The 72,089-nt window shown below is 39.2% G+C and overlaps 1 protein-coding gene across 1 annotated transcript; it reads right to left on the reverse strand.

Annotated features, from left to right (window-relative positions):
• Positions 1–8,661: 8,661 nt before the first annotated feature.
• On the reverse strand, positions 8,662–33,198 carry LOC103064367 (opsin-5-like). The gene is made up of 5 exons (XM_007432491.1): positions 33,111–33,198; positions 24,393–24,555; positions 23,034–23,161; positions 12,180–12,508; positions 8,662–9,249 (listed from the first exon to the last, which is right to left on the reverse strand). Exons 1-5 carry the CDS (start codon positions 33,196–33,198, stop codon positions 8,662–8,664), a joined length of 1,296 nt encoding a protein of 431 aa, XP_007432553.1.
• Positions 33,199–72,089: the final 38,891 nt, after the last annotated feature.

Here is a 72,089-nt window from a genome sequence, read left to right on the forward strand (position 1 = left end):
CACAGAAGCTTCTCACATCGACCAATAAGCCTTCTCCCCACCATTAGCTGTGTCTCAGGTTACTGTGAAAGGCACAGCTACTGAGGCAAGTTGAAAAATGGACTATCCTAGAATCTGAGCTTCATTAGTCATTGATATGCAGCCAGAGATGCCGAAACTATTCCCAGTTCAGGTGGAATGAACATTTGGCCCATACTGGGATGAAAGGAGTAATTTGTGGAGAAGGTGAATTTGTCTCCCAGCTTAAAGAGTGCTCCTGGTTGCAGCATTGCTGACAAATGTTCTGTCCTCCCTTCTCCTTGATCTGGTGTTATTAACTGTGGAGATTGAAACCTTCTCATATTCTTATGCCCAAAGGGACTTCTATCAGTACTTCTATTCATTCACTCAGCAGAAGGTGGAGTTCAGCAAACAGACTCACACTTAATTGAACCAGTGGTTAATAGTTTTGCACGAGCAGATTTATTTTGGAAAAAAAATGTACCATTTCTGCACAACAATTGAGTTCATAAGCAGAGATATAGAGGGTTTGGGTTGGATTATTCTTTCATGTGGCAGGGGTGGGTGATGCTGTGGATTTGACAGCTGTAGCCCTTGGTATTTTAACAGTGGCCACTGTGTAGTCTGGAGTGAGGGATTCAGGTTTTGGGTTGGGATTTCCAGCTTATAAAGGGTGTAAAAAAGCACTTGCAAACGGTTGGAATTTGTTCTTGTTTGCTTGCTTGCTAGCTATAGTGATCTCACAGTTTTTTTTTTGCATAGCACCAATAAGATTTGAAGCCCAGAACATCTTGTTTAACCCAGCTTTCTGTCTATGGGAATCTCTGAGAAACAGGTTAGATGGCTGGTTAGATGTCTAAGGTCCCAGTTGTGCAAAAATTTGCATGTGCGCTCACATTTGTCATATGGACCCAGTGTTGGGATAAGGAATATTGGGGTTCTGAGCTAAATAATATTCTGGGATCTCACATCTATCCTATTTTTCTGTCTGACATTGATTCCCTATTGTGTGGTTATAAAGCAGCCCCGGGGGATGGAAATGACATTCCCCTATTGGTAAATTTCAAGGAACCACACACAGAGAGAAAGATGCCCCACACACAGGGTAGCTGGATTGCACAAGCAAAAATTACCTATGTACTTTACATCTACCACTGAATCAGACATACCATATTAGCAGTTTGGTATGTCCTTTAGCTGGTAAGCTACTATACCTGAACATCTGGAGTTCTACAGAGAGGTGAAAAGTAGGGAACCCCTAGTCTTGTGATTCAGGAATGGATGTAAGTACACAGGGTCAGTATTGGGACTGAAGCCCACCAACTTTATCTAACCAAAATAGAGTTGCCACCTTATTTGCTGTCACTGCTACAGATTGACCTACAGATAGTTAGCAGTTAATTCTGGGTTCCACTCATTTTCAGGCCAGGCCAAGCATCTCCTGCCAAATTTTTATATACTAGGCCATTTAAGATGACAGCTCTAACACTTAGAGACTGCAGCAGTAGACTAGATTCCTTTGTATGAGGAGCCGTCTAGGACTCTGTCCTTTAGTAAACTTAGGCTGGTTGGCTAATATAGCCCTATGTAGTTGTTTCTGTGGCCCCCAATAAGACACATGATGGTAATAAAGTTGGCAATGCATATGCAACTCTGCAAAATCTGGGCTTATTTGCTTATTTGCACATGCTTGTGCATCTTCTGTGCAGGATATCACAGAATCTGGGTGCACCCATTTGCATTATAATTCTGGAAATCTGGGACAAATGGACAGTCCCAGCCCATTTTTGTTGAAGTGTCCCACTCACATAATAGCCATGTGCTAGTTATAATTGCAGACTAGCTGAGACTACCAGTAAGACCAAAGCCTCTGCCACATTCTGCATGGCTCATGCTTTGCCATGCTTGCTAGAGCTATGACCAGTATTGTCGGTTTAAAAAGTTATGCTGATACATCTAAGAAAGCTCCTTCCATCTTGATGGATCCCAAAGTGCTTTACAAGCCTCTGAGCGATTCACTGATCTTTGTGGCTTGGGTTGTTAAAACCGCACAGCAATCGCTTTTGCAAACACTGCAGAAGTATGGTCGCTTCTGAACTAAAGTGCAGCAAGTCTCCAACAACATAGAGCAACACTACATGCTAGGTTTAAGGACAGCAAGCAAGGAAGAATACTCTACCCAATGTAGACTGCACAAGAGAATTTCAGGCACAAAGCATCTAAGTGGCAGCTTGGGATTCGATGAAGACGCCAGCACGAATACATGAAGTGCTTGCATCACCAGTCTTCCTCTTTCAGCCTAAATGAGACTAAAGCACGCAAGAAATATCATGAGGAGAAGAACAGCTCAGAAGGGGAATATATCAAGCAATCATAGCTAGGCAAAAGTTTTGCTTTTGATCTGTTACCTTCAGGAGTGGCTCTGGAAAAGGTTGTTTGATGGGCCATATGAGGTGTGCAGATCTAAGGACTTAATTTGAACTGGGTCACCACTAGGGTTGCCAACTGACCTAGCGCCAATGCCCAGGAAATTTGAATCAGTTTCTCTAACAGTAAACCTGATCTATACAGAACAACCATCAAAATTCCCCACAGCATAGGAGATAAGTATTTTATATGGCCTTCTGAGATCTACTGTTCAAATTGCAGTTAAAGATAAAGAAATTATCCTCTGACGACTTGAAAAGTTGGCAGTCCTAGCTACTAGCCTTATTTTTACTGCACACATCCAGGCCCTGGTTAATCATGCCATATGATTAACTAACCATTAAGTTTCAAACCACAATTGATCTTTAGTTTGCATGAATATGGCAAACCTTGTTTGCAACCCAATACACCAGTCTAAGCTGATTTCTAGAATGCAACTGCTCATACCAGCTGATGAAAATTCACAGGTCCACCTAATGCAAGAATATATGCATTGGAGGCAACACACAACAATGTTGACTTTGGTGGAGTCAATAACAACCATTCTTGTCAACACTGTTGTCAATGTGGTATGACATGAACAGCTTCCTACTTCAGTTGCAAACCTCATCAGTTCACCCTGGGTTCTTTTAAAGAGCCTTCTGAAATTCTGAAAGTTTTCTCACTAACCAAGCACATCCAGCTGATGCCTCACCAAGTTATCATTCTGTGTTTTGTCCCCACCACCCCCACTTTGGATTATATGTTTGCATAAATGCTGCCTTTGCAGAGGGGGTGCAGTAGCATATTCACCTAGCTAAGAACTGAAATGGCTAGCAAATGCCCAATAATATATTGCACTCGTGGTTGGCCCTTCTTGAGAGTGTTGAGGAAAAGGCTCCACGGGTGGTATGAATTATGCCTCTCTGCTGTAAACAGCAAGGGAGGAGATGATGGTCTCCATCACCTTAGGTTTTCACACATGTTGCTTTGTCTGGTAGATTTCTTCCCAGAAGCAAAAGCCATTGTAGCTCATGTGTGTTATTTTATTGTATCCCTTCATCTTGTCTTCCTTAGATGTTGCTATTCCTCTGACATTATCTCCCCATGAAGAGTAATGCTTCAGTGAAGCAGAGGAGATTACTTGACAACAGTAACGTGCTTACAGATTTTGTGCTTGGTGCCCCAGTTATACAAGAGGAAAGCACTTCAGATATTGTCTGGTTTTTCTTTCTTTCTTTTTTTCCTGGAGTGACTCCCACTGAGAAGTCTGGGCTTCTTTTTTTCTTTTCTTTTTTAAAATCAAACTCTTCATTTCCTCTTCTTAGTTTTACTCATCACTGAATAAATACTGTGAATTTAATCAAGTGGAAGTGAAGGCAGATCATTGTGAGGAGGTCTTAACTCAGTGGGAGAGTTACATGCTTTGCATGCAGAAAATCCCAGGTTCGATCCCTGGTGTCTCTGATTAAAATGGTCTCAGGTGGCAGGACTGGAAAGAATCTTTCCTGGAGACCTGGAGAGCTGCTGCCAGTCAAAGTGGACAGTACTGGGTTGGATGGACCATTGGTCTGATGTAGCATAACAGCTTCAGAAATTCACCAAGGCATTGTAGGTTGGTGCACTATTGGATGACTTTTCATGACTCTGTTGTCCTTCTTGACACAGACTTTTGTGCAAATTGCACTTTTGATGCCAAGTTTTTCTAGTTATAAGAGTGAGATTTAATTTCTCTTCTCCAGTGACTCTGTAATGGAGGGCCTACTTTTAGACAAACTGTGGGTTCACTGGCCACCCTTCCCTCCAACTTTGATGGTCTACAAAAAGGTACAGAACCAACTTTGCTTCTCTAGGAACTCACACAGAGAATAACAGTGTCTGTGTCTGGACAGAATGAAGGGAGAAATCAGATTATAGAATACAGAAAGACAAGTAATTTATCCTATGTTGTGGAAAGAATATAGAGCAAAGAAGCATAGGTAGGGTGGTGTGACAAACTCTTCTTCTCATGATTCAATGCAGATAAAACTGTTCTTTTCCTTTGCCCACATTCCCTCTAGGGGTCTTAGGTGAGCTGCCAACATGAAATGGCACATCTGTCAGCTAGATTCTGTAACTGACTGAATATACAGTAGCAATGAGCTTTTCATTCTCCATCATGGAATGAACACCAGAACGTTTAGACTCCTTTTCCCCATCTCTTTCTCAGATTCTTTTCAGTGACAAGCAACATCTAGATTTTGCCCATTTTTCCAAAATAGGCAACATAATAAGCCCACTCACTTTGCAGCAAAGATGTCAGTGTGTAATAGATTATACCCACTGCAAAGCAATTTTGAGATGGTTCTGAGGACAAAACAAGATGTGCAAAAATGCAGAGGAGATTATTATGACCATAATCGTTTTTAGGCTCAATCCCTGGCACCACTATTTAGGAAGCCCAGATGACAGGTTAGAGATTAATTGGCAGTAGGCTAGATAGGCAGACCAATCCTCTGCCAAGCTATAAAGCAGTTCCATATGCTTCTCTTGAATCCAGCAGTTTTGGAGATACTTGGAGGACAATAAATAAATGTTCTTTTGGGTCCCTCAAATACTTTCTTGGTAGTCTTCTCTGATAAACTCAGAATGGGGGACAGCTAGCAGTAGGAAAGACTGCTACAGCTGCTAAACGTGACATTTATTCTTTCAGTAACAGATAACTGTAAGGGGAAAATAAATTATAATGGACTAGAGATGAAGAACATCTCTAGGTTAGAAGGGAGGTAAAAATCCCATCTGGCTATTATGGCGTCTTCTGCCTTTCAAGCAGCCCAGTGCTGAAAAGAGAGGCTGACCAAGGTTGGAGTTGACAGTGGTTGACATTCTTTTACTACAAATGTAACACCTATAGTGCTTACTAGAAATTGGCTGAAGTGAAATGGGGCTGAGAATTAATTTGTTGGCATTGTTACATCGGGTGCGGGTTCCAGACTAGTGCTGGACACTGTAGTTATTTTAAGACATTTTCACACCAAACCATAAAATAAAAATTATATACAGAAAAACCTAACATCAGTTCTTCTGAGCCCTGGCATATGCTGAACCATGTTGGGTGCAGATGACACCAAGATCAGAAGTGTTGGTCTCTACTGTAGTATCAAAAGAGAAAATATATTTGCTTTTTAAAAGCAGAAACTATATGTTGGATGTAATACAGGTAGTCCTTGACTTATAAGCATTTGTTTAACAAAAGTTCGAAATTAAAATGGTGCTGAAAAATGATTTATGACCAGTCCTTGCACCTACGACTGTCGTGTCCCTGCAGTCACATGATCTAAATTTGGGTGCTTGGCAATGGGCATGTATTTATGATGGTTGCAGCATCCTGGGGCCGCATGATCACCATTTACGACCTTCCCAGGGGGATTTTGACAAGCAAAGTCAATGGGGGAAGCCAGATTTTGTTTAACAACCATGTGATTCACTTAACAACCATGGTGATTTGTTTAATGACTGTGGCAAAAAAGGTGGTAAAATCAGGTGTGACTCACTTAATGACCGCATCGCTTAGCGATGGAAGTTCTGGTCCCGATTGTGGTCGTAAGTTGAGGACTACTTGTAGTTGACCAAAATCAGCAGCCCCATGGTCTCTATCTTAATTCCTATCTGTACTGAGCAGTACTCAGTATTGCTTAGTAATTGAAAAGATGTGATGAGATCATATTGTCTGGCAATCCATCTCTGTGAACAGTAGCCTATAAAAGGATGTGTTTATTATGTAACATCTCAACTTTCAGATTATTAGAAGTTTATGGGGAGAAGAGAGGAAGAGACTTGAAGCTTCTGGGCCTTAGAAAATAGGTTGTACCCCCTTCTCCCCTTTTTGGGCATAACTGTAGTCTCTATTTCTCCCCCCATCCCCCATGCCATTTTGTCCATTCTGGCCAATTTTAGAGGATGTTCTACTCTCATAATCTTTTCTATGACAATGCTCAGCCTTTGCTGTTGGGAGGAAATGTTGGCTGTGAATCTGGTGATCATCCGGGAAGATATCTGAGGGTACTTTGGGGTCCTTGGGCACCCCATTTTCTCCTCTTGTCCTACACTGAAGATCAGATTCTGAGGCTGGGAATACAAAGGCCACCCAGCTGATGGAAGGAGTATCAAGCTGGCAAAGTAAGTGACCTTCCTAGCCTAATATTTTGAATGATGGACAAAGGCAAGGGATGAAGAGAGAGAAAATCCTGTACTTAAATCTCTATGTGATGAGTAACAATTAACTTAATTTCTCCTACCCTGTACATTAGATCATTCAGACATAATACATGTGCCTCTTTTCCTCTTTCAGAGGGACATTTGTTTCCTGAGCCTCCCCTTAATTCCAGCAAATGAATGAATGGCTCAGAATTTTGTTCATCCACATTGCTCTTTCTGGTTGAAAATAACAAATGTTCATGCCCCAGTGCTGTTCTTTATGTCCACCAAATTTCTGTATTCCATATCTTCTTAGCAGCAGAATCTTTAAAGATGTTAAAGGATTGTTTTTTAAAAAATACAGCGATCTCCTTATTGTAGGCATACTTCTTGTTAAAAAGGAAGACTTGTTCTGCATCTTAAAAACAGGCCATTATAATATTATTATGTTGGTTCTGCTGTACCTTTTAGAAAGTGGAGGTTGAGAAATAGGACTTTGGAGGGAATTAACCAGACACAACAACATTGTTTGCTGGTATCTTATTTTGTCTGTTTTGAGCAACATTGCAATAATAGCTGTCACAAAAATGGCTCTAGTGAGTTTAGGCTATTTATTACAGAGTCCTAGTTTTTCACTGGCACTAGCTTTGTTAATATGTGCCAAGCTGAAAGGGATGGGATTGTCCTCTTAGATGGGGGGAAGCACTTTTTAAAAAATCTTTAGATCTGGTCCCTCCATTCTAAAGAAACTCCTATCTTTTCTTTTTGTTACAGTGATGACCAAATGCCTTGGGAACTCATCATAAAACCAGACTTCGTCATTATAGTCCAACCCTAAAGAATGCTCTGTCCTTGGAGGCCATTATTTTCAATGCCGTGTTTGGGCATGAAATGACCATTGGTCAAAATTCTTCACTATGTTTTGAGGCCACAAGTAGTTGTTCTTCTCTCAGGCAGTGATGGATTTAAATCAGAAGCAGTAATATTGAATGCTTACTTGCTTAAAGCACTGCAGATTTTAGGATGCTCCCTCTACTTAAGCCTCTTATTGAGGTAGAAAGATGTCATTACCCCTCAGATATAACTGTGGAAACAGTACCTGTTCATTGTTGAGTTCCACAACTGATGTTAAGGCTATAGAGGACAGAACTGAACATGTGTTGTAATAGCACCTTAGATTTCTTAGCTTTCTACCATGGAATACTTTATGAGAAATCAGTGTTCTTTATCATTAATAAACCATCATCATCCTTAAAGGCGGGGATATATAGGGAAAATAAAAACATGTAGGAAATTAGATGAATAATAGCTGAGTCAACACACTGGGTTGGTTCTGTGTTGACATAAGCTGATCTTTAAAAATATTATGGGCCAGAGGAAAACCTAGCTCAGGTACTACAGCAAACATCAGCACTGTGACTGTAGGAGCCATAGAACCTGCCTGACCGAACAGCAGATGTGCAACTTATCCAAGTTACTGTGTCAGTTTGTCAGCACATCTGATGAGCAAGTGACCCTCTGCCTCTGAGCTCTTATCAATGTAGTTTGATTGGATTAAAATTTTTGCACTCCAATTATGTGTGCAATTAATTATTCCTGCCTTCAGGGTCAACTGCGTGGATTGACTGAAACTGAGCTATGCAACTAATTCACAGTACAGTACAGATTGAACAAGTGGAGACCTATCCACGCATTTCAGCCATACCGCAGTTTGTAGTACTCTGATGTCATAAATACCAGAAGGACTGATAGATTATGTTTTGTTTTGTTTGGGGATTGGCATTATGGATCTTTTTTCTTACAGATGCAAAATTGTTGATACAAAATTACACCTATAAAAAAATGTGTATGATTTGCAGTATTGTCTAATTTCAAAGAACACTTTGGGAACAATGATACATAAGGATAAAAGATGAATTTTTAGATAGAAATTTAAAAAAAAAACTTTCCCAGCCTTACCATGTTAGCTGGAGGTGATGAACATTATAAATCAAATATCTGGAGAGCTTTAGATTGGGGAAGGTAGACCTAGGTAGAAAAGACCTACCCCTGCCTTTGAACCCTTTCCTCTTACCATGCTTACATAAGATCTCTCACAATGTTTGAAGGCAGAACATCTCCTGCCACATTCATAGTCCCTATTCCAGTCTTTTTTCTGGTCATGAGCACCATGACTTGCACAGTTCGCTTAAAACTCGGCCGGCAAGCTCTTCCATCTGTCAGAATTGCAAGACGGTTAGTCTTCGAGGCTGGGTCAGACTTCTGGGTGAGTCTGTAGCACCGGGGGTAATTGCTGAAGCATTCAAAAGTGTCAGAACAGTTCCTGCAGGATCCACGATGGTCGGTGAAAGCGGTAGAGAATCTCATGGAAGCCCGGCCATCTCGTGTGTGGAAGGATTGGAGGGTGATGACCCTGGAGCGGCTGCAACAGCAGACTGCACACACTGCCTGGAAGAATGAGAGGTCTTTGGAAAGGAACTTCTGGAAGTTGGGCTTGAAGAGCAGATACACCAAAGGGTTGTAGGTGGCCGAGGACTTGGCAAAGACAGCAGATAGGGCAAAGGCCAGGATTGGCACTTTGCTGGGATCACCAAATGCTGCCCACATAGCCACAATGGCATAGGGGGTCCAAGCAGCCAGAAATCCAATACACACGGAAATACTGAGCTGGAAGAGAGAGGGAACAACCAAGATGAAATTGGTAGCATGTTCTATGCTTTCCTTCATTTTAAGATTCTGCAAGGGGGTTCATACATTGCAATAAGGTAGAGTGCGGTTTGATTGGTTTGAGTTGATATGATATGTAAAGCCAATTATAATTTATACAATAAATCATGGTTAAGCAAGCAATGACTTAATGTGATATGTGACCCAAGTCTATAGCTGAGGCATTTTTAAATTTGATTAAGTTTATGCAGTAGAAGCTAGTTGAATGGTGAGCTTTGTGGCATACCAGTGCAGAAGCCTTACAAGCTCTGTTGAATATCTTATGGTCATAGTTGTTACAAATATGGATTAGTTTTAAATGAATTCAATTCCCAGGACTTCCTCAAACATTACAGAGTACAGTTGTGTAATGATAGTACTGAGAGATCTCCATTAAAAATGGACAATCTTCCTAAGGCTCTCTGTTTCCTAGGGTTCTCTAGCAAAAAAGGTGAGTCAACCATTAAGTATGTTATATAGATACATCCAACCACATTAATCTGCTACAATCCATTCCAGACAATGGGGAATAATTCTAATATCCACATAGCCTTTTCTGTGACAAAAAATGGAAGGTCCTTCATTTCAGATCCTTCCTCCCTCCCTCCCTCCCTCCCTCCCTCCCTCCTTCCTTCCTTCCTTCCTTCCTTCCTTCCTTCCTTCCTTCCTTCCTTCCTTCCTTCCTTCCTTCCTTCCTTCCTTCCTTCCTTCCTTCCTTCCTTCCTTCCTAGTTTAGCTTAGTATTACACTGTAGTATATGGACAAGTCATTATCTTTGCAGGTAATGTATTGAATGTAGAAAAATTAGCTTCCTGCATTTCCTATGCCTGGGATTCTGCTGTGTTTTTTTAACAGATAAGCTAAAATCTCCCTTGAGTCAAAATGGACTCCTAGTGATTATATGGAGATATTCATATTTTCTTGGCAACAGTATGGAAGCACTTGCTATTGCCTCCTTCCAATGTTTTTTAGTTGCCTCTCCTATAACAGCAGGACTGCATCAGAGCTAAGCAATGTGTTGCAACTGAATAGCATCATCATAGCATCATTCTGTACTCAAGAGATTTAGCTGCCAGAAGATAAGTAAGTCTCTACCGCACTTCTGGAGAGAAACTATTTACTGCAGCTCAGAATAATATGCTGTTTGCGCATATATTTAATTAGCCTGTAATTAATGAGTTAATTAATTGAACTGGTGAATTGGTTAGTGCATTCAACCAGATGATAAACAAGCCCTGGAGTTTCTCCTCTCTTTAGATAAGCAGGCTGTGATATGCTGCTGACATACTGCTTGCTGATCAAGAGGGTAAGGTGTATACACAGTTAAATTAAGTTGTCACATCGTGACAGACAGCCGTGCAACATGAATGAGCAAATCGTCCTGATGTAATAGAACTCTTTTTCATTTTATCTTTGCCTGCTGCCGTGCCTGATCCATTATGCCACCCCCACCCTCCAATGGCATTTGTGTGGGGGAAGCAATTTAAAAAAAAAATTCTCTGAATCGAAGATTCTTGATACCAGGATCCCCAGGGATTCTGAAAGAACAAATATTGCCAAGAAAGGGCAGTGGCTGCATTTAGGTTAGCAGCAGGGCTACCACTGAAGGTAGGTAAGATTAAGAGTGGCTTTCTAAGCAGATTGACACCCTCCTGCTTTTCCCCATTCACACCCCTGTCAGGACATTTATGTGCTGCTTTGCACTGTAGGCTCTCTTTAGACACACAGCAGTAGCAGCATGGACATAACTTTTGCTGCTGTTGTGGTTTTCTTGATGAAGAACAAGCTCTTTTCAAAACAGACTTATGTACTGTTTGGGGATCCATTGTACCATGCCATCAATGTTTCCTTATGCTTTGTATTTCCCAAGACACTTAAGCATGCAGCATTTGTTATTCAAGTAGCGTTTGAAGAGTGATCTATATATCTGGGCCTCTTAAATGCTTTGCTTGCTTGCTTTCCACTCCACATTTTCTTTTTGCCTTTTGGCCATCATCTCTTGTTAAATCATCAAGATATTTCTTGGATACTTTGAAAGGGCCTATATAATTTTTTCCCTCAATTTTTAAGTCTAGTGGTGCTATTAGGGCAAGATTTTGAGTCGGAGATATTCAGTTTCATGCAACAGCATAATCAGGAGACTCTCAATGTTGGAAGAGCTAAGTAAATAATTTTTTTAAAAGTCCATTAATTCTACAGTTACACATTATTTAATTCTTTTACTATAGGACATCATTTGTACATTGCACTAATGCATAATATAGTTTGTTTCCTTTTGGGTCAGAATGTTTTGTGAATCTAAGCCTTATGGTTTGTAAAACAGGGTTTATGATTGATATATGCTATGTAAACTCAGCCAATTACTGCTTAGACTATGTTTAAGCAAAACATGACTTATAGCAATGTATAAACTCAATATATATATGCCTTGAACCCTGCATAGCAATTTCATAATAGCCAAAAAGTGAGGAAAGGCACTGGGCTAAGCAATCACAGATGTCTGTGGGGGTGGGGAATGATGTCACACACATCATGACATCATTTTGCAAATGATATGAATTATGTAATTTGCACTGGTCACAGATGCACGCTTTTTTGAAGATATATTTAGATTAGCTACCGAAGCCCAGGATTTAAGCTGGAACTGAGAGACTGATCTTGCACAGTTATTTCACCATATAGCATCATTCAAGTGATGAAACTTGGAATGATATTAGCTAGTAAGCAGTAGTTTTTGTCAGCAAATTAAGATACTACTTGGGCATATTTCCCTTTCTTGTGGAAAAAGAATACACCCAGAATATAAAGCTACTAAAACAAAGAGATTTTTTTTAAAATCCTGTCTCCGTATGGCTATCATAAACCTATCTGCATTATGCTTCAATCCTTACCTTGACAATTAGACTATGGACACTGTTGTGTTTGCTCTGGGGTGACATATGCTGTCTCACTGCTCTTCTGGACACTTTCACAGTCCAAAGGATGAGTGAGTAGGAGATGAGTATCAGGATACATGGAATGATGTAACAGAAGACAAAGAGGGCCATGATGTAGAATTTGGCTTCCCTGGTTGAAGCTTTCCATTTGATGCAGCAAGCAGTCCCGTAGGGCTCTGGTCCATAACTGCCCCAGTCAGCCAGAGGAGCCGCTGCAAAGATGAATGCATAAATCCAGACACACACTAGCAGGACTCCAGCATATGGAGGAGAAAATTTATTGCCTAAGGAAAGAGAGGGAGGGAGACAGGTCAGAGCTTTTCCCAGTAAGACAGTCTGCTTATTTGATTAAATGATTCTTTGCCTGAAATGGAACAAGAAAATGGACAGGGCAGCATAATCAAAGTGAACAATCTAAAATGTAGATGGAAATATGTTGATTTTTACTTTTTAGCTCAGTGAGAATTTGGGGAAGTTACATTTTCAACAGTGCTAGCTGAAATGTCTTGGGATAAAAGTATAAGATCTTCTAATAGGGGCAATGAGGGAAACTATCTCCTACCAAGTCAAACCATGAGCCAGGGATGTCCACAGGATGTGGTCCTAAAATGGCAGCTGTAAATCAGAGGTTTTTCTTTCAGGTACGGTGGATAAACAGATTGAAAGAAAACATGGGACTTTATTTCTTTATATGATAACAGCAGCGAGACTCTTATATGTACAGACATGGAAGGACCCACAAATACTGTACCTACAACTAAAGAATGGATAGTGAAGTTAATGGAGTTGGTGGAGATGGTGAAACTGACTACTTTGATTCAAGAAAAGACTTTGACTGGCTTTGTTTCTACTTGGTAATTGCTTTTGGACTTTTTGCTTGAAACTGAAAGAAATGAAACTTTAATTTTGGGTTTTGATGATTGATATTCTTTATGGTTATAGAAACACTTTGTATTAGTTTAAACATTAGAGTAAGAGGTGAATGTATTATATATTTGTACCTGTACCACAGAAAGTCGGAAGTTATCCTTTTTTCCCTTTTCCCTTTTTCTTTTCTGCACTTTCAATTTTGTTCTTTTCCTGATTTTTTCCCTTTTTCAATCCTTTTTTTTTTTCTGTTTCCTTATATTTTATTCTTTGTTGAAATTTAGTAAAGTTCTTTTGAAAAAAAAGTTGCAATGGCAGCTGCGATGGTGTGTCTACCCACGTTTTGTGTGTCTCACTTTGATCAGACCCTCACAGCTGCCATCTTGACATTTTGGACCATACCCTAGGGACACCTCTGCCATTGGCTATATAGTTCTACACTAATTCTCCCTGGAAATATCAGGGAGGAAACCTGGAACTATTTGTAGACACAGCTCATGTTTTACCTCTACACTATAGCCCTTCCCCAATATGTGAGAAATATACTATAAAATATGCATGTTATGGAGGTTGCTTTTATGGAGTGAATGTTACAAAAGAAGGCCATTGCTCTCTTTTATAGACACAAAGGAGAGAGAAGACCTAGAAGTTGTACAAAGAGAAATGCATCCAGAAGTATCACTAAAGGTAAAAATGGAGAAACTATTAAAAGCAGAGTCAGGTTGTACACATATGCAGGTGAATTGTGAATGTGTCTTTGTGCATTGTAAGAATTGTGATGAAAATTCAAGCATGAGTCATTCAAAATTGACTTTTGTTACACACACTGCCAGGTTTGGCTTACGGTCACTCACTCACACACTCACAGCCTGTTGAGGTACACAGATCTTGTCGGGTCCCCTTGCTTTCTACCTGTTTTTACCCCCAGATAGATGTGGCTAGAGCAGACAAGACACACAGCCCTGGTCCACAGCTGGGAAATAATTAAGGACACACACAAATCACTTTCAGCCAAACACTGAGGCACAACAGGTTCCTTGAAATACATGGAGACCCAGTGAATTTCAAGTAACAGCAAAACTTTACTGGTTATAATATATATTTGCTGTTTCTCACATGTGCACACACCCTCACCCACGCTTACCCACGGCCTTCTCAACTAGGCTGCCAATCTGGATCCAAAGATGACTCAAGGAGTGGGCGGGTTTCAGGACCCTTTTTTATCCCCCAAAGTCCTTGCTTTGTTGATTCACAAGATTGGCAGCTACTCTTGCATGGTTAATATACAAGTCTGGTAGCTGTTGATGGGATTGGGCGGGGGGGGGGGTTCCATGTGCTTAGACCCAGGTTCCTTTATCTGGTTCAGGTGACATTTTTCCTTTGTTTCCTTATCGACTTGTTGCCTTCTTATCTACGTCCCCGAAGGGATCTTTTGGACAAGATTCCTGTCTTTTTGTCCTCTCTGTTTACATGCCTGCTTAATCTTTAGTTATGGCAGCTTCAGCCTAGCCTCACACTTCCTCTAGTCTTTTCATTGCTGATTCATAAAACAGCATCTATTGTTATGTCATGGGTATATATTATCCAGGGAAATGCGGCCAAAAGCGAGCTTTGCGTACAAAAGTCCCTCTTTCAATAGGATTGGGAAAATCTTCTGTCTAAGCCACTGGTGGTATGTTCTGACTATACTCAGTTAAATGACCCAGTAATCTGAATCAGTACCAGGCAGCTTCCTATAGTAGGTCCCTATTATATATTTTAAACCAGGAGCATCAAAACATAACTGATTTAAAATTAGTTATGTTTCTTTTTGTTTTGGATCCAGGAGCATCAACACGAAATCAACAGCAAATTAATACTTAACATCAGATTCTTTTTCTGCTGCTGCTTTTTTTTTTTTTTTTACTTTTGAGCCAGTTCTTACAGCTGGTCTGATTTATTCCTACAAAACCAAATTCTCAAACTCTATGCATGTTTACTGAGAAGTGAATCCTATTGAGTTCAGTAAAACAGTAGCTTTCTTCAATCCAATTCTGTGAACTGGAGGTAGAGGTCAGGATTGTATTTATGGATCCTATCTTTTTATCTTGCCTTTTTTCCATGGATGGGCTCCATAAGTAAGATCTGGGAAAAAAGCAAATGGGATTGAACATTTCCCCCACCCTCACAGTTGATTATTCAATGGGAGGCCACTGAAAATGCCATAGGATTCTGTCAGTCATTATTATAAAGAATTGTTATAAAGCATTTAGCTGGCTGTCTTTTCACTAAATAATTCCAAAGCAAGAGATGAGAAAACCATACAATAAAACCATACATGATTACAAAACAGAAAGCCATGTAAAATCACAGAAGTTAAAACCACAAAGCAAGACCTTGAGAATGATAGAAGTGCTCTAAATAACACAACCCTGTGGGTTCAGCCCTAAATCGGGGTGACTTGGTTGGTCATGAGTTGACCCTGGAAGTTCACTAGACTCAGCACAAACTGTAATGAAAGGAGTGAAGTCCATACGTAGGGTGCTGTTTGAAGAACTGTCTCTTTGGTTGGCACACAGTAACTGTCTTTCAAAAGCAGCACCTTCAAGAGGTTATCTTCACTCAGCTTTAATGGCTGGATGGGTCCATAAGGGATCTGGTGATTAATCAGTTATCAATATTCCAACCAAAGAGAATATCTGTAGCTCAGGATTGAACCGTGGAGTTCTTGGTGCTCTCTAAGCTTGGTTGTTTGCTAACAATAAAACTGGCATGGCAAATGACTATCTATAAACAGGCAGCAAAACCCACACTCACTCACACTGATGATGTTACCCAGCTGGGTAAAGAAATATCTGCAAGCAAACGAAGTTCAGAGAGCACTAAGAACTCCACCTGTCAATATTTCTGCTGCCTAAGAAGACTAGGTGAGATGACTACAAAAGGGGAATAACATCTGTGTAGTATTTGCACACGATAATTTGTACATGTAGTTCTGGACTTTCAAAGCATTTTTATGATTTGGAATACATGTCAGATTGGGAAAAAGTATCCAGTGAGAGGGAATCAACCAAGTGATCAGAGCCACAACCGTGTGACTGGAATATCACAATGCAGGTAAAAAAGGGCAAGGCTTTGATTTGTATGGTTGTGGGTACCATTTTTACTTTTTTGACCCCCCCCCCGCCCCTCCCAGAGGACACCCCTGTTAGCTTACAAGGATTGTTGTTGGCCTTATCTTTTTAGAAGCTATTTCTGCCTTTACATTCACAGCCAGTGTCATTATTTAGAATAACTATTATTCTTAGTTCTTCTTTCACAGATAATTTGATCTCAGGAAACAGTAACATACTACCAAGGGAAAAGATTTAGCTTTTTAGGTTTTGAGATTTACATCATGCCTGAATGACCTTTTTTCAAAGAACTGCTGGAGATTTTTTTTAAAGCACTATTTGTATGCATGGCTGTCTCCTCTGCCTTCTTGCAAAAAGCTGTAGCAAGCAAACACTCCAACAAACAGCCCTTAGAGCACGAAATTACATATTTGCATGGACATGTCAAGCTGCACTAGCCAATATTTTCAGAAGCCCTTTTGACACATTACCTGTAATGTCAGGTCTGATCAAAAGGTTGGGATTTGAAGACTGTATTCTCTCTGTATGCAAAAGTAACTTCCATTTACTTCAAGGTGAATGATCTTAGCGGACACATCAGTGCCTGCTTTATAAAGCCAGGCATACCCCCATATTAATATAATAACTATAAATTTTAATTGTATATCTATTTATTGTTTTAATATGTTGTGAGCTGCCCAGAGTCCCCCATTGGGGAGAGATGGGCGGGGACAAGTTTAATAAAATAAATAAATAAATATTGATGCTGACCTACCTATTACAATAGAATGTTGGCTTTATTCACTTTGTCCTGTTTTAGATTTGCTAGCCAGAAGTAAAGAAGTTCTTTGGAATCAAGTTGAGATAAGCGGATGGATCTGTAGTTTGTTTATCAGAAACATCAAAGAATCTTAGAGCATCTTAAGACTCATGTTACAATATCCGCAAATATTTTTGCCACAATACATCTGCTATTCTTTGAGTGGTGCAAGATTCATAGTAGTTTCATTGCCATGGACTAACCCCTCTGGAAAGAGTTACGCAACTACACTTTTGCTTTCCTGTGATGGCAGAATGACAACAATCTATGACTTTATTTGCACAACACCCTTAATTTGATTCCTGAATTCACACATTTTCTGAGTTCACAGTACACTGAACCATAAACTAATCAAATGGTTTGGGTTTGCACAAAATGCCAAGCTATTCACCAACACCAACACCAAGTTTAATTCCAAATTTAGCATTTCATGCTAAGGACTGCTAGGACTACTTTGCTGGTTAAACATATTGTAAGGAGACTGTCTCTGCAACGTACTGTAGTAGGGCCCAAGAAACATGGTATTTATTGCTAGAGAGGATTTTGTAGAGAGGAAACAGGAAAAACACAGTCAAGAAATAATGACTTCATTTATACAATATATTAAGATAGGTTAACTTTAACCAATGTGTTAAGTATGTTCTGCAACCCCTCATTTGGTGGGTTTATAGTTCAGTAGTTTGTATTAAGCAAGAAAAGGGGTTAATTTACTTATCAAGTTACACATGGCATGGGAACACAACCATACTCTGGTTTTAAACATTGCACTAAGATTTAGGGATTAAGGCAGACATTTACAGACTGTACTACTCTAAGCTGCTACCTCAATAGCTGGATTTCTACAATAAGCCAAAACCAAAGAAAACACATTCTGATTGTGTGTATGGAGGAACACTATAGGATCTTATGCCACCTTAAAGACAAATCTATTCCTAAACTTAGGTTAGAAGGAGCCTATTATGTTATAGGTCTTCAAGGATTACAATTCATTGCATTTGATGCTTGCGTGTATACTATCTATTGTTTATTCTTTAAGGATGTTAAGATTCCTTGATGTTTCTGCTGAATTAGATTCCTTAGGGGACCACAGGGGGCAGCCGAAGGATACAGTTCTAAAGGAAGCGTGGATCCTGAAGATTTCTAGAAAGGCATAGGTAGCATGATTATGTGCTGGATGCTACTGAAATCTTTCACAGTAGCCTATTTGTGGATAATGATGATTTGTGAATATAATCCTGAGCAAATTTAATGGGGAATTAAATAAATTTAATTAATTGATTAATTAAATTAATGCCTGTGCATTGTCAGAATAAACACTTGTTTATTAAAATTTCTGGCATTCTCCTTCTTGCCTTAATAGAGACCTGGGTAGCTTTAAAATTGTATATTGGGGTTGCAGCTGTAAATTAGGGCTACTATTCGTAACTTGTAAAGTGTGAATACACCCATCATATTTGAAAAAAGATGTATCATCTTAAGCAGCCTTCCTCAATTTGATGCTTTCCAGATGTGTTGGTTTACAACTCCATTGATTGATTAAGTACCATCAAGTCAGTGTCAGCTCTTAGTGACTATATGGATAGACTCTCTCCAGAACGATCTGTCTTCAGTTGAGCCTTTTAGGTCTCTTAGTGATGCATTCATTGCTCTTGTAATTGAATTCATCCACCTTGCAGTTAGCTTCTTCCTTTTTCTTCAGCTTTTCAGGAATTATAGACTTCTTAGGGGAACTGGATCTTTGCATGATATAGTATATCCAAAATATAATCGTTGGAGCCTCATCAATAGTGCTTTGCATGAGAATTCTGATTTGATTTGTTCAATGATTCATTTTTCTGGCTGTCCATGGTAAAAGGCTTCTCCAGAACCAAAGTTCAATTGTGCCCTATTTCTTCCAAGTCTAGAAGTCTTCCATTCATAGAATGTCCCAGGAAAAACAATTCCTGAACAATTCTAATGTTTGTTGGCACAGATCCATCATTCCAAGGCTTTCATTGCAACCCTACCAAGTGCTACCCATGAGGGGTATTTCTTGACTGTTGGATCATTTGCTGTTGATGATCAATCCTAAAAAGCAAAGCTGTCTACCACTTCAATGTCTTTGTTGTCAGTTCTGAGGACGGTGGCTGTATCTATTGTAATTTCTTTAGCCTTCTTTACATTTAATCGTAGTTCAATTTTTTTCACTGTGCTCTTCAATTTTCATTACTAGCCCTGAAGATTATCTACATTCTCAGAAATCAGACTGGGGTTACCAGCATAGCACAGATTACTGATGTTTCTTCCTTCAGTTTTAAATCCATGCTCATCTTCTTCCAATCCAACATTTCTAGTATACAGGTATGTTTTGCATATAAATTACATAAATAGGCAGAGAGTATGAAGCCTTGTTGTATTCCTTTGCCAATTTGGAACTAGTCTATTTCACCATGTTTCACAACTCCCTTAGCTACCTTCAGTGGTAGTCTTATACATTGGATGAGTGACAGATTAGAAGGATGATCTATAGGCATGCTAGTAATTGGTTATGCCCCATGTTGCATGTACACAAACTAGGATTTTTGGCTGGTTGCAGAACACAACTTCTGGAGAGTTTGAGGAACACTGAAGTTCCTTTGTATGATCTCTTTTTTTAATTACACAATAAACAGTAGAATTACTCATTGTTCTACACCCTTTCTTTAAACATATAGTAGGCAGAGGATGTGTACTGTTGTTATTATCTCAGTTCAACCCACTGCAGGATTCAGGCCTCTTCACTGAAGGTTATTGACCATAATCTACCATGCTGGTCCAGTGCATACTGGTAGATAGATGCTTTGACTCACTGACTCTATATGTGTGTGTATCTGTGTATGAAATAAATCTAAAGAGAAAGGTAGATTATGCTCTAACCATTGGCAGACCCTCTGCTCCACCCTGACGTTTGTGGATTCAGTGGATATCAGAACCAGTCCCTGTAAGGCTGTGTGCATGAACACTCTTTATACCAACAGATCCTTTCTAGACTGGGTCATGTTGGCACAGAGAGGTTACATTGGAGGGCTTTCCTTTCAGCACATATATGTATGCATGCAAATGGTCTGGCAAACAGTCATCTCTCTCCTTATAGCCATAGTTTCTAAGGCGCTACAAGACTTTTTGTTGCTTATAATTAAGGAACAGTCTACAGTGTGACAGGATTAATCAAGTATAAATCCCAAGCTGAGAAAGTTGGAGGGCAAGAAGCAAAAATAAATGTTCAAAGTAGTTGAGGAACTGGTTGAAATTATGAGGAAATACCAGTTGTGTCATTTTATTTTTAAGAAAAAAGAAGTCTATCATTTTCAGATTGAAAATCTACTCTTAGATTGATTTGTAATTGGTAAATCTCTTTTTTTAAATGTGTGGAAGAGAACTCTGTATTTAAAAATGTAAAGTGAAAAAACAGCAGAGGTTTTGTATCGTATCAAAAATCAAACTTCTATAAATTGGGATTTGTGTCATAAAAGTCAGTGTATGCCAGATAAACTGGGATTTCTTTGCACCCTTTTTATCCCCTGCTTAAATCTTAAACACTTTGATTCTTTAAAGACTTAAAAGTCTGCCCCCCCCCGCCCCAGTCCAAGTCTTCAGATATGTAGGAATAACATCTCTTTGAAACTAAGCAATTTGAGATATGCTGACTTTACTCATTGCCTAGTGGGGAAAGGCTAAAGTGCATTAAAGAAAAGATAAGCTACTGAGGTCACAAAATTATTTCATGGTACTCAGAAGACAAACCAAAACTGCACAAGGAGGAGAGGCAGCTTGGTGGCTGCTGGCTAATAGCTAAAATTAGCCTTCAGCTTTTCCCCCCTTTTTCCAGTCAACTTTGTAATTTGGAAGAATGGCCCTTTAAGTGTCATCTTGGCTGCGTAAATCAAGTTCACCATGATAGATTTAAAAAAAGAAAGTAACATGTATACTACTATAAATAATGATATAATAGCAATATAGTGTGTTTGTTACGCCAGCATCTTCCTACAGTATTTTTTTCACTTAATAGATCTTTGGAGTTAGCTGTAGGAATTGTGCTTATGTGGCTACATTTCCCCCCTCCCCAATATTTCCTAATCTTTTGACAGCGACTGGGCTGGATCAAAAATGGGGTCTGCGGCACCATTCCCAGATGGCTCAGAGTTAGGGAAAGGCTGGTCTACAGTAACAAAAGGATGAGCAGCTGGAAAGAAAGGTCCTTGTGCTTGTTCAGCATGTTTTCTCTACAACTTGTGTGCCAATATTTATAATTTTTCCTCAGGATCCTATCAAATCAATCACTAGGAACTCCAAAGTATAGTTGAAAGAAATCAACATCCCCAAGTGAAATTGGATTTGGAAGTGGTTCACCACTGACTTCTCCCAGGATGTTCAACTTCCACTCTAGTGTATAGCTCTGATATTTCTTGCTGGCCTCCCATCTAAGTACTAACCTGATCCAGCCAGGCTAAGAACTGGGGTATAAAAGGGAAACTGAATTAGGAGAGAAAGAGAGAGATGGTTCACACGTAGCCATGATTTATTTAAATTGCAATCAACTGAATTAACTAAGGTTAGCACCTGCTAGGTCTTTTCCCCCCAGTCATGCCCATCTTTCTGGTCCTTCAATAGCTTTTATCCAGCAAGGTTTTAAATACTTCATTTAACACAAGCAAGGGCTAGGGCATTTGTTACATTTAGATTATTTAATTTTAGATATGTTTATACAAAACACAGGATCAGTGATTCTGTTTTTGATCAAGAGAGGGCAAAATGGCCAAAGCAACACTGTGCCACAAATTCCACTACTACTGTACTCGTGTTGGAATGTCACATACATGAAAGGGCAGAGTTTAGGTCGCCCTGGCAAAATGCTGTTTTGGGCATTTTGTCCACTTCTCTGGACCTCTCTGCAGCTTTACTATATAGAACGTTTTCTATTTTGTGATGATTTGTGTAAAGGCACATCATCTCCTCAGTTTAAACTCAGCCCATAGAATGTACAGCCCTTCTGATCCAGTCAGGTTTTCCATTCCTGTTACAAATGTATCCAAAATACATTGATGCATATTAATGAGGATAAACAAGTCTTGTATCATACATAGCATAGGATGGACACTGACGAAGGACCGATGCTGTTCATTCCAGCTTGATTTGGAAGAAATTTATTGGACAATGCAATTCCCAGAGTTTGCCTGCAAATCGAGTCAGTTCCTCTATTTGTACTATATTTTTTTTTCAGTCCATTTGTTCCAAAGATTATATATGCTGCTTAGTTTTAAAGAATGTGTGTGTTAAGTCTTGCAGAAGGATACAAGGAATCCATGTACATTTGGAATTTGTTTATTTTCCTTTCAGTGATTTGTACTGATTTCTCTTTCTGGCTGGTGAGTAATGTGAGAGGAGCCATATTGAGGAAAGCTGCTACATGGGCCTGAATTGCTGTTCAGAGAGAATAGCACTGAGTGACCCTCGCAAGAGAATTTTTTAAGTTTTTCAATTCTGTGATTCTCCCATCAAAACATTTTTTGGTATGACCAATTTTGGCTTTTCACTTCTTCATCATGAATCGAACGCTTTCCTCTGGTGGTGTAGCAAGTGTCTGCATATAGTCTGGATGCTACAAACTGATCAGGAGTGTGGGAAGAGAAGAAAAACTATAAAATACCCCAGGGATTGGCAGGGATGAAAAATAAGTTGCCTCCTCCTTCTGTCACATCCTTAGAACTTACAGGTTGGATGCAAAATAGCAGACAGGCTGAGGTTTAATCTACATATGCAAATGAAAAGGGAAAATGGGAAGCTGCTGGTTTTTTTCTTCTTCCTTATGCTAATTACTGCAATTTCAAATGCTTGAAGAATAGGCTCTCTAATGGAAAGGCCTCCAAAGAGAGATGTTGCTAAGAGATCCATGGTGGTGAAACCCTGTGAAAGAGCTGGGATGATGAAACAAGGGTCAAGAAGATAGACAAACAGAACACAGATTGAGATAGTTAGCAAGAGAACGGCATTTAAGCCGCATGTACCACCTACCATATGCTGGATAACAGACCTTCATGCAGCAAACTGTGCTCAGTGCTGTCAGGCTGGTGAGGCTGCACAGACCAAAGAGAACTCCACAAAAGGCATAGAAGATACACATGGCATGGTTGAACAGCCACCTAGAAAAAAGAGATAATGGGAAGATAAATGATTGGACCAGGAGGAATTATGTCTCCAGTATTCTAATTGGAGATACTTTAGCACCTAAGATCCCCAGTATATGGCCAATGGACATCAATGTGCCCATCCATGCATCTTTGATGTCTATCACTGCCATGCTATCTATCACATTTTTTAAAAGATTCTTTTTGGAAAAAATGGAAAAGTTAATATGCTATAAAGCAAAGCACTATTCTCTTTTCCTAACCATGCCAATGGAGTCCATGAAGAGCCCAAGTATTGTTAGAGAAAAAAGATAGTGGGTGATTAAAGTTCAGTATCCTGAATGGAGTGTGTCCACCTGTCCAGAAAAAAAATAAAGGTAGGCTGAAGTTGTAAAAACCATCCCAGGAAATTTGGGAGATGATGGAGAGTAATCTTAATGGTTTACCTTCTAATAAATAGGTGCTTTGCAGATGACCATGCAGACCACTCTCAAAATTCTCCCACTCTCAAAATTCTCCCAAAAGGATGACTATTCTGGAACATGTTCGGGTCCCAACTGGTAGGAATCATCAGTGCCAGATAAGTTGATGTGAAATTGTTAATATAATATTTAACTCCAATATTATATTCCTATGTATTTATTATTGCATTGGTTTTATTATTGCTCTTTGTGTACCACCTAAAGTATTTTAAGATTAAGGAAGTTTAAACATTTTATAAGTAAATAAATATAAATAAATAAATCTGTCCATGACTCCTGCTTGACTTGGCTTGGAAACCTCTGCCTGAGCATCATTTGATTCTCTTCCCTAACTTGGAACTCTCCAGATACAGCATCTAGGGACTACATTTCCCATCATCCTGAAGCAGCCAAAGTCCTTTATTTTATCCCATATAATTAATGGAAGGTATAAAAAATGAGAAGGTCATAGAGGAAATGGCTAAACTCTACCTTTCTCTGCTCTAGATGCAATCTGTTTCTCCCTTGTATCCGATTTTTAAGCATGAAAATATTGTTGAGAGCTTCAAAATTGAATGCCTATATTAAATCTTGATGTTTTGGTTACAGCACGGTTGAAGTTAAGCAAAAGTTGTACAAGAATAAGAAGAAAAATATTAGAAGTCAATGGAAACCACACTGATCTTCTGAAGAAAAGTAAGAAATCCAATTGTATTAATTGCAGTGGATGGATGGATGGATGGATGGATGGATGGATGGATGGATGGATGGATGGATGTAACTACCTGTGTGCAAAGAAGGATGGTGTGGCCAGGGGAAAGAGGATCACAGTCATGCCTATATCACTGACGGCAAGATTCACAATAAAGAATTCCGCAGGCTTCAGGATGGCTCTCTTCCGGTAGGCAACCCATAGGAGGAGTGAATTTCCAAAGAGAGACACTACACCTGAAAGCAAACCGAAATTGTGACTTAGGACCTGGAGAAAGAAGATGACATATTCAGCCACTATATCTATAAACTGTTATGAGTTGTATAAGAGCTGCATCTATACATAGATCTAATTGCAATCCATTATATAGGCATGATAATTATAATGAAGTTTACACATATTTAGAGCACTTTTTCCCAACCTGATATCCTCCAGGGGTGCCACTGGTTAGGCTGGGTTGGAGTTTTGGGAGGTGTAATCCCAACATATCTGAAAGGCATTAGATGGGGAGAATTGGTTTATAGCCTGAATCTTCTCTTGTTTCTTTCTTTGCAAGAATATGGCTCTGTTCCCATAATACAGTATGTTTAATACAGCCACTAACCCAGTCAAACATCCTTACTACTGGTTCTGGCAATACAAAATCATTACTGAATTAAAATCTACCATTTTGGAAATACAGAGTCCCCATTTACTTTCTCTGATACCCTTTAAAACCATGAATCAGGACAATTAGATGAGGCTTCATGAAATTAGTAGCCTATCCCCATGATGAGGCAGTGTTGAAACATATGTTCAATATTGCAAGGACTTGGTTTTGAGTCATATAATGGAGAGTCTTGCTTTTTCAGCCACTCTTTCTTTCCAACCTTTTTTCTTGGAGGACTGTATATGCAGACAGATTTAGATATTTCCATCACATAACTATTTGGATAAAATTAATTTAACCCTGTAGATCAGTGTTTCTCAAACTTGGCAACTTTAAGATGTGTAGACTTCAACTCCCAGAATTCCCCAACCAGCACAGCTGGCTGGGGAATTCTGAAAGTTGAAGTCCACACATCTTAAAATTGCCAGGTTTGAGAAACACTGCTGTAGATGATTCAGTTTCTTTTGGACTAAATTTAATCCCCTGGAGATTAGTTGACTAAATCAATTAACTCATTTATGGTGTTCCCACAATATATTACCTCCTCCCCACTTAACATAGTTAAGTTTGCTGTGGGATCTGAGCCAATTTTCACAGAGCCTATCCAGTACAATAACTAGAAATCTGTTTCTCATATTTGATCCTATAGAATTTCCCAAGTTTTTTTGATGCACACCATTGCAACTCAGTCTGAATGTCCATTTCCTTATTCTATCCTTTCTTAACATGGGGCCCCCAGCTCTGTTGGACTTCAGCTCCCATAAAATGTGAATAATATAGCTGTTAATTATAAAAGTTTGTTTTATTTGGCCCTTTGGCCAAAACTATGTTAATCACACAATATCTTCAAGTAGCATTCAATTAACTTTCAGAAAGAATCAGTGCCTCACTGAAATATGCTGAAAAGAATAGTGTTTGAGTGGTTTCAGTTGCAAGCTCCATTCTAATTAAACAGTCATTGCAACCATTTCTGGCTGAGATTTATTCTACTGATTTGAGATAAATGAAAACTAAGATCTACCCAACTCTCTCTCTCTCTTTCTTTCTATCTCTCTATCATCTATCCATCATTACCATCTTTTTCCTATAGAATTATTTATCCAATAATATATTGTGTGGATAAAAGAAGCAAAAGAAAGGAAAAAAGATTATGCAACTGAAGCTACAGAGACAAGATGTTCTTTTGTTTGAACATAGTTGAGACAACACTGGTAATTAAAATTTAATGCCTAGGATTTTCCTTTTCCATTAAGTCATGCTAATTTCATTTAAAAAGCATTTTCCTATGTAATTCACAAAGGAGGCCCTGATTACTCCAAGGACAGGTTCTGGGCATTTGGAATGACTGCCTGATAGATTGGGTTGCAAATTAAATATTATGATAACAGTATCATGCTGAAGATGGAATATAACTGCTCTAGTGATTTTATCTCATCGCAAATCCTTTGTGGCTCATTCTTACTCCATATGCATTGGAGTTCTGAGTATAAATCACTTCACTTGAAAAAATGGGATCTATATATTCATGTTTCTTCTTCATAATTTTTTGGGCTCACTAATTCCTTATTCACTTAGTTGGAAGTTTATTAAAGTGTAATATAAAGAGTGTTGAGCCAGATTTCTTTTGGTTTTGATAAGCAGAAAATTTATCCTGTAGGTCTACCATATCTGAGGTTGCATAAAGCCAGATGCCCACTCAATATATCTCTTTTCTACCATGTAGTGGTCATCCAGATTTTTGCAGCCCAGATATAATAGTAATATTATCCTGGATGAGCTGCAAGTAAATTAATAATGCTGTTCTGATGGGAAAACTGGAAAACAGACATGGAAAATGGCCTTCAAAAGGAAGTGGAAGTGGTAAAGGTCTGGGTGTTTCCCCAAAATATATTTATTTATTTTATTCATACAATATATTGCCTACCAACTTGGGCTCAAAGCAGCTTACAATCCAGCAAAATAAATAAAATGCAAAAAAAATAATGTAACATATTCAACACAAAACCCTACTATTTCAGGAGCCTGCCATCATTAGCTCCCCTAATTTTGCTTGGATTCAGATGGCATCTAAATCTAATGAAATCAATCAATCAATCACTACATGAATAAAATCTTGCAGAATAACCAGGTTGTAAAAGCCTTTTTAAAGGTCATGGGGTTAGGGATGTTCAAACCTCAGGAGGCAGCTACTGAGAAGGCAAGCTGTTGGGGTCCACGTCTCTTCATTTCATGTGAGATGGGGACCCTCAGCATTCTTTTCTAAAACAATACACAGGACAGGCTGAATCTTGCTGGGAGAGACAGTCCTGTAAACAGTCAGGAGCTAAGCTATGTTGGGCTTTATATGAAATATAAAAAGCACTTTGAATTGGATACAGAAGCAAACTGGTCACTTGTACAGTGGTCATAGCATTGCTGTTATATGGCTAAATCTGCTACTCCTCAGGCTGCTGTACTTTAGATCAATTGAAGTTTCCAGGTCAAATTCAAAGGCATCTCGGTGTAGAGTACATTTTAGTAGTCTAGGCGGAAGGTGATAAGGGCATGAGTCATTGTTATTAGGGCTTCCTAGTCCAGAAAGATCTGCAGTTGGTGTATCCCTGGCTACAGCATCTACCTGCTGTTCTGGGAAGAGCCATGATTCCAAGAAGATCTCCAAACCGTAGACTTGCTCCTTTTGTTAAAGGGTTTTAAATTGTAATTTTATTGTATTGTCGAAGGCTTTCACGGCCGGGATACGATGGCTGGTGTGGGTCTTCCGGGCAAAGTACAAGAAGCGCTAAAATCAGCAAAAGACAAAAGGGATCCCCTCACTGCTGCAGGAGTATACCGCATACCATGCAGTTGCAGGCAAGTATACATCGGGACCACAAAACGCAGCATCCATACCAGGATAAAAGAACACGAAAGACACTGCAGACTACAGCAACCAGAAAAATCTGCAGTAGCTGAACATGCTCTCAAGCACACTGGACACAAAATCCTATTTGAAAACACAGAGATACTGGACAACACCAATAGCCACTATACCAGGCTATACCGGGAAGCCATTGAGATTCACAAACACCAGCACAGTTTCAATAAAAAAGAGGAGAGTCTAAAAATCGACAAAACCTGGCTACCAATCCTGAAAAATACAGCCTGCAAAAGGTCAAAACAAACTCAGCTCAACCACCAGGACATGTGAACAGTTCACACAATGAACTTGCTAATCACCCCCAGCAGCTCCTCGTTAACAATTCAATAGAAGAAAAAACCCTGCCTAATCCCCAGGAAGATACACAGAGATTCTGACACCAAAACAAGCAGCCACTCAGTAACCCAATACACACCCCCAATCCCCCCATTTCACCCCCCCCCCAGATCTCTATAAATACCCACAAAAGGGTCATATCACCCTGGACACAGAGAGAACTGCTCCTGTCTGTGCTCCTGCACTCTGAAGATGCCGGTCACAGGTGCTGGCGAAACGTTAGGAAACAAAACTTCCAGAACACGGCCACACAGCCCGGAAGACCCACACCAGCCATTGTAATTTTATTCTTTTTGCTATTTTAACATATGCAAATTCGCTAGATTCTATGAGGACTGAGACAGTATGGCATAACAAACAAATAAACATCTGCTAAGAACATTGCAAACATGTCACTGCAGCCTGCAGGAGGATGTTCTTCACAAAAAGGAGCAGGTAATGTTGAACAGAACTGCTGGATATGAGTTTGCAAACACAGTAAGGGCACAGAAGTATACACGTTTCACTGTTACTGTCACCATGGTATAATCCTGAATGAGGGTATACAGCTGGTTTCGGTCACATTCATTCTTTGTTTCCTTCCCTGATTGCTCTAGGTATTTTTCATTCACTTAATCTCCAGTGGCTCCTCAGTAAACCAATGAGTCCATCGGGATCTGTGAGGGAGGAGAGATGGCTTGGGGGCAGTCTCATCCCACAGCCTTGCAACTGCCATCTTCCAGAGGTTAGCAAGATGTGTAATGGAACTGCCTAGAAGCTTATTGGATAATTCCCCAGACTTCCTCAGAAAACCCAATAGTCTATCAGATGACTGGAGCAGACTACCTTCCTCAGTCCTCCACTCTTATAGAACCTGAACACAGTCTTACAAAAAGTCATCCAATAAGATCATCTGTTCATAGAACTGCCATTCCAAGTAGTCACTGGAATTCTGTATGTAAAAATTTCTGCAGCTGAGATATCCATTATGACCATGGGCAAATCTGAAGATGCCTGCCTTCTCTGATCTCATGCCCTCCAGCTGATGGCCAGGAATTTGGGAACTGTAGTTCCCAATACAGCTGGAAAGCAACAGTTAAGGCTGCTTTACAGTAATCAACATACTTGTCACACAGTTAATGGACTTTGGTTTCAGAGTGCACTCCACACTACATGAACACGTTGACATCCTTCATCTTTAACTCCTATGAAATCAAGTGTTTGTGCCCTTAGAGCCTTTCAAGGATAAGGTTGTCCATTCCTCTTTTCTTAAAGTGTCAAGCAGACAAAGTACAATGCTTGCCTGCCTGATACGGAAAGTATTCCCTGGAGGAAGCCTGTCTTTTGCTGAGACTGACGTCAGAATACACTGAAAGCATGGACTGGTGCTGCAAGGATCTTGTCAATTGGGCTCAGTGTGTCAAGATGATTGCTAAAGGCTGGTTTGGTGGTCAGTGACAAATTAATGTAGGTCAGCAGGAAGAAGGAATCATTTGAGGAGATGGGAGATCAAACAAACTTCAATGACTGTTGGAGAAACTTTCCTCTTTCGAACCATTTTTTTCATCCAGTTAGCACAATATAGTCAAACTCACATTCTAATTCTGACTTGGTAGCAGAAAGTCAGACAGTGCTATTTTTGGCCAAAAAGTGATAGCTATTTAGAGCACATTTGTGGAACACTTTGGAAAAGCAGTTTGAAAAGTTACTGAATATACTTCTCTGATCCTCCATCAGAAATGCTTGGAGGTGGTGGGCATCTCCAGGACTGACCCTACCATTAGGCTGAGTGAGATGGCAGGGATTAGAGGTGTAGAGGTAGAAAGAAGAGCAGCAAGGGTTGTATGCAGTATAACTTTCCCTGTGATTCTCAAGCTAGCCTGCTGTCTGTTCCCTTCAGGAGTTTGAAATGTTATTCAAGTCCCTACAAGTCATATCCCACTACGCTGACTAGGAGTATAGGTACATGAGTTTGCAAAGAGGAAAGGCAAATGGAAGAACTTGAGAATTTGAAATTGAGAATAAAGGCTGCTCAGCAGTGACAAAGAAAAAGAAGAAAGGGGTCTGGGATGGATGGAAAGGTTATAGCTAGTATTATATATTAAATTGTGTTGGCTGTGGAAAAGTAATACATTATGTACAAAATTAGGCCAGAAAAGAGCTGTACAGATTCCATCAGTTTTACTAATGCATGCAGACTATAGAATTCAGCTGTGCTTGCTGCAGAATATGAATATAGAATTTCTTAAAAGCAAGACAGAAATTGAATAGACCACGTGACCCTGATCAGAGTGATTTGATTATGAGTACAAAGAAATTTACTTCCGAGATGTTCTACATGAAGGCGAAGTAAAAATAGTCATTGTCATCATCATCATCATCATCATCAGCCAGAGCAGCATCTTCCTGAAGATGGATGTCCTTAATAACTTTTATGGCATACCCCATTAAATGTTTCCACATATTTCCACTTTAGATGTTGACACTAGAAATGTGGGACCTGGTTGACTGTGTCCTGAGATCTGGATTGCTTGCCTGACCAGACTCCCAGGTTGATCCCTTCATTTCAGAAGTTATTTTTGCCAAGGGACCATCAATCTCTTTTCACTCTGACAGCAGTGATCCCTTTTTCAGTGCATCATTAAGCATCTCCAAGAAGCAGACAGGACTGACACTGATTAATTTCCCCCGCTGCATCTGGAAGGTTGAAACAGACAAGTCCCTGGGAAAGCAGATGGCTGGGATTATGTGCCTTGAGTTTCAGTTCGAATGCAGTACTATTCACCCAGTTCTAACTCGATGCAGTGGATTTGCCCCACTTTTTCGTTGTAACCAGAGTTGCTGGGAATGCTGTTTTTTTCAGAAGGAGGAATGTCTACTGATCAACTTATTTGCAATCTGCAGAATTGAATGGTGATTTTTTTTTTTCTGAATTACATTAGGCGGGGAATTTGCAGGATATATAGAAAACAAGCATAGCAGGGAGAAGGCTAGCTCAGATGTTCTCAATAATAGACAAGTTTTTTAATTGCAGGGAAATGTGCCAAATCCATCAGACTGCACTGGAACAATGCTACCTGCCTGTTGCTGATCAAGGCGCTGGGTAAACATTGTTTAAAGAAAAATCTGGAACAATGTATTTATTATGAGGCCTGCTAGTTGCCTGAGGATGCTCTGTGCTGATGCTAGATCTGCTGACTTATGAATGAGTAGGATTAAAAAACAATCTATAAATATTTTAAACATATAAGAATTAAGTTTTTCAGTGCTGAAAAAAGATTTGGAAGAAAATACTTAAGGATCCTGGGAAAAAAGATATGGCTGTTTTAATAAGTTGATTTAAAAAGTGGATGCTTTAATGAGTTAACTCATTAAAGCAGCTGTGTCTTTTTTCAGACTAGCTCAGAGACCTGAAAAATGCAGCTGCTTTAAGGACATGCTGCACTCACACTTCTGTGAATTCCAAAAAACCTTTACTGCATCATTTATATGGTTATAAATGATTATACTTTAGGATTATACATGCCTAGAGTAACCGAGCCCATTGAGTGAAAGACTGGAGGTCTTGGACCTTCTTCCCCTCTGGCTATATGTCCCTTGGCCCTACCTTCTTGGAGCTGCCTGGTAGTTACTGCTGCCACCACCTATCTTTCAGGACAAAGTTTTTACCTGTTCAAATATGGTGTGTGGGGCAGACAAGGACCCCACAGCCAGTATGTCTCACTAGCAACTGGTAGGAAAATAAACTCAATAAAAATGAAATAAATTCTATAACATCACATCCTAGGCCTGTAGTGTGAGGTGAGTGGCAAAGGGAATCAGATCTCCCGCTCCCAGAAGTGATAAATAAAATTATTTTTAAAAAAGGAGAAAGAGAGAATGTAAAAATACCTTTTTTTCTTTAAGTAACCCTTTGTAAAACATTTAATGGCAAAGGGGAAAAATATAGAGCCATTTTAAACAGAGAGCACTGAAATGAATTCTCCATAGAAATACTATAAAGGACAATGTACAAGCCTTGGCAGACACAAGTTGGTAGATCTACTGATAATGAAGTAACTCTGATGGTCCAGAGAACATAAGTATCATAAAGTATTAACAGACATAATAACAGACATCATAAGTTAGACACAGAAAAGAAATTAAACTTAGTGCCATCCTTAGTTAACTTTTCCCTTGCACTCTAAAGAATAGATAATCCTCAGAACAGATGTTGCCTCTGTGCCAATTATGCTACCTGAAAATCGTGTTTCCTGCAAATACTATTTTAAATTTGAGATGGGGAAATGGTAAAGGTCACTGGTTTCCAGCCTCTTGTCCAGCAACTTCTGTTTGATCTTTAAAAATACTAACCATGTTTCTTTCTTGCTGAAAGGGGATCTGCTTGTTGAATACATGCCCAAACCACGTGTTTCTGCTTGAGATGGAGATGTGTACTGAAATGTATAGCCTGAAGGGCTGATAGGCAGGGAGTGAAGGGAAGGGAACTTGCTATCCATATATTACAAGCTTTAATAAAAAAACACTGTATACCTGATGCCTGCATTTTAATTCCTAAACAATTTGAAATTCTGGATGCTCTCTTAGGTAGCATTTCCCTGACCCAACAGGTTTTAAAATCTTGTGATTTTCCAGCCATGCCAACTAGCTAAGCGCTTGCAAGAAAATAATACACATCTTTAAGCAAATTCCAAAATCCCAGAATATTTTTACAAAAGAGAATGCTTGCAGTGAAGTTGATAGGATTATGAACCTATGGAATGTATTGCCACAATGGCCACTAACTCGAATGGCTTTAAAAGGGGATGAGATTGAGAGTAAGACGGGCCTGGGCCTCATCCAGCAGGGTGAAAGAATCTCCAGATTGTTTTCTTGCAAAAATGCTTCCCTTTCTCCCAAGCTCCCCTTACCAAAGAATGAATAGAGGGTTCCAAAGATCAGATCTTCTCCTTCAGATAAGGTTGACAAGAACACTGGGGCACTGGAGGCATTTTCCATCTGCAGAAAACAGAAAAGCAAGCAATTGCCAGTCAGCATCGGTTTGGTCAGTATGGATCATCCAACCCTCCATTCCTAAATAGAATGATTGTCCAGAGGTACTGTGTTTCTTCTTGGCTGTCAGCTTCAGCCAAGTCAACTGTGGGATTGCAAGCACACTGCAGCGAAGAAAAAGATGAACTGTACATATGGATGCTGGCACTGATTTGGGTTGTGCAACTGGTAGATAATAAAAACTGGCTGAGCCATCCAATTTGTGGTAATCTTACTTGATTATGGCCTTGTACATTTAATAATAAAATATGCTAATATATAGATATATATAGAGGGGGAAGGTTGGGCAGAAAAGACCACTGAGTAGATTCAGCTGCTATGCTTTCATCAGCGCTATTTGTTCCAAGTTCTGCCAAGCTTCTGGCCTCCTTGGCTCACATATACTCTGGGGCCGCCTGTTTCAGACTTCATGCTAATTGCAGTAAGCTTTACCTGCTTAATCTGAAGAGGAGCAAGTAAAGATAATATTTTTCAGACAGGTGCCATGGGACCTCTGTACTTAGACTAGATTTGGGTATCTAAAGGATCATCTACTCCCACCTTATTCTGTCCAGATGCTTAAATCATCCTCTGATCTTGTTCAGTATCCCTGTTTCCTTAGACGTGGCAGGTAATAGAAAGGTATGAATTGCTAAAGTTCTGTTCACTTTATTATTGGCATTAGGAGGGCAACAGTCTGGGCCAACACTTTTTATGGATTAAATGAATGTATAAATTTATATAGAGAGGCTTTGTAGTCTTCTTCCACCCCCTAATCTATATAATAGTATTAATTGCCCAAGAACGTTTTTAATGTGAATCCTCCTACATTCATTCTGTAAATATACACCTTTTTGATGCAGGCCACTGCCACTCTTTGGATATTATCTTTAGTTGTGTATTTCTTGTTTTACATATTTTTGTAGATATTTTAATTAGGAAAAAGCACATTAACACACTGTGTGCAGAGAGTAAGGAAGATGACCTTGAAGGCGATACGCACTGTTGAGAAACGGTGCAGTCATACAGAACCTGCATTGTAGTTTCTTTTCCTTCTGAGGCATTACTGTGCCAGTATTTTTTCTCACACATAAGTCTCATTCTGTAGTTACACTTTAAAGAATACATACTGTATATCTATTGTGGTTGTAACACAATCAAGGACAATCACCAATGAATTTGTTAAAGAATTGGAGCAGGTTGAAAGTTCATGTCCTGTTTTGATTTATAATGGGAGCATTTACTACAAGTGAGAAGTATACTGTGAATTATAAGAGACATACTGTAAATGAGCATTCAACTGTTCCAGGTTTCTTTTCTTTTTTTAAAGTATGCTAAATGCAGAAATCTCTAGCTGAGTTTGGCTGATTCTGAAAAGCAAGCAACATTAAACTTGGTTAGATTTTGGATGGCAGCAATTACCAGTCAATTCTAGGAGTGTAAGTTAGAGTGGAAAGTAAAATATCTATCTATCTATCTATCTATCTATCTATCTATCTATCTATCTATCTATCTATCTCCTGAAAGAAAGGAGTAGCAAAACCATTTCCATATTTTTGATATGTAAACTACACATGAGTCACTAGGAATCAGACTCAAAGAGGATTGTGCACTAGTGGAGATTTCAAAATGTAAAAAGTTGCATGATTATTCATAGCTATGAAGATAAATATTGAAAACTGGGCTCCCAAAAAGAATCTTCCCCTTAACCATTAAATGCTGTATATTTATACAATATATGAAATAGATTACAGGAGAACTAATTTCAATAAGCTCAGAGAAGTATCAGGCAAGTTGCCATGGACAGAAATCCTCAGGTCAAAAAATGTTCAGAAGAGATATAAAAAGGTTCTGAGGGCCTTGGTGGATCACAAGCTGAGCATGAGCCAACAGAGTGAAGCAACTGTAGGAAAAAAAGCAAATGTAATCTTAGGTTGAAGCATCAGAGTCAAGATCAAGATCAAGATCAGAGTCAAGATCAAGAAAAGTAATTGTTCCTCTCTATTCTACATTGGTCAGACTACACCTTGAATATTATATCCAGTTCTAGACACCACATTTAGGAAGGACATTGACAAACTGGAATATGTCCAGATGAAGAGAGGCCTGGAAAGAAATACTTATAAAGAATAGTTGGAGCCACTGGTTATATTTAGCCTTGAGAAGACTGTGAGAGATGTGATAGCCCTCTTAAAGTATCTGAAGGGTGATCATGTAGAAGATGGGGCAGAATTGATCACAGTGGTTTCAAAAACTAGGACACGAAATAGTAGGTTTAAATTACAAGTACCAGGAAGCAGACATCAGGAAGAATTTCCTACTGGCAAGAGTTGTTGAACTTATTACCTCAGTAAGTGATAGACTCTCCTTCACTAGAGGCATTTATACTGAGACTGGATGGCCATCCGTCTGAGATACTGTAGCAATAGAATCCTTCCCTGGGCAGGGGATTGAAATAGATGATCTCCACATACCCTCCCAACTCTTACATTCTACGAGTCTATGAAATGGAGACCAACCAATATTTTATCTCCCTTCTCTCAGTCTGAATTTGAAAGTGAAGAGGGAAAATGTCACGCAATGGTTGCTTCAGTTTTGAAGATCATCTCATTTGTAAGAGTGGCAATACTTCTACTCTGAAATGCACATAATGCTCACAACAATTACAATTAAAAAAAAATCATAAAAGAGGTCTAGAAAAAATATGTACAGGAAGAAATAGTTGCAAGGAACAAGTTGAAGAATGCACTGTATGTTGCACCAGTAGGTAGACATTGCAGTATTGAAGGGGAGAAAAACTAGTGAAAATTGGTCCAAGTGACCTGTGTGATTGTTCAGACTGCCGTCCAATGAACTGGTGGGCAGCTTCAAGACCTGGGCTTTTCTCTCCTCTTTATCTTTAAGCTGGACTTGGACTGAACAGCCTTCCAAAGAGAGAATTGTCCTTGCAGGGCTCATAGCTGCTGTATATTTCAACACAGCCTTCAAAACAAAGATTAGATATTATTAGTTCTGAAGTTCTACCCACACACATTATTATAAAACCATCCATTTAAAACATGTTCTCTTCCTGGAGATAAATATTTATAGTGCATCATGCAGGTCAGTAAAGTCGCTTGAATCTGAATCACTCTGGACATTTTGTAAATCTCCCCTCATGATCCAGCTAAAGTTAAACACTTGTTAAGTATGACTCATTTCAGTGATCTTTTCAATGATAAGCAGATTTTAAATATCTCTTACTGAAATCAATGGGATTTAAAGGCAATTCTTGCTTGCATTCTTAAAGTAAGTTAAAAACTGTCCCTGTATGTTAGCAGGAATTTGGGTAGAAACATCATTGTATTTCATGGGTGTCACTGTTGGAGAAGAGGGGCAGGAGGGAACAAATGACAGATGTGCAGAATGACATTATAAAACAAATGACATGACTTCTATACTTGGGTCAGGTGTTGGAATACAATTACAAATTTGCATTACTTTGCAGGTGTCATTATTTTGGCAGTTTGCAAGAACAAAATACCTTAGAAAGCAACGTCCAATGTCCTGAGACTACCCGAAAGCTATTGCGTAAACGTTATGGGTCTAGACCAGTGTTTCTCGACCTTAGCAACTTTAAGATATGTGGGCTTCAACTCCCAGGATTCCCCAGCCAGCCATGGCATACAAGTTGCCAAGGTTGAGAAACACTAATCTAGACAAAGTATATACCAAGTGGCTTGTAGATTTTATCTACTGTACTGAGCTATTGCTGAATAGTGTTGGAAAATATATTTTCTCACCCTCAATTATATGGTAGTCTTTTCTCCCTCAGTCTCAAGAGTTCTTTAGAATTTCCTTAGAATTTATTTTGATAGTGCTCTTGATCTTATTTTATCATTCGAGATGGAGAAAAGGGCTGGTGTGGTTGTTTTCTGTATGCAGGATATTCACATTCATGCTTTATTGAATTCTGCGGCCACCCATAAGAATTTCATCAAAATCCTTTTCCTTTTAGCCCTTTTTGTTTAAAAGCAGTTTATTTTCTGGCCAGTTGTCTGAGAATGGTTGCAGAAGATGCACACCACCAGGAATTTTTCAGCTAATCCTTTCAACATGGCTGCCAATTTTAATACTGTACAGTTGATAAAAACCAACCATCTTTTAATTAACTTAATTATAGTAGGAAGCCCTGGTGTCCAGCTTTACATACAATAGCACTCTGTTTGCATGCTGGATAGGACATTGTGGTCTTTAGATGTGCCTTCTGTTTGAAGGGTTGTCCACTGTCCAGCTGAAGTCCAGTTTAAATCTAAAGACCCATAAGAATGAGAGCAGTTCACCAATAACTTCTGAAGAGCAGACAGAACAAGTACATAATCTTCCCCACTATGGTAGTAATTATTTCTACAAGTGCATCTATAAATCAGTGTGTTCAGCTTTATGCAAATCAATTCCTCTTCTGCTTTTTTGGGGGGCGTGTGTGCCTATGACGCATGGAGGCTACTCTGATCCTATTTAGGATTTCAACATGAATGAATTTTCAGGCAGATGTGTGTGCGCGTTTGCTATATTTGATGCAAACTGATGTGAAAATGGCACAAAGTAAACTCATAAATGAGTCACAAGAAATAAAGTACATCAAAATTTGAATGTCCATCCGAAGTTATAGAAGGGCATGAGATATCATAGAACATTGGGGTTTGGGAGAAAGATTGAGTGACCATTTCACCCTGGCATCAAATTATACTTATAGTGGTAGCTGTGGACTATAAAATAATATACTTCCAACAAGAAAACAGATATTCTGTTATGCACAATCACCCATACAAAGAAACTGAATTGAACTGGAAAGCAGATATGTCCCTGAATTACTTAATCATTCTTATATATAGTAAATGACGGCGGGGGGGGGGGGATTTTGAACCCATTTACTTTAGCTTCCACACTCACTTCGACCCAGAAAAGACATCTAACTTTCCATCGGCTGGGTTTTATGTATCCTCTTAATCGAGAGGAGCTTTAAATCATCAGGATTATTCTTTTGCTTTATATTGCTTTATGGTATTTGTAAACTGCTTCGAATATCCTGTTTTTATTCCACTAAAGTAAGTACAATCTTGTGAGCCCCTGGCCACAGTCTGAAGCAGTTGCAATTCTCCAAGTGAGAAATAGGCTTCAGTCTCATTACAGCTGAACAACTTAATTGCAAAAGCAACAAAGCTTATAGAACCTGCCCTGACTGAAAGACAGGTTAGCCTGAAGCATATTTCTTGGTTTCATCACGAACATAATTCAATTATCTTCAACCTACCATTCTCCTTGATCCAAACCCTTAATAGTTTGGGGCAGGGATTAGGCTATCTTTTCTTAGATATGTTGATTACAATCTTTATTATCTGACAGCATGACCCATGGGAGGGTTTTGGGGAGGATGGAAATGGTAGTCAACCACATTTCAAGAGCACTAGATTAGGGAAGGCTATATTAGATCATTGCACCGGTACAGGACTTCTTCCACAAAACTCTGCCTCCAATGGTGGCGAAGCCACAATCTCTACATCTGAGCCTCTAACATCTGAATCTCATAGTGGTGATAACTCATAAATCAGATAGTCCCTACTAGAGATCATTGTGCTATCCATTGGCTTGGATACACTTCCCCTGACTCTTTTATCAGATTTGAAAACTGTAGGTGAGATGTTTCAAACTACCTATAACCAGCTTCACCACAATTAACACTTGAGGCATCGAAGGTGTCCTTTGTGTCTTCTTATTTTTAATTTGATATAGGAACTCTTCACCTGCTTTACTGAACAAAAATTTGGGGTGTAACACACACACACATACACACACACACACACACACATTTTCTACCAAGATGTAGAGAATTGACATTGTGCAACACTTTGGTAATTTATCAGGTTATTCAATTAATTGGAGTAAATCTCATGTACTTCATAGAGACTCTAATGTTTTAATGGAAATTTGTAATAAATAGGGCTTCAGCAGTTGCTTGAATTTTTATATCTTGAATGAATTATTCCAAAGAAACTTCCGTCATTTGTGGGTGTAAATATATTAACTGGTTTTTATCTCATATAAAAACCAACATAAATGGATGGATAAAAATCCAGTTGATGTTATAGGAAAAGATAAATGTTATAAAAATGAATTTTACTTCAAGACTGATGTACTTACTTAAAGGTATTAGCACAGGAATAGTTCTAAATTATTTTAAGCTTTCTAATAAAATATTAAGATTGTTTTAATGGAGACGACAAAGCCCTAGCTTTTCCCTACTTGAATTATGGCCATTCATTTGTTGCATAAACCTTCCCAATGAAAGAGACTCTGGGTAGTATACAAGAAAGCAAGAATAAACATAAAAATATAACATTGAGGTAATGAGATACACTACCAAGGAGTCCCCACAATAATTCCATTGGGCCAAAGGCATGATGCTGTGAATTCTAGTCCTGCTTTAGGCATGAAGCCAACTGGGTGACCTTGGGCCAGTCCCTCTCTCTCAGCCCTAGGAAGCAGGCAATGGCAAATCACTTCCGAAATCTTGCCAGGAAACCTGCAGGAATTTGTCCAGACAGTTGCCAGGAGTCCACACTGATTCTAAGGCACACACACAAAAAAAGGCATGATGACATAATACTGTTTTTACTACGTTATGGAATGTAAGAAAGAAGAGACTAAATGCATTTCTGGGCAAAGGGTGTTAGAAAGCATAGGGGCCAATACCAAGAAGGCTTACTGCCTTTGCAAACTCCATGTACTTGTCTCCAGGAGCAGCAGCTGAAGTTGGCAAAGGCCATCCTGGCCACAGTTTCCACCTGTTGTTTAAGCAGGAGCTGTGAGTTCAGAGGAATCCCCAAGCATGTACTAATTCCTTTGGGGAAGTGCGACAGCATCTAGAGTAACTAATGGAACAGGTTCTATTGGATTTCCCATAAGTGTATGGACAAATAGCAATTCCAGATTGGTAGGATTTAATCTGAGCTTGTCTCACCCCATTCAGATCCTAACAGACTGCAGACTTTTCATGGCATCTCTGGCTTCGCCCAGGGTGATGTTGGATTAATGGTGTCATTGGCTATGATATGAAGGGGGATTTAACTTTCCTGATTTTCAACCTAGATCCTAGGAAAGATATTACTTTGTAAATTCATAATATTACTTGATTCTCTTGATTTCACAATTTCACAATGCATTAGCAGCATCTAGAATTCCTAAATTGCTATCATTATTGGAATGTGTTTTGAATGAGTGCAATGAAAGATTATTGTTAAGATGTGTATTAGTTATTTGCAAGTTCTTTGGAGTAAAAAAATATCCCATATTAAGTAATCAGTAGGTAAGGGTCTTAAAGAATATTAAGCATTTCAGACAATCCTAAGATGAGACTAATTAAGAAAAAGGTTGTTCTCCCCCCCCCTTACCTTTACTGGGCACCGCAGATAATATTTTAAAACAGTTGGCTACCAGCCTCATTATTTTGGAAATGAACATACTGTATAGCCGAATCTCAGTTATGAAATGGGTATAGAGTAGCAGTGATAAGGGTATGTTGTTTTCAAGTTCTGCTCTAGGCTTTCTGGAGGTGGCTGGTGGGTCATTGCAGAAAGAAATTTGCTAGACTAGATATGCTGGTTTGATCCAGCAAGGTTTTCTTTAGGTTCTGAATCTCAACAAACATTAGGAAAAACCTTCAACACGTACATCTCAAGATCAAGGTTGCCTCTCAAATCAGACTGCCATAAGTGTGTTGAAAGATGTAGTTCCTACAGCCGAAATGTATCTGGTATTTCATGTTCAGAAGAAGACAGACTTGTTTAGCTGTAGGGAAAGCTTATTTATTGGATTTCGAGGCCACCTGATTCAAAAAAGATTGGGTGTCTTACAATTTTAAAATAATACATAATATAAAAGAAAAACATGAATGACCAGACAAAATCACACAAATAGCAATCAAAAGTCCATCCGTGGCTCCACATACACTCTAATCCCAGGCCTGGCAACAGAGTTGAAGGAACTGGGTTGGTTACCTGGAAAATAGAAGACTGAGGATAGACCTGATGAATATTCTTGAATACTGGAAGAGAGGGCACATAAAAGAGAACAAAGACTTACTCTTTTTTTAGGGAGGATTGTAGAGAGGGTGGTGGGCTCTCAGCTTCAGAGAGCCCCGGATGGACCCTTTTCAGTCAGGGTTCAGGCTAGGTTATAGAACTGAGATGGCATTGATCACACTTGTGGATGACTTTTAGAGGGTTTGGGATGGGGGTGGCATGGTGGTTTTTGATACTGTCAACCATGATATCCTTCTGGACCAGCTTGGGGACTGGGAGAGGGGGCACTGTTTGCAGTGGTTCTCCTCCTTCCCTTGTGGCTGGTTTCAGCCAGTCAGTGTTAGTAGGGGGTGGAGGTACATCCCTAGGCCACTTTCATGTGGGGCGCTTCAGGGCTCTGGTCGCTCTCCTCACCTGTTTAACATCTACACAAGACTGCTGGATGAGGTCATTTTATGACATGGGGTGCAGTATCATCAGTATGTGGAGGATATTCAGTTATACATCTCTACCCCATGCTGGGCAGGTGATGCCTTTCAGGTACTTACCAATGCCTGGGGCTGTGAGGGCCTGGAGGGGAGAAACCAGCTTAGATTCAACCTTGGCAAGATGGATGGCCTTGGGGTTTTGGCCCCCTGGGGTCCAGTGAGTTGTTATCCTTGATTCTCGACAGGGTAGCACAACCCCAGAATTGGTGCACAAATTGGAGGTCCTCTTGGATTCTTGGCTCCTGCTTGAGGAGCTGGTGGCATCTGTGGCTAGGGAGGCCTTTCCACATGTCCATCTTCTTGCCAATTGCACCCTTTCCTGGTCCAACATGCAGTGGCACATACGGTTCTGGGCACTTCATGTTTTGCCCATGTTGCCATGCTCACTGTTGCATGAGCTGCACTGGCTTCCAGTTGCTTCCTGTATGCAATTCAAGGTGCTGGTTGTGATCTTTAAAGTCCCTCATGGCATGGAGCCAGGTTATTTGTGAGTGCACTCCAGGTCTCTTCCCTTAAATGTTGCCATCTAGTGAGACTTCAGAGATTGCCTTTTCTGTGTCTGCCCTGACTCTTTGGAACAGCCTTTCCCCTGAGATTTGGAAGGCCCCCACCCTATTAGCTTTCCAGGGGCTGTGAAGACCTGGCTCTCCACCTAGACAGTGGGCTAGGATTAAAGTGAGCCCAGCAAATATAAATGTAGATTTGGCAAGACGTTGTGGCACTGTGATGGGATATGTAATGTTGTGGGGTTTTGTGGGTCATATTTATTCTGATTTTATGGAATGTTGTTGTGAGCTGCCTAGGATTATCATGTCATTAGCAAGATAGGCAGCCATATAAATTTATAAATATGCTGGAGGACAGGTCTACATATAAATAGCAGGAGGGCAAGTTGCCCCTGAATATTAGGAGAAACTTATTGATGGTATGAGAAGCTCAAGGGTGGAGCTACTTGTGTAGAGAAGGTCCAAATCTGACTGGTGATCTTCAAGCATAAGTTAAGAACAGGGGCAACCACCCACAATGAGAGTCACAGTTTTTTTGAGCTTAAGAAAAGGAAGATGAACGATATATACCATTCTAAAGATAGACTCTACATATAGGTAGTTCTTGTTTAGCGACTGCCTCATTTAGTGACTGTTCACAGTTACGATGGTGATGAAAAAGTAACTTTATGACAAACCCATGCATTTACAACCTTCACTGGTCTATAAAGCAAAGGAAAGCTGAAGTAAAATCATAAGCACAGTCATGGTTTCACTTAGCGACCACTTCACTTAACAACCGAGTTGCCAGTCCCAATTGTGGTGGCTAAATGAGGATTACCTGTAGTTGCAATATTGTTCTTGCAACATTGCTGAGCACCAAGACCCGGATAGCTCCGAGAGCTAATAAAACAAGACCAGTTGTATCCTGCCTCCTGGTGGTCAGGATAAATAAAAATACCATTCAGGATACACACTGTAAAAATAGAGAAATTCCCACCCATTGCGGGAGGAGCTAGAAGCCTTGTAAAACTTAATAGAAAAAGGACATGATATAACATTTATGTGTCTCTGAGAGCCTAAGAAAAGAAAGATGAAAGGCATATACCATTCTAAACTGTATATACCATTCTTCTACAAAACACTTTACTCCTTTCTGGCTTCCGGCTTTTCACTTCTGTTGTTGACTGCAAAGTAATTTCTCATTACAAAATCTTGCAACTTGCTAATGCGTGTGCATAAAAAACAGTAAAGAGAAAACCAGAAAGAGATGCTCACTTCCTCTGACTGCCTGACAAAAATCATCATGGTTTATTGCCCTAATTAGTTTTCTTGGTATTTTATGCAAAGGTTCCAGGGTGCTTAGAAAGTTAATAGGGGGTAATGGAGTGGAACATGTGGAACGTCTTCTCACACCACACAGCACTCCTTTCCCTTGCTGATAACAAGTGCTCGGGGGGGGAGGGGAGAAATCCTTTTATTTTTTTTAAGAAACAAAAGTTCAGTTTGCTGGGGAGGCTGGTTTCATAATTAGCTTGCAATTGCTAAAGCCTGCATTAATACTTTCCACTGCAGGACATGAGTCTCTGGTCCAAAGGCTCAACCCCATAGCTGCATTAATGTGCATTCGTCCCACCCTTGAATCAGGACAACAGGGGGCCAGTATAATTTCCCCTGCCTGGCAGCTGAGCTCTATTCTGCCTCCGAAACAAACCTATGACTGGTGCTGTCCTTATAGTTTTAATACAGGATAAATAAAAGACAATGATGGCTAGATTCCCCCCCCCCCTCCTTTTACAGGCCGCCCAACTCAACACTGACTCTGGGCAGCATACAGATTAAAAACAGATGCAATACCTAAAAATGAACAAAAAGGTAAACATAGCAGTAAACATAACAGGGGAAGAAACACACCGTATCCAAAAAGCGGACACTGCACATCAAATGTACAGGGCATAAGGAACAGCCTAGAAGGACAGGAGGAAGAGCCGCTACCAAGGCAATGATTAGATAAGCGGGGCTTGAGCCTGGGCCAAGAAACTAATTTGAGAAAATGTCTCAAACAAGTGAATGTCTCCCTAGTTCACACAGAGATAACATGAGGGAGAGTGAAAGCACATTCTACCTGCAAGATTCTGTTACTGTAGCTTTACAATAAAAGTTGTCCTGACCTACATGGCATTGGTTTCTTAGTCTGGTCTATCTTAGTCTTAGTCTAGGCTTGGTATCAAATGAGTGCATTCAAACTTTTTCCCAGAGCTTCCGGCAAAAACGAGTTTCCAGATGTCACATCAAGAGTTGCAGGATCAGGCAATTCAAACCTTCAGGGGAACATTATTCTAAAGAGCAGGTGTCGTAACAGAGAAGATATGATTCCTAGGTCCTATCAGATGGTTTTGCTTAATGGATGAGACACAAAGTGTGCCCGCTGTGTTGGATCTTATGGGGCTCTCAGATAACCTTCCCACTCAGTGTCCCTGTGTTGGGAACCAGTAAATGTTTGGATATTTCTGAAGAAATAATGGGAAATATGTTCTTCTAGGGAGTTATCTAAGAGCCCTCCTGATAGTGCTGCATCAGCCAATCTTCTCCAATTTGGAACTGTTGTTTATCTTGGTAGTGTAACTTAATATAGCATGGGGAGAATGTGGATACATACAGAATGTGGTGCAGTGTTTAGAAACAAGAATAAGAATAATGTTTATGGTTCAGCTTTAAAATGCCCTCAAGGCAGTACGCTCTAGAAACACGAAGCATTCATATGAGCCATTGTTGTTATAGCAAGAGCTCTATAGGAAAGCAAGAACTTTCCAGTTTCAGTTGAAGATGTCAGGGATTGAAGCTACAACCTTCAGTTTGCAAAGTGTGTTTACACCCACTAAGCCACAGCCCCTTATTACATATGTGGCCTGTTCTCTGAATTTATCTTGACAAAGTGTATGGCAGGGAGAGCATAAGGGTAAGTAAAAAGCACGTTTATCCCTGTATAAGAGGTTGTCCCTTGGCCAACTGCTTGAGAACAAGACCAATCTTTCTTCCTGAGCCTTCCCTCCAAATAAATACTGTTCTCTCCCATTTAGGATTGGAATGGGTCCTGCTTCATAGATGGGAATCCTGTCTATCTGGAGGGCTAACCAGTCCATATTTTGTAGTTGAAGGTGATTTCTGCTTGAACGTTTTCCAGTTTAAATCCAGGTTTGGGGGGGAAGGGAAAATAATCACCTGTCAATGGTTATTATTATTTAAAGCATTTTATTGTATAGTTGTTTTTTAATTAAGAAACAAACTTCTCAGTTTAGCCCCCAAGTAGCAATGTGAGCAGGCATGCAAATCATCTAGCCACAATCTTCACTACAATGAGGTCAGTTGTGCTTCTATTTACCTTAAAATCAGTCAATGATTCAGATTTTCCATCTCTACCTATTAATTTCCATTAAAAAAAAACAACCTCCATATAAATGTGGCTTCTTCTTCTTCCTCCTCCTCCTCTCTCTTTCCATGTCATAGAATTGTGCATCCCTGTCAGGTGAAAGTAATACAAAGAGAGCAGAGACATATTTCCCTTAAAAAACTTTAGCTTACAATGCAGTGCCTTTTCTCAATGAAATGTGCTCTTCTGTGGGGCTATTTCTTGAAGGGGGATAGGCAGGGGAATAGTTTATCATTACTGATACTGTAAGTTGACAGTTTTGATTAGAAAAGTGGTATGAGTAAAGACAAACCTAGGCTCCCCAACTAGGAGTCCTCAAGAAATGTTGCATTACATCTCCCATTGGCTAAGGATGATGTGTGTTATAATCCAAGACAGTAATGAAAGAAGGTTGCCTAAAACAATCTGTACCATTGCTCCAATTCAAGTGGCAGTCCACTCTGGATGTATTTCACTTTTTGGTTTTTAAAATCAGAACAGAAGATCAAAGCATTCCTTTCATAGCTTCATTCCTACACTGGACCCATGGTAATGTCTCATCATCCATTCAGATAACATCCCTGGAGAGAAGGATTAGCTTTGCTAGGACCCAAAAGAATATTTATTTTTGTATTTCTTTCTGCAGTTCTGAATTGTTTTTTTGAAAAAGCTGATTTTAGTTTTAGGTTAAAAAAAAAACATATTAAAGCACTGAGAAAATTTCCCTCAGGTGATCCCAACGTCAGGTTGGGATTATACCTGATAATACCTGATTCCTGTTGCAACACTTACCTCTCTAGGCCATGCTTCTAATTGTAGACTTTGATGGAACTTCTAAAAGATGCTAGATTTCCTAGAGAATTTCCTAAAGTATTTCTTTTCGCAAAGTGCCTGATCATTGTCTTTCACAAATGGAACAGCCACAAATTGTTATCATGACTCTGTCTCTTTAAAGTCAAGTTCAGATTCAACATTCTACTTAGACAGATGGAGCTAATTACTTCAAGTGGCAAATAAATTGGCTTAGAGAGTAAGAGTATTTTAATGCACTAATTGGTGTTAAACTGCCAATGCCTCCTGCCAATGGATTGTAACTGGACCCCATACACTACTTGGCTGCACATTGCTATGTTGGCATGACTTTGGCCTCCAAGCCAAGGGGTAATTATCATTTGGGTCTTTTTGACTTCCTGCAGATCATTAGGAACCAAACAGGGAGGCTTTTGAGTTAGAAAAGGAATCTAGAGCTGATATTACTCAGGATAATTTGTAGGTTTTAATGTAACTTGCACAAGTGATGTTTATTTTGAATTCAAATAACTATCTGTAGGTGTACATATTTAAAGCAGAAATTAGCACTCAACATTCTCCCTCCATTTATGCCTTGTGATGTCATTATGCAAACCCTACCTGTTCATACGTGTCCCCATATCAGATGTAAGTATGTAAGGCACAAGGTTTGTGTCATGATATCACAGTGCATGCCTTGTCACTTGCCCTCCTTTACCCCATCCCATGGATACTGCACTTGCTGCCACTTACCCAGAGGAGTTTCTTCCATAAAGATGAAAGTAAACAAGTGATGGCTGTTATAAATCACTGGCTCCAGGACTTGATAACAGCCCTACTACCTTTCTTCTTCCTAAATAGCATTTTCAGTCTCCCACTGGCTATGTGACATATAGCCTCTGGGCCAGACTGGCCACTTCCAGAATCTTACTTTATCCTGCAGGCAATATAATCAGGCAGTGTTAAGAGTCTGCAATACCAACCTTCTACGATACAAATCTACATTCCTGCCTCCTCCCAGTCTTTCTTTTGCCTAATGTGGATAGCAATTCTAGTGTGAATTAGATGTTAAATGAAGTCATGGCCCTTTGCTATTGATCACACAGAATCTGAAGAGCCTCTTTTAAAACCTGCCAGGCTCGCTTTCCTTCCTTTCTCTTACCTACTATTTATGCATACCACTTGGAAATAGCACTGCTTCCTCGAAACAAAAGAGGATGTACATTATAATAGGTGGGATATGTGGCTACATTAGAGGATCAGTAGAGGAGGGAACTTGTAACAGTTGCCTCAGCCTATTTCATTAGGCAATAAAGCAAGCTGTTTCCATTTCCAGAGGATGGGGAGTGTATAGTTAATGTTCTGATCAACTTGGATGGATGAAGGGTAACCAGTATGCATCATTTGAAGAAAGATTTGCAAAGTAATATTCTGCAGTCCAATATTTTGTGGGGGTGATGGTTTAGCATGCATTAAAGAACCACCCCAAAAGCTAAATTGCTGTTATTATCCTAATACTGCAGATGGGGACTGAAAAGTTATAATGGATGTTAAATTTACAGCAGAGAAAATGTAGCCTTTTTAGCTACTGCGCTAAATTTGTATTCTTTGTCAAGATCAAATTTATGTTAATCGAAAGCAGGCATGGAAAATCGTGATGCTGTTGGACTAAAGTTCCCATCATAGCCATGGCAGCTAATGCAATGGATCCTGTTTTGGCCATGAAATTTGAAGGCACATCACCTGGATGAGAATTGCAGCAGGATGCAGAAGGTTAAGGTTTCCTCAGTCCTAATACTTGTGGGCTTATCCAAAACACTAATCCAAAGTATGAGTCCTCCACTCTTATTCTGGAATACAGAAAATAGGATAAGCATAGCTACTAGCTACTTTTAAATGTAATGTTTCAATTTTCTCTCAGCCGGGTCGGTTTCCTAATTTAACCAGATGGTTCTTGAAAATATTTGAGATTGCAACAAGGCATGCAAAATATGCCTGACCGGTATCCTGGATAGCTCTTCCACACTGAAAGGTTACTATGAACAGATACAAGAACTCTCTTCCAGATAAAGGGAGAGTTAAGAATCCAAGGGGTCTGATTTCTTCAGACTGGAATCAGTAGACTGACAAAGATAGGTAGTGTGGTGCCTGTAGAGGCTAATGTGCCCTTAGACATCTTCTTTGATGCCCACCAGGCTCACTGCCCTGCCTGATTTTTTAAAAATATAGGAAGAAGGCCTTCCACAAAAATAACCCCACCATCTAGTATCACACTTATTACAGGGCCAGTGGTGTAGAAAAGAGCTCCTGGGAACAGTGCTTCCTGATAAATGAACAGGCAAGCCTTACATGGCAGCCATACATTCCAAATATGTCCCTGGTCCAGAAGATTTGCCAATCCTTAATTAAGAAAATAGAGAGAATACTTCAGACTCAGAAAGTGATAGCAGAAGATCTCCTATGGAAAGGAAAAACATAAGGGCTCTGAAGCACCAGATAGGGATGACGAGTGCCTCTCCCATACTGATGCTTTCTCTGAGTCCATGACCTTACCCCCCAAATGCTAGGAGGCCTTGACAATTAGCTTTCAATGCACATGTGTAAAATAGGGATATGGTGGTACACACACAGTGAAGGTCAGAAAGCAGATTTTAATAAACTCAGAGCAGCGATAAGGAGGATTCCATGACAGGAGAAGAAGCTCAAGATGGATGGACATTCTTAAAAAAGATAGATATTAAAAGAAAACAGGTCACCAAGGAAGATTATGTATAGGTGCGCTAGATTTGTAGAGAGAGTCTCAGGAAAGTTAAAGCTCAGAATGAGTTGAGGTGAGCAAAGAGTGCTAACTATAAAAAGGGCTTCTTGTGTGTTCAAAATAAAGAGAAAAGAAACAGAGTACCAGCTGCTCAGTGAAATATAACAAATAATAAAGGTTAGCTACTCAATTCCTATTTGACTCTGGCTTTTCTGAGAGGAGGATATATGTTATTTATGCCAGCCAATGAACCTCTAGTTGAAGGATCAGGATTCTAGCTGGAGCTTGATAAAAATATGGTCAAGGATTTCTTGTGACTTAAATGAGTTCAGATATCCAGGGCCAGATTAATTGCATTCTAGCATACTGAAGAAAATTGCTTATGGTCTAGCCTTACGTTTTATGAATTAACTCAGGAGAAATCATAGAGAAATAGTCAAGTACCAGATAACAAGGAGAAAGTATCATCCCTATATTCAAAACATAAGGAAAGGATCCAGGAGCTATAGACCAATCAGCAATAGCAATATTTGGGAAAATTCTATAGCATATAGTGATTAAATTGTAAGCATCATGAAGGCAATGCAGTTATAACCAGAAAATCATGGTTTACAAGAACAAGTTTTCTTAGACTAATAGTATTTCACAATCAGGTAACTAACTTGTTTAGTAGATAAGGGGAATGTTGTGAACTAATATATCTTGTTTCAGCAAAGTACCCTATTAGCAAGATAATTAAACATGGGCCCAATGAAATGTCCATTCAGTGGATATGCAGCTGACTTGAAAACTGCTCCATCAATGGTTAACAATAGTTCCTTGATAAATTAGAGGACAATATCAAGTGGAATGTCCCCAGGATTCACTTTCTGGACCCAGTACTCTTCAACATGTTCATTAAACATTTGATGGAGGGAATGTTTATCACGTTTTCAAGTAACAAAAAACCAGTGGGATAGCTGATGCTTTAGAAAAGGGGAACAAAATTAAAAATGAACTTACTAAGTTGAAGCAAGCTAAAAATAACACAATGAAATTGAATAGAGACAAATATGAAGTTATTCAGTCAAACAATACATTAAATGAGCAAGTATAGGATAGGGACTGCCTGGCTTAATAACAATAATTGTGAAAAGTAATTGTGATTTTGGAATTGTAGTTGATCACAAGCTTAATGTAGGCCAGTAATGTAGCATGGCTGGCAAAATGACAAATGCAATTCAGGATGCATCTCTAGTTCACTGCAGATGTCCATATCTAACCATCCAAGGCTGAACTTTAAAAAAAAATAAGCAGACTCAGACATTGTGAGTAATGGATGGGAAACCATCAAGAAATCCCACGAATGTAGATTAAACTGGAAAATGAGAAAATAACCAAGAATAAGGTAAGAGTAAACTATACTGTTGCGAGGAAAACAACATGGATGTGCCCATAAAGTCATAGGAGTCAAGTTTGATCTGAGGGAGATTTTATTTATAGAAGTATAGTTTCCAGATCATAGCAGTTCTACTATATTTTATACTGAGCAGACTATACAGTAAATATTGTGTCCAGTTCTGGACATTTTATTTTAAGAAAGACTCCAAGAAATTGAAACCAATTTGGAGAATGGTAACTAGATGAACAGGGGACAGGAAACGAGGTCTTGTGAGGAGAAACTACAGGAACTGGAAATGCTTAGCCCTGAGAAAAGGAAAGGTTTATATAGGGTGGGGTGGTGGGGGCAGGGAGTATATGAAGGATCTTTTCAACTACCTGCAGGAATCTCACGCAGAAGGCCAAGATCTGTCCCAGAGTACAGGGTACAGAATAATGGGTTGTTGTTGTATCTTGGCCATATCTCAACCAATCTTTCCCAAATTTGGTAAGAATATGGAGGTGATTCAGAACTTTTATCTGTACCAACTTTCATGAACCTGAAATGTATATATTTGCATTGTTTTATGAGGAACAGAATCTGCAGAAAATCTATAGCAGAAAGCAGCATTTCTGATCTGATCTTATATACAACCTATGAATTTCTCATCTGATTTTATGCATACTCTATCAATTAATTCCAGCAGAGGATTTAGAGTTCTTATACATTTTTGCCCATGTGTGATTTCTTAAAACTTTGCAGGATGGGGAGTATATAAATAACATTATTTATTTAAAATAAAATATGTGGTTATTTTGGCATTGGATGAAGATTGTGTGTATATGTGTAGCAATCTGCCCCACTGCACAATGCTGGAATATACATTAGCCATGTTTGATTTTAAGAAAGTCATTAATTCACAAAACTTCTTGAAACCTCTCCCTCTATACCCCTTCCCCTTTATGTGGTTTTAATTGTCTGTAATGCAATAAAAAACAGTTACTAAATCACAGGGGCATTTCCATTTTCTCAAAATTATTTCCGAAATGTGTGGGATTTTATAGTATTATTATTTTATTGTACAAAAGTCATCTGTACCCACTCAGTGACGTTTGATAGTAGAGGGGAAATTTCTAACTTTCCCTCCTTAATTCTAAATATAACAATATCTGAAGGATAACAGAAGATGCAAACGATCTTCAAACATTGTCTCTTGTGTGACAGAAATGGTTTCCACATTAAAAACAAACAGATCAAATCTCATGTCAAAGCCACATATTTAGATATTGGTCTCTAGCATTTGTTAGAAAATGAAGGAGAAGTGTGTATTTTATATCAACGCCACTATAGAATCTTCTAACTGTTAGAGAAAGACTAAGACCTAGCTCTGCCAGCTTGCATGGGGCGATGAGAGTTTTAATCAATCCTGGGGGTGGCTGGTGACCTGATGTCACTCCTGAGTTATTCACCAATTCCATCATTCTTGGAATTTATTTATTATTTTTAAGATTGTTTTTATATTGTATTTTAATTGATTTTATCTTCTTTGTAAACCACCCAGAGTTGCTTTTCAATGAGATGGGTGGTGACAAATTTGATGAATGAATGAATGAATGAATGAATGAATGAATGAATGAATGAATGAATGAACGAACAAACTTCTCTGTCATGGTGCTATGCTACTGAACAGCCTCCCCCAAGATCTGGAGGGCCCCAACTCTCTTGGCTTTCCAGAAAGCTGTGAAGACCTGACTCTTCCCTCAAGTGTTAGGCTGGGATATTTGCTGAGCCCAGTAAAAGTGCAATTGTATTGTCAGTTGTTTCTTTTGATTAGAACTACATAGGTTTGGGTAAGGGTTAAGAAAGCATCCACTTTCCTCTTTTATATTAACCACAAGGATTCTGGTAGTTTCTGAAGTCACTATTAACCACTATTTTAACTGCAGTGCCAAAATCCAAGCAATTTCTCATTTTTTTTCCTCTGCAAAAGAGACTTCTGTTTTTCTACCTTATTCTCAAGATGCTTGAGAACTCCTCCTGGATTTCTCTTGGCAATGCCATTAAGATTGCTTATACAACCTGCTTCTATTGTTTAGATGATTGCACAATAAAAGGAAGTATTCTGAGAATGTGTTGTATACTGATAGCAGACAGAATAATAGAGTACAGCAAAATGTGATTGGGCTTCGTGGAGATACAAGAAAAAATGAGAATAGTGATATATGAATATCATAAACAGGTAAAAGAGTTTCTGCATGTGGGGCAAACCATTTTTGGGTGCTATCAAGAGTGGATTTTTGGGGAAAAAGGAACATAAAAAAAAGGAAAGGATTGGAATAAATGACAATGAAAGTAGAATGACTGCAGGAAAATAAAACTATGAGTGCTATATCAGAAAGTATTGTAAGATAAAACAGAATGGAATAGAACAATAATATAAGGAAAGATAATATAGAAACTGCTTTGAACAGAGTGAAAACAATTATCAGAGTGGCACAGAAATGCATGGAGAAGTATGAAAAAGGATGATTACTAGAATGATGAAATGAAGGAGTTTGAGATGAGAAAAAATGCATATAAAATGAAAAAAAAAGGAGAGAACTATACAAGGTCCATATAGACAAAAAAGAGAACTGCAAAGAATGTAGTTGAAGAAAACAAGGAAATGTTAAAATGAAAAGAAGCAGAGAAATTGCAGATCAACTATGATGGAAATAAACATGATTTTGGAAGCAGCTGAAGAGGGTTAAACAATGAGCCTCCAAAAGAGTGAAAGGTTTTAAAATAAAAGTGATGAAATTATTAGGGATCAAACTAAAGTGAGGGAATGCTGGAAGGAGAATTGTATGAGAATTGTAGTGATATCTTGAATAGTACAATTGAAACAAATGCTATAAATGTTATTATTCAACTAATATGGATGAAAAGGAAGTCGTAAATGTTGTAAAATGGTAAGACTGCAAGTGTAGATGGTGTAAGGGGGAAGTTTTATAATAAAGATATGGTTTGCTTATGGAGTGTTTATCTGACTTGTGAAGACTTAATCGGTTCCTGATGATTGAAAGAATGTCATTGTTTTCAAAAGGAATTATAGCAAGAGTGAATGCAAAAAATACAGGGCAATTAGATGTACCTGGGAAGGTGTTTGGCAGAAATTTGACTGTAAGGGTACAAGAGGTGACAATGAGCAAATGTGTTTTTATATTGAGCAGACCAGATGTTTGCTCTTCATTTTTTTGCAGACCAGGTTTTTGCAAATCATTGAGAAATATAAGAATGTAAGTTTATTGTACATTTTTTTATTATCATTTGAGTGTGTGCTTGAAGTGAATAGGCTTGAATTATGGAATGTTTTGTGCAAATGTGCAGTTGAAGGTTGGATGTTGTTTGTGATAAAAGTTGTGTATGATGGAAGTAAAACATTCATGAGAATAAATCTAATGCATAGGAAATGGTTCAGCTTTGAGCAGGGAATAAGACAAGGATGTGTGACATCCCCTTGCTTATTTAATGTATGTATGCATGAAGATGTAAGGGATGATTGTAGTGACATTAAAGGTGTGTGGGTTAGAGATGGAAATATATGTATGCTTTCGTATGCAGATGATACCTTGTTTTTTGCTGAAAACCTAAATGATTTGCAAAGAATGTTAAGTAGATTATATGATCCAATGCAGAGTATGAATCTGCAAATTAATATATTGAGGATAAAAGTAGTTGTATTTGGCAGGGAAGATGAAGTGAATGATTGCAAGTCATGTATAAATAGCAAAAAACAAAACAAAAACTAGAGCAAGTTAGATGAATTTGTATACTTTGGTAGAATGTTTATTAAAGTTGGGAACATGAATTGAGAAATATGAAGATATGCAAATGCTGGTAAAAAGTTAGTGGGCAATATTTGATTTGTTGTGAGGAATGATTTAAAAAAAAAAAAGTGAAAATGATTGTGTATATGAGTATGTTTCTGCCCACTTTGTTATTTGGAAGTGTGAGTTGGGTACCACAGGGCAAATATAAAAGTAAGTTGACTGCAGTGGGTATGAGTAATTTAAGAAGTGTGATGGGGACTGCAGAAGTGGTAAAACAAGAAGAGTTAAGTTTAAGAATGGCAAATGAACCAAGAGTGGGAAATGAATCAAGGCTGAAAAATGAATGACCACTATAAAAGAAATATGCTGCTGTGGTTTGCTCATATAGATGGAAAAGAAATATATGAAGGAAGAGGGAAGACCAAGATATTTGCAGTTGGATGGGGTAGATGAGATCATCAAAAAGAGAGAGGTAGATAAGTGTTAAGAATAAAAGGCAATGTATGAAGTAGTATATCAATGTGGTGGAAACACAAAGGGTTTGCAAAGACAGAAAGTATGAAGAGATACAAGTTTATCTATATTTTCTCTTTTTTTTTTTCTTATCTCATGCCTTCTGGTTCATTGATTTGCTATTTCATACTCCTTTTCTGCACTCTGCAAAGTGGGGTTGGCATGAAAGGTATACATGTGTGTAAAGACAGAACACACACATACATACACACACACACACCTCTTAGCCAACTTTATAAGTAAATAAGTTCCAGAATAACATACTCTGCTTATAAGAACTTCATCAAAATATTTTTCTCTTTTGAAAGAAATCCCAGAAGCAAATTATCTTTCTTTAGATTCAGTGAAAACTTGTAGGGAGAAAAACAGAAAATTTCTGTTTCTTGGCAGAGAATTTCTGCAAAGGCCACATGAACATATTATATAAATGAATTATATTTATCTCCAAATTTGTGATCATCCCATTTTTAAAAAAATAATAATTGAAATATTCTTTTTGCATAAAACAAGATGACCAAAATCTCATGAGATAACCAACTCTTTCAAGATCTCGGTATTCTCACAGGTCTCATGGGATTTTAATCATTTTTGTTATGTTTTTACCTTTGGGCAGGTGTCCATGACATTGTAAGGTATAAAGCAGTGCTTTTCAAAGATGCTGGCTGGAGAATTCTTGGAGTTGAGATCCACACATAAATCAACAGAGTTTTATGGTATAAAGCAACAGAGCCTGTCCTCTTCTATTCATAACAGTTGCATTCACACAACATACTAAGCCATAACATAGCCTTGTTCTTTTTGTTTTGGCTTAGCAAGTGTGAGAAGTGTGAGATTACAGAGCTAACCCTTCTTCCTCTAAGAACTGCAATAAGCAGCCAGTAGTCCTTAAAGCTTTTTAAAGCCCTCTGCTGCCTGCAGAACTTTACTGAAACAAGAGGTCTAAGAGGGCGAGAATCCTTCGGTTCTTACTCTATGAAGATCTGATAGCTACTTCCCTTCTGGAGCTGTGACCTTCCTTGAGGTAATGTATTTGTACTGGAGACCTCTTCTGTCAGGCTTCCTGCAGGTACAGCTTGATTCATGATTCTTAAGACACTCAACCCCCATCACTGCACTCTGTAGCCAACAAACAGCAGAACATTATGAACTCAGCACATAAAAGCTTATTGCAGACTGGAAGTCATCATCTCTACGCTGGAGATCAGCTACTATCAAGTACAGGAATCCAGCCATATATATGTGTCACTCCTGGTGTTTATACACTAGGTCTCTTCCTCCTGTCTGTTCATGGTAATGGACTGTTTTTAGAATAGACTATGGAGAGTACCTGCACCATGTTTATATAATTGTCTGATTTGCTCTGTGGCTCTTTGCTTAAGCCCTCCATCTTTTTTTCTCCTTCTCCTCATCCTTTGTATCTAGATCAGTGTTTTTCAACCTTGGCAACTTGAAGATGTCTGGACTTCAACTCTCAGAATTCCCCAGCCAGCCATCTGCTGATGGATAGAGAATAAATAAGATGAATGGGTCAGCCTGCAATGCTCACAACTTTTGACAGGCAGCACAACTTTTTAAAACTGCCCCTTGAGCTTGTGTGCATTGATGGCAAAGGTGGATTGTTTCAATTGGCCAGTGTTGGGGCAACAGAATAAAGTTACATGGAAACATGTCTTAGTCCAGTTCATTTTTCCCCTGGGCCTGATCTGCTGGCATGTCATAAGTGCCAACAATATAAATACGTAGTGACAATGGATAAGTGTCCCTCACCCTCTACCCCTTCTTACTGCAGCAAAGCAAACAGTTTAATCCCCACAGCTTGTTGGGCAGCAAACGGCCAATTTGTCTTCTTCAGTGTCCCCATTTGTCTCTCAGAGAACTGAATGAAAATATTCCTGGGCAACAGGTGGGCATGTTTCCATTGCACTTAACCCAGACTTCTGCCACTGTTGTTTTTAAAAATGAAATTTCATTTTGACACAGACAAGCTATTGACTTTGAGACGTGAGCCAACTGCAAATATGCTGGCTGCTTCTGCAACAAGTTTTCTTCACAAGGCAATTTGACTCTAGTCCAGCACCCTGCTTTGATGGAAATTGGGTCTCTACTTTTTCCTTTTGCGCTGTCCCCTTCATCCTCAGATTAGTCAGAAAAGCTAGAAGGGTGAACAGGGAAAAAGAAATCAAACTTGATTTTGCCTTCCTTGTGCAAACCCATGCTAGAAATTTGTCTTACAAGATACATTCAGAGTTGACTTCAAAATAATCCTGGCCTTCTGTTTGCTTCTATAGCACCCCAATCTTAAATATATGGATTTATTTATTCTCTGGCTTTGTATTTCATACTGCCTTCAGAAGCTTGGGCTTGAGAAATTTTAAGGTTTTCAGAGCAAGTTAGAAGATTTTTTTTTAAAACAACAACAGCAACCCCCCCACCCCTCAAAACGTGTTTGAGGACTGAACATGATCCAAAATTATGCTGAACTGGAAAACAGAAAATCATGAGGGAGGTACAAAGAAATGGAGTAAGATAAAAGTATAAATCTGTAAATTTATGGTGCTGCCAAAAATTCTGGGAGTTGCAGTCCAAACACATCTGGAAATAACCAGATAGGGGGAGGTTGGGCTCAAGGATTTCCTTCTCCCATGTGAAACTTGGTATGTTATGTGTGTTTTTATATAAGTATGCATATCTAAATATTCTCATGAAATATATTTTTGAATCCCACTTATCAGGCAGCTTAGGTTATATCATTCCATGGTTACTTATAGCCCAAAATTAGTTTATTGTTTTATAAGGACAGGCTAATGGGGTGATTGACCTACAGTTAAGCATGTCTTGAGTGTGTCAAAAGACAGGACAACTATGTGACAGAAGCCTCACCTCTCTTTATCACATACAGATAAAAAGGATGAGGCTCTGATCACATAGATGCAGCCATCATCTGGACTTTTTTGATACTCCCAGTAGACTTCCCTGCATCAGTAGAACTGCAAATGAAGATCCTTTCAGTTCAGAGCAGATGATGATGCAGACATGAGGAATGAGGAATGTGTAAAAAATGGCAAGGAATGGCAAAGCAAAAGGAACTATGAAGTTCAGTTGCTCTAACAAGCTGCTGAAGCCTGGCAATCCCATCTTTTAAGAACATACAGTACATCCACGCATATGTGTCATATATGCCTCTATAAATATATTGGTATACCTGCATATACATGTGTGTGTGTATCTGTATGCGTTTATCTCTATACGCAAGTGAATGTAGACCAAACATGGAAACACACGTGTAGACATATATATACATATACACACACATATATGAAATATTTTGGATTTGGGGGTGAAAATATATACCCTAAATGCTTCCACTTGCCCCACCCATCCTGGTTTTTTTCATTTGCGCTCTCCCTCTGTTTTCAATTGCCCCAAAGGATGTCAAGGAAATTAAAGGCTTCTCTTGACTTTTCAGGTGATCTACAGCCTCAAGTACTTTGAAGCAACAGATGAAGCCTTAGAAAAGGACAACCCCAAGGAGCGCTGAAAGTACCCAGCCAGGCCAATCCTGATGGTTCTGAAATATCTGCTCGTTGAGTAACAATTCTGACTGTTTCATAACAGGCTGGAGTGTTTCCTCTTTGTGTATATATTATATGAACCAAAAGCCACTGACACTTGCCACGGTTGCTGGAAACATGTACAGATAAAGTTTCAGGGACCTCTGCTGTCTTAGCAGAAGAAAAGCAAGCAGTGTCTAGATAATTTAGCAAAGGGTTCTTTTTCTTTGAATGGCAATTAATCTTTGGAAGGAAGCTGTATTTGGAAATACAAAGAAATAAGCAGCAGCTTTAACCAGGCTTTCTATCTACATTCAAAACAGTTCTGAACTAATAGAACGTCTTTTCACTCTGTTGCTTGCATCCACCCACCAGGATTATGGGTCATATTTACATTTTCTCGAGTAAATTCTGAACATTTACTTTTACCCTTTATGAATGTTATCCCCATATATTTTTTTCTTTACCTCATTTTTCTCCTCCTGACAAAAAATGTGATATGGCAGTCCATGACCTAATTATGAGAGGGAATCCAGTAACCATCATTTATATTTGTCATTTTTCATTCTGGTCACTTGTTAAGTTTTATAATCTGTTTATGCTGGTCTATGACCGTAATAAGGAGTTGATTTGATTTGATATAATCTGTCATTCTGTACATTTGCACCAAGATGCAGGTCTAGTTATGTACAGTTTAGAAGCAGTGTGGAGTAATGTTTAGAGTAATCTTTTCCAACTTGGTGCTCAGCAAATATGTTGGAACTATAATTCCCAGAATTCTCCTGGAGCCGCATCATAGCTGGAGGGTGTCAGTTCAGGGAAGTCCAAACTAGAGAGTTGAACAAAGGGGCTAAATTGAAATACCCACTCAACTATGATGTTGACTTTATGTTCTTGGGCCATTATTATCTTTCAGCATAGACTACCTTGTAGAGCCACTGAGAGAATAAAATAGAAATAATATACGGTGCTCAAATTGCTGCAGAAAGATAGAGTTATAAAAAAGGATAACCAGGTAGGAATTGAAAGATACAATCAACTAGATCACGGGAATCTATTTAAGCATTTTGATGCAGATACCCATCCAGAGGCATAACTGCTCATTTCTACAGAATCTTTCTCCTACATGTAGCTCATTCATTCTAGATTGAAGATGAAGAGACATCCAAATCTGACTAAATAAACATTAAAAAAATTGATTTGGGAGTCATCATATAGTGGAAAACTATATAAATATTAGTACATGTTAATGATGATTGTCAAGTTATAGAAGTGCACATAATATTGTCTTTTGGATCAGAGTCAAAAAGTCACAGTTGCAATTAGACTTTATTCGGAATTTTTGGAAGCATTCTAAATTCTGGTTCCATCTTATGATGCTGATGGTTTATTAAAGTTTTAATTTTGCATTTTTATTATTTGTGTGTACGTTAGCTACCTAGGATTGTTTTATATAATATAGGTAGTCATATAAATTTATAGAATAAAATTATTTTCTCTGCTTTGACTGCATTTTTGCTACTTTTGTACTTAATCACCACAAAGACAATTCAAAAACATTATTAGAAAGAGCAAATGTGCCTATTCTTATCTGTGCTGTAACATATTTCTAGGAATATTGTTCCCCTTACTGTAGATTGGATCATCATTTCTACATAAAAACACTGGTGCAAAAACTCAGGGATTTGTGTGCTCTCTCTCATACTTAAGAAAAAGAAATCACCTCCCACTGTCCAGTGCCACTGAGAAACAGAAAGAGCTGGAATCTGTATGCAAAACCAATGGTCAAACCACCTTATCACCAAACAAACCTGGCTCCTTCCTCTTGTGCATAGTCATGTTACCAGATGTTTTATGACTGGTTCACCATATCTGCCCTATAATTTGTTAAGGAATGGGCGGGGACAGCTTCTCTTACTTTTTCCCTGCCTTCATTCCCTGGTTATGAGTTAGGAAAAATACAGGTCTCTGGCAGACTAATATGCAAAAATCAACCAGGAAATCATGTTGTGAACTGCAAGTAGCCCAACACAGCCAATTGCTCTTTGCTGCAGATCAAAGAGTCCTGAAAAGGAACAGCTCCAGGGACCATCTGAAAGTTGGCAACCTTCCCCAACTGCAATCATGTGGGCCACAGGTGTACTCTACACCTGGAAGCAAAGGGTGAAGCAAATAGAAGGGCCAGGCAGGGAAATGGATAGAAAAGCCCAAGCTGCTCTTCTTCTCAGTTCAGTGTTTGACTGGATATGGTTGCTTTTAGGTTAACTCATGATGTTACCCAGGAAACCAGGGCTACACATTCCCAGATTGTACTTATATGATTTACTTAACAATTTATTGAATAAACCACAACTAATTAGGTTCACACAATATGTTAAGCCATAAATTGCTGTTCAAACCATAATAGCTGTGTTCACACAATATGGTTCATGCATGAAAAGCAAAACTACATTTTGGCTTAACGTGTGGTATGAATATAAAACTACATTGAATGACTTTTGGTACTTCAGCCCAAGGACCCTACACCAATTCAAAAACAGCTCTGGACCTCTGTGATCAGAGTTCTCTGGGGCTTGTGGAAGATCCATTTTTGCAGGTGGATCAATGTTTGCCTACCTCCACCTGCTGACTCCTGGGCTTCAACCCCTAGTATACTTTAAAGGAGAAAGATAAATCTATCAATCTATATCTATCACATTTGGAGGCTGCCCACCAGAAAAACTCTGGAGGACACATAGATTAAAACACAAAAAGTCAAATGACAATCCAAACCATAAAAAAAAGAAAAAATTGCCAAACTGGGACACAACAAAACCAACACAGCATGAGCTCACACCATGTCTTAGCCCATTGTCTTGGACAAGATTCTCCTAAAAGAGAGCAGGGCTGGGGCTTTTCAGATCTCAGGGGAGATGCTGTTCTAGAAAGTAGGTGCTGAAACAGAGAAGGCACACTTTCTAGGTCCTATCAGATGGCATTGCTTGATAGATGGGACCTGAAGCATGCTGATTCTGTTAGATCTTACAGCATAGGCAGACACCACAAGAGACAGACAGTTCCTCAGATAACAAGACTGTATGTCATGAAGGGCTTTGTAGCCCTCTATAGGTGACAAGCAGCATCTTGAATTATAGCCTACTGGTAATCCATGCAACTAGCATAGCAGAGGTGCTACATATGCCCATACTGTGACATGCCCATAGCTGGTCCTGCCATCATATGCTGGGCTAGCTGAAGCCTCAGGGGCAGCCCTGTGTAGAACACCTTTGTAGCAATCCAGATGAGATGTGACTAAGGCATGAGTGACTGAGTAGCGCCTCTGATCCAGGAAGGGATGCAAATGGCACCCAGGTTGGATTTGTGCAAGGCCTTCCTGGCTGCAGCTGCTCCTCAAGATGCCTTGATAGTTTTGGAATTTCTTCTCATAGGATCCACCTTGAGTTTTTTCATATACCTGACAAAGGCATACACAATGAAGTAAATTGCAAGGAATTCAGGTCCTGTGGTTAGGGGCATCCCCAAGGGGGTGTCCCCAAGAGGACGCAGGGTCAAAACGTTAAGATGTGTCTGCAACTAAGCAACCAGAGGCCAGTCAATAATCTTTGTTCCTGGTTGTCAACTTGGAAAGTTAGCAGGTTTGAAAATGATTGCAGATCATTTATGGTAAAAGTTTGAAAATGTTTCTTGTTTGCAAAAGTCACAAAAGGTGAAAGCAACTTTTTTAGCCTCCAAATGACTAGTATTGATAGGTATAAGTTACCAAGAGGGAAGTACCAATTCAGTGCTGAAAATGGTACCTACAGGTAGTTAATGGTCTTATGCTTTGCTTTCTTTGTATGACTATAGGTGTAACTTGGCAATAACAATCGTATTGTAGGAAAAAATAAGTAAATAGCAGTATGAGCAACTGTGACTGCATTTAAAAAATAATAAAAATAAGTGGATCCTTGCAAGATCATTTCAAATTGACAGTAGACTTGAATGCTATCATCCTGGCATCTGGAACTCCCTGAATGGAGATTTGAGAGGTCCCTAAGAAGTCATCCCCCTCCCCCACAGCTGGAGAGAGAAGTTTGGCCCAGGCACTTACTTGGCCAAAGAGAAGGCTAGTGTTTTGTGGAAATTAAAAAAAAGTCACTCCAGCAGGTTTTGATTTAATTTTGCAAAGGATTAAATTAATCCCACCCACTGAGTCATGGTGCAGGAATGCCAAACCCCAATCAATAGTCCAGGTTTGCTGCTAGCCCTCCAAGAAAAAGAAGTGGAGGAAAGAAATGGCTGAAGAAGCCCCAGTTGCGTTTTTGATTTCATTGCTGCAATCTTAGCAGGCACTAAACGTGCCTCCCAAATGCTCATGAGCTGCAGGGATCAGCCAAGCCATGTGCCTCTGGTTGCTTGCAGTTATTCTTCTTGCAAGCAACCAGTGATAATCTAGGGAAAAAAGTTCAGATCCTTTGTCTGATCCTCTTGCACCTGAGCTCCATAAACATTCCTCCATGCACTCACATTCTCCAAAAGTAAATTAACAACATGCTCTAAACTAGAGTTTCTTAACCCTGGCAACTTCCAGGTGTGTGGACCAGATCAATGGCCACACTGACTGTAGAATTCTGGGATTTAAAGTCCACACCTGGGAATACTTTTCAAGGTTGGAAATATTGACCTAAACAATGCCAGTCAGAAATGTTTTCAGTGTAGGTGATAGGCAGGGGACAATGTCTGTTTCTCTTGTTTTCCAGAGACTGTGTATCCTGGATGCTTAGTTGTCCTAAGCTACTTGTATGTGTTTCTCTCATGCTCTCCAATTTCTCTCATCTTGGGTTACCTTGCATCTCCTGTAGGTCTGGTTGTGGTTGGGAATGTCTGTCTCCTTTGAGGCTGCTTTTCTTCCTGATCCTTAGTTTTCCCTGCAAGGAGGATGTTGAGCATTTTCCTCCTGGTGGGGGCCATATATATCAGATTCCGTAGTAACACTTCAACAGAAATTGTAAGCTGCACAAACTTGGCTCAAGATATTCAGACATAAGACAAAGTATGGTTGGATAAGAAACCTTATTGCATGGTAGCATGAAGCCCTCCAAGACAGTTGATTGCCCTCTGTCAGAGTGAAGGTTCAAATGCTGTCTTATTCCACAAGGCAACTCAAACCCATTGCCTTCTCTTTCTGCCATACTCTTTGCTGTGTGTTTCATAGCCTTGAAACGGGGCAGTTGTGGATTGTGTACAAAGTATTGTTGATTGCTCTGCCTTGGGAACCCCTGTTCTCAATGGAGCTCTCACAATCTGTGGGGAAGACTGGCCTGAGAGTGGGGAAAGAAAGGGAGAGGCTTTTCAGAGCAGCCTCTGATAGTTTACATTCTGCTCCCTAAGACTGTGTTTAGGAAGGGATCAGAGATCAGCAGATTGGATGGTATGTGGGGGGCTTTGGGGGGGCTTGCTGGAAGGGAAGGGGGGCAGCAGGGATAGGCAGTGAGAATGAATGGGAATTATAAATTGTTGTATAAATTGGTGTTTGGAGCATCATTACCAACATAGTTCTTTCCTCTCCCCATTTTTAATCCCCTTCCGGAATTCAAAAGGATGGTGATGTCACAACCTTTGTCAATGCTTTCTTCCTGCAAGGGATCATAGGATAGTAGGAAGTTTTTGGAGAAAGCTGGCTGGGACTCTGCTGTATCAAAATGGTGACTTTTAACCCAGTGAGTCTTTCAGTGTGCTGCCAAAATCACTGATGAGGAGATCTGATTGGATAAAGCACATTTTGGGAAAAGGGTCGTGATTTCAGCCAGCCATTAGGGATTCACTAATCAGCTTTGATCCAATCTGAATTTCAAAATAGGATTAAAATGCTAAATAGAATCATTGTGGGCTTTTGAATCAATTTGGGAAATCAATCCAATCCAATTTGGACCTCGAATCGATCTGGACTTCTACATCAATTCAGTTCAGACCTTTGAATCAGATCTGAAAAGATGAGCTTGCTTGTATCTGTGCAGATCTCTGAACTGGGTCTGATTCTAAATAATTTTGGGGACATCCATTTGTCGTGATGCTTCAAGTCACTTTGGAGATTCAAATCAAAAACGTGATTGAATCATCAAATTACCTTTTAATCAAATATTTGCACAGCCTTTCAAGCCACTTCATCTCTGGGTACACATCTGCTCCAAGCTGGGACCAAAGGTTGGTTTTTTTTTGGAAGCATTCTGCCTCCAGATGAGAAGGATGGTTTGTTATAAATGCAAACCCATGCCCCTTATATTTGCAGCTAATTGAGGTCATTAGTTTGAATTCAAGACCTGTGTTGTAATTGTAATGTGACCCGTGTCTTCAGTGTTTGAAGGATCTTTCAGCTTTGATTGACCTTGAGCGGGCAAGACAATGGAAAAACAAACATGGGAAGATACACCTCCCTCCTCTTCCATGGAGGTCACACTCAAGGAGCCTCTGAAAAATGAGCTCTTTGTTACTGCCTGATTGTAACAAGTAGGAATCTGCTACTCCGTGGATAGCAAAACTCTCTTCTGATATTTTCAAAATGGTTAGAATGAAAAGGCTGCTTTGCAGTATTTAATTTTACAGCTAATGAAAATCCAGTCTCAGTACAGTATATGCTACATGATAAATGTCTCCAGAAGCTCACCTCTTGTTTCCCTTTGTGTCTGACTTTATTGAAACTGATGCTAAATTTAAACTTATTAGACCATCTTGAGGTCATTAGGATATACCACACAACAATTCTTGATGTCAGAGAAACACAAAGCTTTATTTTTTAAAAAAATAAATCTATGGTATGCTTTCCTACATAAAATATTCCAGGATACCTCTGCTTGCATTTTTAGATTTGAGTATCATGTCTACAAATCTTCTGCAGCTGGGGACAGTCAGTATTTAGGAGGTGTTTATCAGTTACATAATAGATTCAGAGGTCTTAAATTCAATTCCTGGCATCTTCAGTAAAACCTTTGTAGGTAATCAGACATGGGGAAAATCTCTCCCTGATACCATGATACTGCTGCTACTTGGAGCAGATTAAACTTGGTCTAGATGATTCAGAACAAAAAAACTTCATATTGTCATGCCAACCCTTGAACTTGGTATCCTTAATATCCACAGCCAATATGGTTCTTTGCTAGGGGAAACCCTGTTGGAAGAATCCAATGGATGAAGAGAAGTAACTTTTATATCTCTTTACAGTGATGTCTAAGAATAATTTTAAATGGAAAATAAAATACTGTAAATGTGACTTCAGAAAAGGCTACATTCAAAAACCAGCAACAAACTTTTTAGCATCCCGTGACACTCCATCACTCACTGTAGGGTGGTCATTTTTGAAAGAAGGAACTTTGAAGATACATTTCTACCCAAAACCAGCAGTGGATTAAGGAATGTCACTGTATGTTTAGTGGCTGGAAGTAATTTTTGAATGGCCACAATTGATACATAAAGTTTTGCTATATGAGATATGTAGTCTTCACAAAGTGTTGTTTTCTCCTGGAACACTCTGTGTTCCCTCCCAACACAGATCAGTATGAACATTCACAGGACTTTGTGCATTTCCAGAAATGTCTCTTTCAAAATAGAAAGTGGTTCTTGATATTCTGAATGTGATTATTGGTCCAGTTAATCCAGGAAGATAACGTAATAGGCTAACTACAGTCGATGATAAACTGTTTGGGGTTGAGTGACACATTTAGATTGTTGAGTGCATATTATAAGCGTATTCATAAAATGGTTACTATTGTAGATATGACCAGTCCCAAAACATTCATTTATCAAAATATACACTGATAAGGTTGCTTCCTATCATCCTGTCCAGCCCCCTAGATGATGGTCATTTCCATCTCATCTTACTTTGGTTTACCATTCTTGCTTTTTCCCAGGATATGTAGGAAAACTGCCAAACAAAATACTGGGTTAAACTTACCCATTTCTATTTTCTAACAATACCTGAAGGGCCCTAAATCGCTCATGTGATCTTAGAGGCTGGTGTTTATAGCATGCCAGCTTTAACTGTATTCATGAAAATAATATTTTAAAAAATCAAGAAATCATGTGCAGCAGAAAGCCCAGTAGGCACCAAAGGAGGCATGTATAGGCCTTGTACTACTTAATTGCATTTGAATTAAGGACTTCTGCAAGTATGCATGGGATTTCCATGCTGGCTGCCATCTAAAGGTGGCCCAGAACTGCTCTGTCATAAACCTTCAGACCACACTGTGCTCCAAACTCAAAGCAGGATGCAAGTCTAAGGTTCCCTCATATTTGTTGCAGATCTCAACACAATAAATATTTTAATGTAATATCATTACCTTAATCAGAAACAATCTTTATTTAATACCACTGTAGTAATTTCCAGAGTTTTAATTATTGAGAGCTGTCTTGAAAATGCTGGACAAGTAGCAAGTTTTGGTGTGTATAAATTAAGAAAGCATCAATAGATGATGGATAAATAAATGCTAAGAAAGCCTTTTAAATAGAGAAAAGAAAAATCAGGGAACTTCTGGAATAAAAAAAATTGCTCCCCGCCATTTAATTAATAGGACCTAAAATTTATTGCAAGTATCCCTCCTGATGTTTTGGACAACAATTCCCATAATTCCTAGCCATGTGGAACTTTTAGAAATTATTATTCAGAACTTCTAGAGCAGTGTTTCTCAATCTTGGCAACTTTAAGAAATGTGGACTTCCCAACTGGCTGGGAAATTCTGGGGGTTGAAGTCCACACTTCTTAAAGTTGCCAAGATTGAGAAACACTAGAGCATAACAAATTGCATTTTCATGATCTCCTGGATGGGTCTTTTGCGTAAACCATATGAATAAGAATGGGGGCGAGGGTTGCCCATTTTTAAATCAGGCTCTATACTGAGTATTAAAAACTACTTGTTCCACATGCTCAGACACTTCATGCTTAGGAAAGATCATCCCAATGTCTGCAGAAAAATTAACTTTATTAAAGGTATAATATAAGTCATAGCTCCAGTCTTGTTTTACTGGGCCTTATGCAGGAGACTGTGTCCTTGAAAATCTACTGCTGGATCACCTCTAGTCTTCACACAAATGTCATTTATTTCATGTGGACACCTACTTCTTAGGTAACAGAAGTAGCAAACATTAGGCTTATTTGGGTACATTTAGAAGCTCGAGAGCGTACTTATTTATCTGCGGTATTCCTATATCACTGACTTCCAAAATGGCGGCTATGATGGTCTTGCACATATAGAAAATGGCTTCCACAATGGGCATAGCCAGAATCCAAACTGTTGAGGTTGTTCTCTGTCATCCATGTCAGGACCTAAGTTACTCCTTACTACCCCAAGTAGCAGGTGGGCACACTTCCCCCCCAAAAGAACATCAGGTTGCAGCCCCCCATCATATTAATATTTTCAGAAAGGCCTACAAGGCCCACTTGGGCCTTATGGCATTATTGTAAGTCAAAGCAATGCTAGGAGTTGGCACTTGACTATGAACACACCAGCTTCCTTTTTTTTATGTCAGGTGTGGCAGGGCTTCTCATGGGCCCCAAGGGAAGTGTCTGTGGGCATACTGGTTTCTGTGGATTCACAGTTGCCTTGTTTTAGGCAGAGTACAAGAAGGAGGCCAAACCCCTAGAATTTATTCCAGTAAAACTTCCTTACTGACATCTCAATCTTTGATTCAAAGCAACAGGTGTTGCAGTACCAGTGGCATGCTGCTGAAAAACCAGTCTGGCAAAAATAAATCTAGGAGATGAAGTTTTATTTCTGATCTATTACGTCAGATGTGTCTGTTTTAATGGTTATGCTGAAGCCATTTGTAAGATGTTCATCTATCATTCTAGCTATTACAATGAAAGGCATGTCTGGACTGGAGTGATAGATGTGCTGCTATCATTAACAGTAAGGTACACTTACTGCAAAGTAGTTGTGGAGAAACAAGGAGATTTGTCAATTTTGCCATTGAAGGGAGACAATAAACTAGGCCTTTGAAACTTACCTTGCACCGGACAGAGGAACAGCCAGGAAAGGTCTATTAGTATTGCTGGAGAAAGTGTTATGTAAATGTCATGTGCCAGTTGTGCCACACCCTGTATGGTAGAGATTTAAAAAATAAAAAAAATGTCCCTAGCACAATTCTATTTATCTCTCTCTGTACTGAATTTTTTCCCCATCTTCTGATTATCCTGAATGTTCAGATGCTCTAAAAATTTACCAGGAGAAACTCAGAGGGACATCCCCCTTTTGGAAAAGCATCAGACCTTGAAGTTGGCACAAAGGGATAGAATGGGGGAGATGGATTTTGGATCTAACTGATTGAAGGAAGAGAGGTGGCATCAATAGGACGCCTCTTGATGCCACCTTTCCTCATTGAAGCAGATAGCTCCAAATGTCACTGCTTTTTTTTCTTCTATAAATAGTACTGCATAGACTTCTACTCCTAGCTGGTGCCTATTATATAGCACTGAGTGAATGCCAAGCATGAAACTTGAGTGAAAGTTCTTGCTGGATTCCAGAGAGTTTTGCTGAAGGCATGAGAGTCAAAACTAATTATTGAACCAGGATGATGTAGTGGTTAAGAGTTCTGGACGAGGACAGAGATCTCAATGAGGTGCACATGGTACTAGTAGGCCTTCCAGTTTCCTGCCTTTTTTAAAGATGATCTCTATTTTCTTTAAAAATAAATAAACAATTGGAAACGTCATGCTTCAAAGCATACTGCTAGCCTTTGGCACTATCATTATTTTTATTCTGGACTCTGTATGAACACGATAGGCATTTTTCAAAAGAGCTTTGTCTGGAAATGTACTCATCTGCTCAGTAATAAGTCATGTTGCAAAAATGCCCACAGACTTCCAAATCTTCCAATGTACCCAAAAAGGTTAGAGACTCCTAGAATAGGACTACTGAGACCCCTTAGCCATGAAACTCACCTTATGTCAGTCACCGTCTTGAAGTTAATATCCCAGGGTGGTTATGATGATCAAATGAGGAGTGGGAAACACTATATACACTTCAAAGAGCTGCTTGGATGGGAGCAGACAATGTTTTACCACACAGTGCATTCTTTTCTTGAACGAGTCACAGTGAAATGATGAATGAGGCCACGATACTAAAAGAGGTAAGGACCATGATATATTGGGTGGGGCGGGGGGGGGGAGGAGAAGGAGGGAAAATTTTGAACAATTTTGAATAATTACAAATCATAACACTCAACTTTCTTCTAAATGGCACATATAAGGGTATCCCTTTGGATGGGCAGTCACAGTGGGATACAAATGGACAACATTTGATGATATATATAAAATCTCAAAGCATTTGTATAACTTGGTTTAGTAAGCTTGCTCTGGCTTTGCCAAGATTCTGAAGGAAGGGGAATAATGAATGTCTGTTACTGATTCAGCTGCCTTTTGCTAAATCGGACTGTCTAGTGGTGCGCCTCCAACTCACAGCAGTTCTTCAAAGGCTTTCTTAACCTTCCTACTTAAGATGATTGTACCAATCTCAGTCACCTGATCCATGAGAAAACATGCCTTTTCCTACTAACACTTCATAATGGCTAAGCAAGAGGGTTTTGAGATAGGAACTCCCTTATTTACTCAGAAACACTCTACTCCAAAGATAACTATTGTTGTATAGTGATCAGAATAGAGGTGGGGAACTGGTGGCCCTTCAAATGTTGTGGAACTACTATTGCCACCACCACCATCATCATGAGCGGAGATGGTTGAAGCTGGTGGGAGTTGGAATCGAACAACTCGTGGACAGCCACAATATTCTTACCCCTGCATTTGACTATTGGATTAAGAAAGGGGAAACCTAGATTCAGATATCTAATCGGCTATATATTGCATGCATAATCCTGTGCCAGAAACACTCTTGCTCAGCTTGACCTCCTCATACTTTTGTTGTGTGGACACCATAGCAGTAGGGAGAATGACTGATCTTGGAGGAAAGGTGGAATTTAACTATTATGAATTCATGTCAAAGGACATTACTGGATCTCTCGTTCATGCTTTACCACTGTATAAAATTTAGCATTCACCAATTTGAGGAAGATGACCATCCCCTGGATTACTTTCACTGTTGCCACCATTTAATTACATTTTCATGCCCATAATTGCAGTAGGGTTTTCCATCAATATGTCAGACCCTTATAAAGAAAATACTCACAATTGTAGCTCACCATTCAGAATGTATGTTATATATTTGACAGCTGGAACTGTCTGAAAAAGAAAAACCCTAAGCTCCCTTTTCCACCCCTTAGTTTAAAGAGGGGTGAAACAAACCATGTGCTGGAATAATTACATATTCTGAGTTTCCTACTGGTATTCCAAATCAATATCTTGGAATTCAAATATATGTATGGACATTTCACTCAGACATTCTGTTCTGTGAAACTGGCAATAACGGCTTTTGCAATCTCTGGGCCCTAATTTTTTGTTGTTGTGTGTGTGTGTTTGTGTTAAAAAAGCACATGCCCATATGTGGGTTTTTTTAACCATGAAGGTACTAGGTACAAGATCTGAAAAAAATGGAAGTTAGCTCCAAAATGTGCACATTTCAGCTGCTTAGAATGTCTCTAAAATGAATGAAAGCTTGGGGGGAAGTCAATGATAAATTTAAATCTTTATATTTAATAGTAAATGATATAATGCCTAGGCAGGGGAAAAGAGGCCATTCGTTCACTGGGAGAGCTTAGTTTTGCACGGAAAAAATCCTATGTCCAATTCCCAGTACAGTAACTGCACCTAAACAGACTTAGTAAGAAGGTACAGACCAACCACTGCCGATTGGAATTGACAGCAATTGTCCAAGTGGAAAGATGTTCCAACTCTGTAAATGGCAACTTCACATGCTTATGAGGAGAGGGAATTTTCATTCAGGTGTAACATGTAGGCGTGAAATAAACCATTCACAACACAGTCACTGCACTTTCTTTCTTGGTATATCCAGCACTTTCTGGAATGTTTTTCTTCCAGTTTTAAACACTATCTGTCTGCAGTGAATTTATGGCATACAAATATCTCCATATAAATCTAATACATGCAAATGTATATTCTACCCTTCCTGGAAAGTCATAACACCCTCTAACAACTAGGAAAACAGAATAATGTGGGAAGAAGACATTCATTCTTTAATCAGACTGTTATTAATGGCACATCTTTGAATCCAATTCTTCCTATACTTCAGTGCAAACAATCCATTTTATTCAAACAATAGCCCTGCAAAGTAGGCTAGCCTGAGCATGTGCAACAATCCAACTTAGTCAGACTTAGTAAAAATTTGAACCCAGCTCAATCCTCTCACCAAAACACAGCACAAACTTCAACTGATTAACTGGTGGTGGAGATCAATTTCAGGACAGGTAGGGAAGTTCTAGTCACTGGGTCTAATTAGAAGTGCACAAGTTTTAAGAGGTTTTAGTAAGAGAGCAATGAAAAAAGAGTGAAAGAATGAAAAAATATATAATATTAAAGATTGCTTCCCTTTCAAGCAAAGAATGGAAACTTCTTGCTTATTAAAATTGCAAGTGACTTTGCATTCTTTTTGAAAGCCCCAAAAGAGACACCTATAAGTAAAGTTTGGTAATCTGCAGATTTGATGAAATTTCATCAATGCCATGACTTGATTAATGAATTAGGAAGCAGAGGATT

The sequence above is a fragment of the Python bivittatus genome, unplaced genomic scaffold, assembly GCF_059951505.1.
Source record: "Python bivittatus isolate LINGU-HERP-01145 unplaced genomic scaffold, Pbiv_v1 ctg000700_np1212, whole genome shotgun sequence".
NCBI lineage: Eukaryota > Metazoa > Chordata > Lepidosauria > Squamata > Pythonidae > Python > Python bivittatus.

What these genes read in the sequence shown, in the direction of transcription:
- LOC103064367 (XM_007432491.1), bottom strand. Translation starts at nt 33,198, where the DNA reads ATGGAAAATGCCTCCAGTGCCCCAGTGTTCTTGTCAACCTTATCTGAA. An exon ending in CCATCCTTCTTTGCACACAG is followed by an intron (nt 23,162 to 24,392) that starts GTAGTTACATCC and finishes TCTTTTTTCTAG; the next exon opens with GTGGCTGTTCAACCATGCCA. An exon ending in GGTCTGTTATCCAGCATATG is followed by an intron (nt 12,509 to 23,033) that starts GTAGGTGGTACA and finishes CTCTTTCCTTAG; the next exon opens with GCAATAAATTTTCTCCTCCA.